At 33.7% G+C, this 72089-nt stretch overlaps 8 protein-coding genes across 13 annotated transcripts in view; 3 read left to right on the plus strand and 5 right to left on the minus strand.

Annotated features, from left to right (window-relative positions):
- Positions 1 to 19281: 19281 nt before the first annotated feature.
- Positions 19282 to 20239, minus strand: LOC140828815 (protein P21-like). Its single transcript, XM_073191644.1, has one exon. It carries the CDS (start codon positions 20173 to 20175, stop codon positions 19495 to 19497), a length of 681 nt encoding a protein of 226 aa, XP_073047745.1. The 5' UTR covers positions 20176 to 20239; the 3' UTR covers positions 19282 to 19494.
- A 1880-nt stretch (positions 20240 to 22119) lies between these two features.
- On the minus strand, positions 22120 to 22963 carry LOC140828816 (thaumatin-like protein). The gene has a single exon (XM_073191645.1). It carries the CDS (start codon positions 22929 to 22931, stop codon positions 22236 to 22238), a length of 696 nt encoding a protein of 231 aa, XP_073047746.1. The 5' UTR covers positions 22932 to 22963; the 3' UTR covers positions 22120 to 22235.
- A 5697-nt stretch (positions 22964 to 28660) lies between these two features.
- LOC140828818 (uncharacterized) lies at positions 28661 to 35043 on the plus strand. Its single transcript, XM_073191647.1, has 10 exons — positions 28661 to 28858; positions 29672 to 29824; positions 30821 to 30884; positions 31281 to 31338; positions 31807 to 31901; positions 32020 to 32123; positions 32761 to 32889; positions 33213 to 34370; positions 34472 to 34716; positions 34804 to 35043. The coding sequence occupies exons 2-9, from the start codon at positions 29700 to 29702 to the stop codon at positions 34500 to 34502; spliced, it is 1764 nt and encodes a 587-aa protein (XP_073047748.1). The 5' UTR covers positions 28661 to 28858; positions 29672 to 29699; the 3' UTR covers positions 34503 to 34716; positions 34804 to 35043.
- A 4475-nt stretch (positions 35044 to 39518) lies between these two features.
- LOC140828819 (pentatricopeptide repeat-containing protein At5g46580, chloroplastic-like) lies at positions 39519 to 41881 on the minus strand. Its single transcript, XM_073191648.1, has one exon. The coding sequence runs from the start codon at positions 41759 to 41761 to the stop codon at positions 39644 to 39646; it is 2118 nt and encodes a 705-aa protein (XP_073047749.1). The 5' UTR covers positions 41762 to 41881; the 3' UTR covers positions 39519 to 39643.
- A 7375-nt stretch (positions 41882 to 49256) lies between these two features.
- Positions 49257 to 51420, plus strand: LOC140828820 (heat stress transcription factor B-2b-like). 4 transcript variants are annotated; one of them, XM_073191652.1, is made up of 3 exons: positions 49257 to 49368; positions 49838 to 50127; positions 50516 to 51420. In XM_073191652.1, the coding sequence occupies exons 2-3, from the start codon at positions 49885 to 49887 to the stop codon at positions 51188 to 51190; spliced, it is 918 nt and encodes a 305-aa protein (XP_073047753.1). In that variant the 5' UTR covers positions 49257 to 49368; positions 49838 to 49884; the 3' UTR covers positions 51191 to 51420. The 4 variants fall into 4 exon arrangements, with proteins under 4 accessions (XP_073047753.1, XP_073047751.1, XP_073047750.1 ...); XM_073191650.1 differs by having other exon boundaries at positions 49295 to 49471; positions 49805 to 50127; XM_073191649.1 differs by having other exon boundaries at positions 49296 to 49471.
- Positions 51421 to 56584: 5164 nt separating this feature from the next.
- Positions 56585 to 62994, minus strand: LOC140828822 (phytyl ester synthase 1, chloroplastic-like). The gene is given in 14 exon segments (XM_073191653.1): positions 56585 to 57156; positions 57228 to 57319; positions 57830 to 57943; positions 58045 to 58414; positions 58579 to 58709; positions 59648 to 59756; positions 59950 to 60071; positions 60325 to 60431; positions 61154 to 61258; positions 61341 to 61370; positions 61373 to 61498; positions 61638 to 61693; positions 62042 to 62093; positions 62446 to 62994. Coding segments are annotated over 14 exon segments (2136 nt in total). The 5' UTR covers positions 62867 to 62994; the 3' UTR covers positions 56585 to 56855.
- A 2594-nt stretch (positions 62995 to 65588) lies between these two features.
- LOC140828823 (scarecrow-like protein 28) lies at positions 65589 to 68893 on the plus strand. Its single transcript, XM_073191654.1, has one exon. The coding sequence runs from the start codon at positions 66505 to 66507 to the stop codon at positions 68551 to 68553; it is 2049 nt and encodes a 682-aa protein (XP_073047755.1). The 5' UTR covers positions 65589 to 66504; the 3' UTR covers positions 68554 to 68893.
- A 1184-nt stretch (positions 68894 to 70077) lies between these two features.
- LOC140828824 (probable transcriptional regulator SLK3) overlaps positions 70078 to 72089 on the minus strand; it is a 5217-nt gene continuing 3205 nt past the window's right edge. For all 3 annotated transcript variants that reach the window (XM_073191657.1, XM_073191656.1, XM_073191655.1), the window contains exons 7-10: positions 71704 to 71804; positions 71393 to 71486; positions 71234 to 71303; positions 70078 to 70970 (exon numbers count right to left, since the gene is read on the minus strand). In XM_073191657.1, the coding sequence (XP_073047758.1) occupies positions 70357 to 70970; positions 71234 to 71303; positions 71393 to 71486; positions 71704 to 71804 (879 nt within the window). In that variant the 3' untranslated portion in view covers positions 70078 to 70356. The remainder of the gene's footprint in view (positions 70971 to 71233; positions 71304 to 71392; positions 71487 to 71703; positions 71805 to 72089) is intronic.

A 72089-nucleotide genomic window follows, 5' to 3' on the forward strand; every position in this document is an offset into this window, starting at 1 on the left:
ATGTATCTCAGTGGCTAAAGCCAATTATAACGTTTGATCCGCCCGAGTTCGAAATCTGAAGAAACCTTTTTTTTTGCTTAGCGACGGTTGTGACGAAAACTGTCGCAATCATAAACTGTCGCCATATAACGACGGTAGTTGAAAAACCGTCGCAAAATAAACTAAGCGGCCCCCCCAGTTCCCACATCCTAGATCCGCCCCTGTCCATGAAAAAAAGAGTGTTGCTTTTTATTGTGAATATCGGTATGATTGACTCGACTCACAGATAAAGATTCGTAAGATCCCACCTATTTATTTTATTTTAGTCCATCTAAATACAAATTCCTGGTTTCTCCCATGTGGCCATGTCCATGTCAAAGCAAAATTGGACTTTGTTTTAAAATTTTATCTTGTAGTTTTCTCAAAGAGTGCTCACACGAAGCGTCAATTATATACAGACTCTATGTACAACTATATATATGGTAATTGAATAATGAAAATCAAGGTAATTTTGGATGTTTTATTTAATGATCGAGATGTTAGAACTATGTATTAATTAAACGAAGATTAAATCTATCACATTGAACACACCCCTCCTATCATCATCGATCGAGTAGTTAGCGTTGGAACAATTTTGTAGCCTTACATAGTTAATTAATTCTTACATGGATTCAGTATATGTTAAAAGACCCAAAAAGATGATATAATTAACGAAGAGTTCTAAAGTATTAAATAAATTGATATGATTCATTTATGTATAGAAACTTAGCTTAATTAAGTGTTCTATGATGAATCGAAGACTGTTAATATTATACAAGACTATAGTCTCCGAGAAACAGATAATAGCATAGATAGAATATATTCCGCACACATATTATAGATTCATCTTCATCTCTCATCTAAAACAATAATAATATGATCGATTCTCTGTTGCATCGAAAGATCCATAGCTACAATGTTATATCAATCAATATATTCTGATACACTTTGATTGTTATTTTATATTTTCTGATTATTCCACGTGAATTTATAACTTATATATATAGATTTGATTACATGATTTATAAATTAATTTTATTAACATCCTCTGGTTAATCAATATTTTATAGGACCCCAAACACCAAAAGGCTCCCGAGAAGTCCTTAAATTCATTTCACAATTTGACGTTGTTGGGTTGACTTGGCATATTTTAATCTACAGAGGAACTACATTATTTAATATTCTGTTGCGAGTCAAAAAAAGTACAGCTTTAGACGAGCAAGCTAAAAGTTTTGACGTTGAACCTAATGTTTAAGCTTATATTTCTTAGTTGTGGATATATTCTAAGCGTATTTAAATAAAAATATTGATGAAACAATTGTTGTTATTTTTTAACTGTGTCGAATATGTACTATATCACAAAATAATTTGTGAACGAGAATTTAGACGAAATTATTGAATTTAGAAAAAAATATTTCTCATTAATTTTATTGGATTTGATTTAAATTTTTTTATTTATCACATGTTAAAAAATAATAATATATATAACTTCTCAAAAATTAAAGAATTAAATATGTATCTAGGTTGGTGGTCGATATCAATACACTAAACATGATAAGCATCATATCATTGCTTTAGGCTAACAAAATCTAAAAATTTGATATATGTTAGTGATTATCAGCCAAAAAAATTAATCGGCATTCACTGTATTTAAGAAAGTTTTTCAAAATTAGCGAAAAAAATAATTTCTCATTTTTATTTTTTAAAATCATATATTTTTTGCAATGTAAATATTATTCATTTTTTGTAATAATTAATTTTTAATAATATTATTTCGTGCATTACACGGGTTAAATACTAGTATATTTTAATGTGATAGCTCGCTATTATTTTTTTTAGTAAATTTGTAATTGGTCAAGCTTTTGAAAAATTCCAAACGACTGAAAATCAAATATAATATTTAAATAATATTAAAGTCATAATTGATCTGACTCATTTTTCTTGTAAATTATTGATCGTGTGATTCACATAAATATTTTTAATTGTTTTATTATTTTGGTTGTCTTTTGAAATGCTAATATAATAATATGCATACGACGTGGGAAACTTTATATATATATATATATATATATATATATATATATATATATATATATATATATCTCTCTCTCTCTCTCTCTCAAGAACCCAATCCATTTGACCTTTTCTTTTAAATTTTTTTTTACAGTTTTCATTAAAAAAAAAACGAAATCATCATATTTTACAATTACATTTTATAAATAGGTAAACAAGAAAAATAAAATAAGAAAACGAGATCAATTCAAGCATGTATGATAAAACACTGAGTATATCGCTTGTAAGACGTAATAACGTATTAATATTTAGGAGATGTGTCGACACGTTCCATATGTACAATAAAATAATATTTTTCCATTAGTCGGATCAGATCGGATATTTGTTCCACTAAATTGACTCATAAGATCTCCTCACATGAGTTTTTGTGTAAATTATAAATATGAATTCGGAAACACATTTTGAAATCATAATTTGCAAACATCATTTAATTAAGATATAAATATTATTAGAAAATAAATAAATTTTAATTTCATATTTAAATGTTAAAAAATCTCAACTCTTCTCCAAAAATATCAAAGAAATTAATAATAATAATAATAATAATAATAATACTTAAAACATAAGTGTCGTGTAGTAATTAATTAATAGAACATGATGAATTAATTGAAGAAGGAGAGCAGCAGCAGATAGCGTTGGCAGGGTCTCGTTTAGGAGTGGGGGAGCATGGCAAATTAGGGTGTCAATTCGGATGGGTTAGATAAGTTAAGTCGGGTTAAACAATAGTACTATTCCTAAATTGTTTAACTCGAACCAAATCCGAGTCAACCTGAAAACTCTCAACCCGAAGCTGAATCTGATCAACCCGTATAACCTGATTTTAAATTTTTTATAATTTCTTTAAAGAAAATTAAATAAAATTTTAAAAAAATAATACTTCTATTTTAATTTAAGCACATAATAATAAAATTTTTCTCATATATATGATTAAAATTTGAAACTCTAATTATAGAAAGATAAAGTATATTTACTAAATCAAATAAAAAATGTTCGAAATAAATATTAAATTATGAAAATTTAATAAATATATAATAAATATTTTTTCAGACATACAATATATAAATGTAGGGAATATTTATTAATTATATTTTTTAAAAAAATTAAAAATTTCGCGTCAACCGAACCCAAATCAACCCGATCATTTTTTTCGGGTCAGTTATCAGGTCCAACGCGATCTGACTCGAACCCAAAAACCTCAAATCCAGACCTTATTTTTTTCGAATTGAACCGTGTCAGATTGGTGGATCCTGTCTGATTTTGACATTTATACATAAAATTCCAAATCTAAAGAGTCAGGTATGGTCTTGTTTGGGAGGACCGCAAATTCCAAGTCTAAAGAGTCGGCAGGGCGTTTGGGAGCACAGAAATCCCAAATCTAGTTCCTCTCTTTATAGTTGACACATTCCATTCATCAATAATTGGAAGTATTGTCAATGTAGATAGGGTCGAACAAACCGCAATCTGCCAAACAATCGTTGTTTCCAAACGTCTCCGAGCATATCACGTAGCAGAATGTGTCCACGGCTTCCTGTACTACCACACAAATATATTAAATTAAAAGTAAATCATAGAAAAAAAAAATAGTGTCATAATTTGGCTCTTAATAAAATCTCCATTCGATTACAGAAGGGAGGTGATGATTTTGTAATAACTCAATCAGAATTAGCTCTCGACTCTCGTAACTTAAATTACGAGTAGGTGTTTTGTGAGACGGTCTCACGAATCTTTATCTGTGACCGGGTCAACCCTACCGATATTCACCATAAAAAGTAATAATTTTTCATTAATGACCCAAATAAGAGACCTGTCTCACAAAATACGACCCGTGAGATCGTCTAACACAAGTTTTTACCTAGAATTTATACATCCATTAGGATCAAAATAACACGTTCTCATAGGTGTGATAGATGCATCATTGCCACCGACCACCAAAATAATCATAAAACAGACAAGAAAATACCTATAATATTTGTGAAAAACCATGATGATTATAAGAAATTAAATAACTTATGTGATTATGTGAGTGTAGGAATTAAAGCCTTTCTAATTAAAAATAAAAAAAATTCAATATCTAAAGTAAGTTGGGAATTCTTCTAACACAAAATTTTGTGAGACCGTCTCACCGATCTCTAACCTGATTCAATTCATGAAAAATATTATATTTATGCTAAAAGCATTACTTTTAATTTTAAATATATATCGGGCTAACCAGTATCAAAATAAATAGATTTATGATACTGTTCCACAAGAGACATACTCAATTACACAAATTTTTTTGTGAAACGGTATCATATGTCAATTTTGAATCCTCGACCTGACCCGATTCATGAAAAAAACATAATTTTTTATGCTAAAGTATCGGGTTGATCCGTCTCATGAAAATAGATCCATGTAACCGTCCTACAAAAGACATAATTTAGTAATTATCGGGAAGAGTTTGATCATGCAATGCTTATCATACTATCAGAAAAATATTTAACCAGAAATAAATATAACATTAAATAAACTCTGGGCTTTTGTTTTTAACATTTTTATTCATGTTAAATTAAAATAGCCGGGCTTGAGGCCCGTCATATGTACCGTTTTTGTTAATTATGCATGATATTCACGCCCACCAATTTATTTTCTCTCAGTCCAGCCCAAAATATATATTAGCCCAGAAAAGTGCTTGCTGCCTGACCAAGTTATCGGCCAATAATTGTATATTTATGATGTAATTAATTATTAAAAAAATTTACAATTTTAGTTTTGTAAGTTTGTTTATTTTCTGTTTTAGTAATTTAATTTTTCAAAGTTTCTTTTTCATTTAATAACTTGGAATTTTTTGTATTGGTCCTTATCTTACTTAAAACTATTAAATCAAATGAATATTGTACTGATATTCTTCTATATGACTCCGAAACTATTAAATCAAACGAATATTGTTTATTTGACACTGATATTCTTCTATACGACTCACATGACAATAATAAAGCTTATATTATACACATTAAATATACATAAACAAAAATAATGATAAATTACAAACATTTTCCCTCCTAATTTTAAATATCGAGGGTCACTTTGTTTTATTAATTTTTTTTAATGAGATGAATTTTAATTTGAGTAATATGGGTTTAATTCACACGACATGTTTCACGTAAAAGAAAATAAATAATATTCGATAGATTTAGTGGTTTAAGGGAAAAAAGACCAAAGCAAAAAATACAAGTTATCGTATAAAAATCAAAATTTGACAAATTATTTGAATAAAACCTAAAACTTGTCAATGGTCGCATAAACACCGTATTTTTTACTTTAATTCTCGAGATTTGTGTACCAGAATTTCTTCTTCGCTAGCCAATCGACTGTACTATTACAAAATCACAATTTTTCCTTTAACTATTATTTGACTAAACTTGTAATTTTTTTGCCAATTTTTCTTTACGCTATGTCTAGAACATATGGAAGGAAAATAAATATCCGTGGAATGAAGACTTGAATATAACGAGGAAAACAGAAATAGCATTGAATTTAATTAGATGACATATTACGTATGGCGTCAAGTGTTGTGAATATTTATTGCTCAAACTTGCATATATCTATCTGTATTATATTATTATTAAAGTTAACTCACAGGGTTACAACTTACAAATTAGAAAAACATACTTAATTAGTGTCATTGTAAGTTTTTTTTTTTTTTTTTTAATAAACCAAAATTAACTTTATTCTCAAATTACGAAATATTCTTTTTATTTAATAAAAATATGCTAAACCTATTTTATTAAATTTATATTTAATCTATAACTAATATATCTTAATGAAATTTTTTAATCTCTGTATTTTTTTACATTTATATTATCTTACACAACAAAAATGTAGTATGTATTATTAGATGTTTTACATCAGTTGTATTGAATCTTTATAAGTTATATATATGAACTTAGATAATCTTCTCTACTTGAGCTAGTCTGTTTTTCGTGAAAAAATACCAAGTACAGATCTTTTGTTCAAATATCAATCTTAACATGATATATATATATATATATATATATATATATATATATATATATATATATATATATATATATATATAAGAGTCTAAGTCCATTATTCTGCGTTGGATTGCCCAATCAGTCACCCGGTAATGTCTCGTAAAAACTTCATGCTCCAACTCCTTTCTGGTCGCAAGGAAGTGTGTTAGATGTATTGACTTGAACAACCATTTCCCTTGAACTAGTTTGTATCGTGCGCTAATGGACACTAGTATATGAAAAAGTTATCTAATAATATTCTCCAATTTGATTCAAATCATTATTAGGCAAATCTTTTAGAAAAATTTCAAACAGAAGTAATCGGTCCCGTTAATTCAATTTTATATATTGTTTTCTTTCATTAATCTAATAAATGTTGCACCAGGCACTGCAGCAGCCAGATGGAGTAAAGGCAGTTGTTTCGAATGTCGAATACGGCTGCATTGGCTTGGTACAAGAAAAGGGCAACGAGAAGAAGGATAATGCAAGATGGGAATGAGTTTAGGAATCCCATGTTTAGGAAGAAATAAGGCAAACTCAATTCTTGCTATGGAGCGTTCTATTTTTGTGAACAAATTGTTAGCTATAAATTTATATATAGGTAGCATTTTTAACACGTTTGGTTCTGTGAAATTTTCGTTAGATGATATAGAGTAGGTTTCTTGTAAGACGGTCTCACGAATCTTTATCTGTGAGACGTGTCAGTCCTACCAATATTCAAAATAAAAAGTAATACTTTTTCATGGATGACCCAACTAAGAGATTTGTCTCATAAAATACGACCCGTGAAAGCGTCTCATACAAGTTTTTGCCGAAGATATATTGTTGGAAAAAAAGAGTGAATAATTTATTTCATATATTTTCGAAAAGATTAATATTCGATGGGAAAGATCAAAGTCAATTTTAATTTAGTGTCACACACAAGGTCGTCGGTAGAAAACCACTAATACTATTCGAGAAGGTAATAAATTATCCTTGCATGTTACCTCTATTCCACGTTTAATTAGAAAGAAAAAAAAATCGTGGAATTGGAAAATCAGAAAATAGCATTAATTCGTTTTGAAATCCGCGGACCAATATGTGATTGAAGTGAAATCATGATTATAGGGCTTGGCTTGGTTGGATAGTCTTGTTGAATGATATTCCCCGGAACAATTGAGGCTCATCTGACACCAAAATACTGAATATAAGATGCGATTTCGTATTCGAGACTCGATTGTAATAAGACTAACAGTCCTCTAACCCTACCAAACTCAAAATATAATTATAAATGTCACTATAAATTATTATTCTTTTATAATTAAAATTAATATTAATTTTAGTTTAATAGTTTTTATTATAATTATTGTTATTATTTTATTTATTTATTATCTATCATTAGCATTTATAATTTTTAATGTTGCTATTGTTGAATAAATTTATGCATGATGATTGTTATTACAATAAAAATTCTCTATATTAATACTCAATGAATTAATATTTTATCTAAAATAATATTTTGACATTATTTCGACTTGAACAAATATGTTAAATTAATGATTTCAATAAATTGATAAGAACGTGGAATAGTCATAGAGAGACCAACGTGTAATTGAAGTCAAGTTACGATTAGGAGGAGGAAATCTTGAGTATGTACGTACATTTTCTAATACTTCATATTATTTCAGATTAATCTAAGAGAAACTTTCGAAAAATATAAACTTGAAACTATCTCCAAATCAAATTGTATTGTATGCAATCATTCATAAGAAGAAGATCTAGTTGTTTTAGGATTAGATTATTTGACTTTAAAAATGAACACAAAGAATAATAATAATAATAATAATAATAACAAATAGAGAAAACGGCTACCACAATAACGGTAAACTCATAGATCCCTTTAATTTAACTAAAACATATAATATTGTTGTGAAAAAGTAAAAATTTATGGTAAAAAATAAAAATCTCAAACTCTCAAAATTTACCAAACTACACACTTTATAATATTTTCTCTCTACTCAATTGTGATTTTCTTCACAAATGAGAGATCTATTTATAGGAAATCTTTACAAATAATCCAAAAATAAAATACATCATTACCTACATCATCACACACTAATTTTCAATATTTACAACTCTTATTTTCAACATTCAAATATTCAACATTCAAATATTCAATACACACATTTTAAATATATTTTTCAACACTCCCCCTTGTGATGATGATCATAATGATTGTCTTCATTACGTGTTTTTATACTGCCTCGTTAAAAACCTTACTAGGAAAAACCCATTGGGATAAAAACCATAGTAAGAGAAAAATGGTGCAGTCACATAAACTCCCCCTCATGTTGACACGAACAATTCTTCACAAATTTCGTAGATTGCGCATCCCAATATTATATATATGCTTTCTGAATATTGACGTAGGAAGTGCCTTTGTGAAGAGATCTGATGAGTTATCACTTGATTGAATGTGACGAACATCAATACATTTATTCTTCTCTAGCTCCTTGGTGTATGCGAAGAACTTAGGAGGAATATGTTTAGTTCTGTCGCTTTTTATGTATCCTTCTTTCATTTGAGCAACACATGCAGCATTATCTTCATATAGTATCACAGGCTTCTCGTCGAATGATAATCCGCATGAGATTTGGATACGTTGGGTCATTGATTTTAACCACACACATTCACGACTTGCTTCATGTAGTGCAATAATCTCGGCATGATTTGATGAAGTTGTTACGAGCGTTTGTTTCTGTGAACGCCAAGAAATTGCAGTGCCTCCACGAGTAAGAACATATCCAGTTTGGGAACGTGTCTTGTGTGGATCAGATAAGTATCCAGCATCGGCATAACCAATTATACTTGGATTAGCATCTTTTGAATACAAAAGTCCCAAGTCTGTCGTTCCTCGTAGATAACGGAATATATGTTTAATTCCGTTCCAGTGTCTCTTTGTTGGATATGTGCTAAATCTTGCCAACAAATTTACGGCAAAAGATATATCAGACCTTGTACAATTTGATACATAAGGGCACCGATAGCACTTATATATGGTACTTCTGGACTAAGAATATCTTCATCTTCTTCACATAGTCGGAATGGATCCTTTTCTATGTTTAATGATCTAACAACCATTGAAGTACTTAAATGATTTGATTTATCCATATTAAAACGTTTAAGGATCTTTTCTGTATAATTTGTCTGGTGAACAAACATTCCACATTCTTTTTGTTCAATTTGTAAACCCAGACAATACTTGGTTTTTCCAAGATCCTTCATTTCAAATTCTTCCTTCAAGTATGACACAACTTCTTGAATTTCCTTATTCGTTCCAATAATGTTTAAATCATCAACATATACAGCAATAATTACGCATCCGGATGTTGTTTTCTTAATGAAAACACAAGGTCATATTGAATTATTTACATATCTTTTTTTTCATCAAGTGATAACTTAGTCGATTGTACCACATTCGACCGGATTGCTTTAACCCATATAATGATCTTTGTAATTTCACAGAATAACATTCTCTGGGTTTTGAACTTTGTGCTTCAGACATCTTAAATCCTTCAGGGATTTTCATATATATATTACTATCAAGTGATCCATATAAGTAAGCTGTAACAACATCCATAAGACGCATTTCTAAATTTTCAAATACTGCCAAGCTAATCAAATACCGAAACGTAATTGCATCCATCACGGGAGAATACGTTTCTTCATAATCAATTCCAGCTCTTTGAGAAAAACCTTGTGTAACAAGTCGAGCTTTATATCTTACTATTTCATTTTTCTCATTTCTCTTTCAAATAAAAACCCATTTGTATCCAACAGGTTTTACACCTTCAGGTGTAAGGACTATAGGTCCAAAAACATTACGTTTATTTAGCGAATCCAATTCAACCTGGATGACTTCTTTCCATTTTATCCAATCATGTCGATTTTTACATTCACCAAAAGATTTTGGTTCATGATCTTCATTATCATTTATGATGTCGATTGCCACATTATAAGAAAATATATCGTCGATTTCTTCTATATCTTTTCGGTTCCATATTTTTCCAGTATTAATATAATTGATAGAGATTTCATGATTCTCGTCAGTTTGTGGTTCTGACAGAACATTTTCATCATCATGTGTTTCTTCAGGAACACCATTCTCTATTTTGTGATCATCATTCTCTATTTTGTGATCATCGTGTTTCTCTATGAATTTTCTTTTTCGAAGATTTTTATCCTTGGAACCGACTAGCCTTCCACCCTTCAGGAGTTTTACGACATCATGACTTTGTTCAATTTGTTTCTTTGGAATTACAATTCGAGCAGGAGCATTTACAGCATGTATATATGATTTAGTTACCCATTTTGCATCTGTAAATGCATCTGGTATTTGATTTGCTATTCTTTGCAAGTGCACAATTTGTTGTACATCTTTTTCACATTGTTGTGTTCTTGGATCCAGATGTTACAATGATGATACATACCATGTAATTTCTTTTTCGGTATGTTTCTGTTCTCCCCCTAACATTGGGAAGATTTCCTCATTAAAATGACAATCAGCAAAACGTGCTGTGAACACGTCGCCTGTCTGAGGTTTAAGATATCGAATGATTGATGGACTATCATAACCGATATAAATTCCAACCTTTCTTTGAGGTCCCATTTTCTTTCGTTGTGGTGGTGCAATAGGCACATACACCATACATCCAAAAATTCTCAAATGAGAAATGTCTGGTTCTTTACCAAATGCAAGCTGCAATGGGGAGTATTTATGATATGCACTTGGTCTGATGCGAATTAATGAAGCAGCATGTAAAATTGCATGTCCCCATATAGAAATAGGGAGCTTTGTTTTCATAATCATTGGTCTAGCAATCATTTGCAGACGTTTAATCAATGATTCAGCCAATCCATTCTGTGTATGTACATGAGCAATAGGATGCTCAACAATGATTCCCATAGACATACAATAATCATTGAAAGTCTGGGAAGTAAATTCACCAGCATTATCAAGTCTAATTTTCTTGATTGTATAATCGGGAAATTGATTCCTCAATTTTATTATTTGAGCAAGTAATCTTGCAAATGCAACATTTCGAGTTGACAATAAACATACATTTGACCATCTGCTGGAGGCAACAATCAATACCATAAAGTATCTGAATGGTCCACATGGTGGATGGATTGGTCCACAAATATCACCCTGAATACGTTCAAGAAACATTGGTGATTCAGTTTGGATTTTGACTGGTGATGGTCTTATAATAAGTTTTTCAAGAGAACATGTTTTACATTGAAACTTATTATTCTGAAAGATCTTCTGGTTTTTCAGTGGATGACCATGTGTATTTTCTATGATTCTTCGCATCATTGTTGAACCAGGATGTCCCAATCGGTCATGCCAATTTGTTAACATTGAAGAATTATCAACTACCATGTTTGATTCAATGAGACTTATATGTGTATAATGCAATCCAGTAGGGAGCATTGGTAGTTTTTCAATTACATATTTCTTTCCTGATTTATATGTGATAAGACACATATATTTCTCATTCCCTTCATTCATTGTTTGAGTATCAAACCCATGGGAATATATATCATTAAAACTCAACAAATTTCTTTTCGATTGTGGTGAATATAAAGCATCATTGATAAAAAAAATTGTACCATTAGGTAACAAAAATTGTGCTTTACCACATCCTTTAATCAAGTCTACAGGACCTGATATTGTATTCACCGTTGTTTTTGTTGGTTTTAGTTCCAGGAAATATCTTTTATCTCGGAGGATAGTGTGCGTTGTACCACTATCGGGTATGCAAACTTCAGCTTTGCTCATAGCATTTTCCATATTTGAACTTCAAAAAAATATGCAATGAAATAAAATTACTGACAATACATATATAAATATAACACATATCATAATTGTACAATAAAACATTATTATATGAATACATGAAAAACAAATTATTGTACATTTATATTCTACCACTATATTGTTCATTTTCAGAAAAATCATTTAAAAAATCTGCAGCATCAAAATTGTTCATTTCTATCCCACCAATATGTTGATCATTTCCAGAGAAATCATTCATAAAATCACCAGCATCAAAATGAGTTGAATCACTCAAACGGTCACTGCGTTCAGTGAAGTTGGACTCCTTTTCTTTCCCCTTTAATGATTCTTTATAAAGTTTGCAAAGATGCTCAGGGGCTCGACAAATACGGGACCAATGTCCTGGAGTACCACATCTGAAACAAGAACTTTCATATCTTTTTGAGTGATTCTCATTAACACTTGTATTCTCATGATGCCTTTTCGGTGGATGGTTTGGGACGCTCTTTTGAGATGAGTTATAAAAATAACTATCTCTATTGTTTTCAAAACCACGGCCTCGACCACGACCACTACCAATTCCACGTCCACGTCCACGTCCACGACCTCGACCTCGACCTCGACCAAAATCTTGTCTTTGAATTTGATTTTGGTTTCGAGGTTTAAATTCATTTTTACTTACAGTATTTACTTCTGGAAATGCTGTTGATCCAGTGGGTCGGGACTGATGATTTCTCATTAATAGCTCGTTGTTCTTTTCCGCCACAAGAAGACATGCGATGAGTTCAGAATATCTCGCGAATCCACGTACTCTATATTGTTGCTGTAGAGTAATATTTGATGCATGAAACGTGGAAAATGTTTTTTCAAGCATATCAGATTCTGTGACCTCATGTACACAAAATTTTAGCTGCGAGATTATTCGATACATCGCTGAATTATAATCACTGACTTTCTTAAAATCTTGGAATCTTAACATATTCCATTCATCAAGGGCGGTCGGAAGTATAACTTCCCTTATATGTTCAAATCTTTCTTTCAATCCTTTCCACAGAGCCATGTGATCTTTTTCGATGAGATATTCACATTTTAATCCTTCATCGAGATGTCGATGTAAAAATATTATAGCTTTTGCTTTTTCTTGTGACGAAGATATATCATTTTCTTTAATGGTCTCGCTTAGACCCAATGAATCAAGATGCATTTCTACAGCTAGGGTCCATGGCATATAATTCTTTCCCGTGATGTCGAGCGCAACAAATTCGAGCTTTGTTAAATTTGACATGGTGGTACTAAAAAAAATTACGACACATTTTATTAGTTAATAAATATTGCAATACAAAGTAACGGATAAACAACAAGTACAATAAGAAAACGCACGAGGAGGATATTCTCCGATAAATACAAGACTCGTGAGTATGATAACCAAAATAATTAAAAATATCCTTGAGAAAGCCATCTTCTTTTTTTTCGAAAAATTTGATGAAAAATAATTTTTAGAGAAGAAGAGAAAGTTGGAGTGATTGAATGTGTTTGTGAGATGATATTTATAGGGCAAAAACTAGCCGTTTGTTGCCGTTTATGACCGTTGGTGTACAAAAAATAAATGTATGTATTTGTATAATTTTATGGTAATAATATGATGTATATAATATTAGACATGTTTAAATAATTATGTATATCATATCACATTATTATAATGAAGTGTCATAATTTATTTTGTTTAAAAATCTTACAGGCTTTTATACTTGTAATATCCCTTACCGGGAGTGTGGGATATCGTCTTAACATCCTCCCAGGATTTATAACAAGTTTTTGAAAAATTTATTTTTATTATTAATAATAACATTATATTAGATATTAAATATATACACAATAAATAAATAACAGTAAAATAAAAATTATTACTTTTGTTACATTTTTCTTCTGTTCGGAGTTTGGAAAAGTATGAAAGACTTTTAGAGCTTCGTGCTGATAACGTGTTGTGAAAAAGTAAAAATTTATGGTAAAAAGTAAAAATCTCAAACTCTCAAAATGTACCAAACTACACACTTTATAATATTTTTCTCTCTACTCAATTGTGATTTTCTTCACAAATGAGAGATCTATTTATAGAAAATCTTTACAAATAATCCAAAAATAAAATACATCATTACCTATATCATCACACACTAATTTTCAATATTTACAACTCTTATTTTCAACATTCAAATATTCAATACATACATTTTAAATATATTTTTCAACAAATATATCGTTTTTTCCTAAAAATATCTCTAGGTTTATGGACTCTATATAAATTTAGACTAGCTTTCGTGCACACATGGAAAGATCCACTACTCGTTTTTCTTAAAAAGTAATAAAAATATTTCTTTTCTTTTTCTTTTACTTCGGCCGAAAATATATACATATATATACGTGTATTAAGTTCAAAACACAAATCGTCATTCATTCCCCAAACCTAACTTTAGAGATATTTCAAAATAAAACTAACTCTAACAACCTCTCAAAAACTTCTCAAAAGCGTCATAAAATCTTTAACGTAAACGTAAATAATAAATTTAACTTAAATTAGGAAAACTAGCGCTGGTCCTCGGGTTATGTGCACCTTCAGTCCAACAAGATCAACCATCAAGTCCCTCAACAACATCATGCTCAACTGCATTGATCACACCTAGTGAGTCTATTGACTCAACAAACTTTAACCATGATAACAAGTAATACATATACAATCGCATGCAACAGTGAAGATACTTTTACTTAAAATACTTTTCATGAACACACATAAACTTAAACAATTTTCTTTTCATGATATTCATTTCCTTTTTCATCATATACGTATATGTTTTCCTTTATGTTGAATTTAGATTGTTAAATGTGACTTTCGTATCAGCTGAAGGTCGATGGAACCATCTACGTGTAACCACAGTACTCGGCGACAGGGACATCAGCTACACTCTCAGCCGTCAATTGAGCATTGGCCTTACACATCATCATATAATCGTATCACCATATTGGTAACAATCACTTCACCTCCTTCAACTTTTCGTATTTTCATCACTTATAAAAATTCAAACACATAATAATCAATTTTCTTTTAAACCAACCATGCAACATATCTTTTAGCATTAATGTTTTATCCTAAAATTTCATAAACATTTAAAATAAATATTTTAGCATATATTGAAGCATTCAGGGCACTGTCAAGACGTCTAACCATTTTTTGTGTAAAATGACCATTTTAGCCGTAGAATTAGAATTTTTCGATTTTGACTTTTCTTACTTTTATTGACTCTATGTGAGAACCCGAGTTTCCAGCATTTCAGCAGCAATGCAAAATTCCAGCAGAAGCTAATATTTCAGAAGCTGGTATTTTTCCAGCAGATTGACATCCAGCAGCAGACAACAAATAAAATCCAGCAGCCGCAGCACAAAATTCCAGCAGACAGTTACTAATTCAGTCCATGACTTGTAACTGAAGCATTTAACACGGAATGAAGATTATTAATGACAGATTATGACCATTAATTGGGAGGCTAACAGTCAGAATTGTGCCTATATATAACACCCTCGAACCTCTGAATTGGTGTTACACAAATCTTGAGTTATCGCTTGAATATTTGAGATAAGAGAGTGCTTATTTTCGGGCAGTAGAATCCAGTAGCGAGGCAAGCAGATTTCCAGACTTAAACCGAAATTCTAGCAAATTACGGTAAGTGTGCTTATATATAAATATCTTGAAATCCGTTTGATAATTCTGTTTTAAAGTTCAGTTCTGTATGTTTGATTTCTGATATATGATTTTGAAGCACTGAAACTCCCTAGTGAACTAATGGTAGGAATATATATTCTGAACATTTCTGAATTCTGATTCTGATTCTGATTCTGGCCTCACCCCTTAGATGAGAGAACATATAGGGGACTGATATCAGTTTAGCCATGAAATTCACTAACGTGCTCAATGCTTACTAATTCTGATTTCTGTTCTGAAAAGATGAGTTTCTGTATATTATTGTATTACTGTTTCTGTTGAAAATGATTTCGAAACTGGGAGTTATTTCCGCCTCTGCTTACTGAGTGACAATCATATCACTCACCCACCAAACTCATCTAAAATAAGAACGAGGAAGAAATATTAGAAGAAGAAGAGCAGATCCAGTTCTGGGACTGGTGAAGAAGACTATTGTTCTCAGTTTATGTTTATATTAATTACGCTGCATCTGTTCAGACACTGTTACGTCAAGTTTTACATTTCCGCTGTAAAATATTAGTATTCGAGTTATCACAGACAATTGATTTATTTCGTATTATGAATAAAAAGACGGGTTTCTGAATTCTGTACTTCTGAGGCTTGTTGTTTTCGAATGTGAATTTGAGAGCAACGCCGGTGTCAACCAACCCCCGTCCCGGGGTGTGACATTGAAGTGGTATCAGAGCGAAACCGGGTTTCATAATCTGGGGAGGAGGAACTAGAAATAATAAGTTCTTATAGACTTCTGAAAATAAGTTCTGAAAGTTACTGAAATTACGCTACTGTAATAAACTACTGAAATGATAGACTAATTACGTACAGTTAGAAAAATCAGTAGGGGAACAAATCAGAATACAGTAGCATGTCTAAAAAAAAATATTCAGTAGACCCAAAACCAGTAGCCCGAAACCATAACCAGTAGACGAAATCAGTAGATCTGAATGCAAATGACTGTGTCAATAGACTTGGAATGCAGCAGACTGGTTCTAACAGTGCTAGAAAGCAGCAGACAATGCTGAAAAAGTAGCAGACTGATTGCAGTAGCATCAGAATTGCAGTAGATAGTGTATTCCAGCAAGTGCATGCAGTATCAGTGCCTACACTGAAACTTTTAGTTAGGACTTATCACTGCCTACACTGAAACTTTTAGTATCACTTCAAATCAATACAAACTCGAACTATACATTGAACCTTCAATCTGGACAAATACAAATCACAAATCTTTTAACAAATAGTTTGAGCGGCTAGATTTGGCAACGTAATATAAAATTATCTTGATTGATCAAATAAATAAAGTAGGTGTGTGCTAAAGTAAGTAGCTAGATATTGTAAGAATAAGAGTACTCAAAATCTTGTGAATGACATATTAGGAAAGGTACAGAGAGCTTGGTCCACTTCTTTAATCTTCAATATGTTTATATATATTTGAATCTCTTCTATGGTCAAATCTTTATCAACGATTACTTGTGCTATCAATGACATAAATGAAAGTTGTCTTTTGTATTATTTATTTTTATAGTACTTCGTAAGTAATGCACATCTCCATGTATTCAAAGAAAACAATTAACGACGTTCGAAAAGTTGAAATTTTAGTTATTTGCTAGAAATTTTATTTATTTATAATGAAAGTACTTTATGTAGTACTAGACAAATCAGCCCCATAATAGCTCCACGTAGAAATATTGTTACGCCCCGAAACTCAAGATTGACAATGACGTTGTTTAACAATCACATAATCGAAAACAACCAGTCTCGTAGCATAGTATAAACCACAACCATTTTATATCATAATTCAAAAGAAATAACATTGTCTTTACAAGCCAATAACCAAAAAACAACATAATCTAATGTCAAAACATTAGAACTGAATAATAAAAACTTTGTTTGATTTTGTTTATTTGATACTGATATTCTTCTATTTAACTCATATGACAAAAATAAAGTTTAAATTATACACATTAAATATACATAAACAAAAATAATGATAAACAACAAACATTTTCCCTAATATTTTTAAATATTGAGGGTCACTTTGTTTGATTTTTCTTTTTTATGAGATAAATTTTATTTTGAAAAATATGAGCTTAATTCTCACGACATGTTCCACTAAAGATAAAATAAATCATATTCGATAGATTTAGTTGTTTAAGAAAAAAAAGACCAAAACAAAAAAAAAAATACAAGTTATTATATAAAAACTAAAATTTGACAAGTTATTTGATTAAAATCAAAGCATGTAAATTTACATGACTAAAATAGTAATTTTTCTTTTAAATATAATTTGACTAGACGTAATTCTTTTGCCTATTTTTCTTTAAGCTATGTCTAGAAATTTATCGAAGGACAATAGATAACCTTGGACTGAGGACTTGAATATAACGAGGAAAACAAAATAGCATTGAATTTTATTAGATGACGTATTACGCGATGGCGTCAAGTGGTGTGAATATTTATTATCGCTCAAACTTGCATATATCTATCTATATTATATCATAGGGTTATAAATTACATCATAGTTCTAATGTGTCATCGAGAAATATCGAAAACACTTACATTCGAACCCAAAAATACTGACGTAATATTTAGAAATATTATAGCGATCGAGCAGTAAAAATAGAAAACTGTAGAGATATATACTTTCTTCCCATCTCCCACCCAAATTTTTATTTAAAAATTTGATATGTAGTTTGGCCATCTCCCACCCAAATTGTTGTTGGATCTTTGCTCCAACCCACCACTATTTTCGGCACTAGGTTTGGTACAATAGGGTAAATTTTTTTTAATTTTTTAATTATCTTTATTTGTTATAATGATTAATTATAATGTGTGTTGATTTTAAGTTTCAATAATCTGATTATATTATTTCAATAAAATTGTAAATATTTTTTAAAAAAAGTTCTATAAATAATTATATGATTTATTCGGGTATAAGATCATAGTTAATTAATAAAAATTATAAAAATATATATACAAAGAAGTTTACCAAATTTAATTTATTATATTAAATCACATAATAAGTTTAATTATTTAAATCAATAAAAATTTTAAAAAAATAAATGTTGTGTTTAAAAATATTTTGTGGAATAAAATAATAAAGAATATCTCGAAAATATTTCTTTAGTATATAGAGTTCAGAATTTATGGATCGAAGATGTGTTTTGTATTTAGTGCAACGATTTTGAAACTAGTGTTATACTAGATAGAGTAATGGTTGTTAATTGGCCACATTCCCTCACCTTCCATCCATAGATCCATCTATTTTGTATGGCCGTGAAATTTTATCAGAACCGAAATTCAATCAAGCTGAGTTTTTCAGCGGTTGATTCGAATATTTGCCGATATTATATTTTTATTAAAAAAACAGAAATATATGCAACTTCTAAATATAACTGAAACTATATTGTAAAATATGGTTATATGGGCTATGTTTAGGTTAGTTTATATAATATATTCATTCTAAAAGATACAAAATCATTGAATTAATGTTCATGAAATATCTTATTTCATTTTTTTATGCAAAATTAATATAACTAAGTTGAAAATATTTTTATTCGAAGAATTTATCTGTTACGTTTGGTTGCGGAAAACTTGTTTAAACAAACTACATCATATGACTTTTCCTTTAATTTATATTTATTCAACTCATTCAAAGATTACAAATGTAAGCTTGAAAGTTACAAAGAAACATGCAGTTCGATCATATATTTCCTGTGGACATTTATTGTGTTTACATATTTGTAAAGTTTTGAAAATGCGAAGATTTATTAATTTATTGGAGTCCTCATACTTTATTTGTCACTATGTTGAAAATAGTGTGGCGATCAAGGGCAAAAGACCACTCTGTAGTTGGTTCCTCCAGGGCAAGTAAAAGTGCTGCTTGCATCATCCTTAGGATAACTGTAAGCATCAGGACACTTACCCTTGAAATACCTCGAGTAATCCGTTGGGCTGCAGCTCCCCGAATTGCAACAGTACTCGTCCGTTTTGAACACAGTGCATGGATTGTTACATCCTCCTGGTGCCCGCAGCACGGCTGGACATTGTCCGTTGACGTCTGCGGTGCATCTGGGGCCTCTGGTGCAGCCTCCTGACGTAGGAATGAATTCCAACGGAACGTTGAATCCGTCGACGAGAGAGATGTCGAAGAAATCCAGGTTGTTGAATTGGTTGAGGGCGTATTCTGCTAGGGTGTTCGGGGGAGCACCGTAAGCTTGGCATTGTAGGAGCCCGCCACAGTCGCCGGTTTGGCAATTGCCTCTACCGGCTCCATCGAAGGAGCAACCGGTACGTCCCCAGATTCGGGCTCCCGCGGTGCCAGCTGCGACGTTTATGGTCCACGTTTGGCCATTGTTGAGCTGCCTGCCACCACCAGGAACGGCCGCCGCCCATACGGTGTAGGGGCAGTTGTTTCGGATATCGAACGTGGCTGCGTTCGCGTGGTTCAAGGAAAGGGCGATGAGAAGGAAGCTAATGCAAAAGGAGAAAGAGTTCAAGGATCCCATGTTTGGGAATCAGAATTAGCTCAAGTTTTTGCTATTTATTTACTGTTATATTTTTGTGAACAAATCGTTGGGTATTTATAGGTGAAAGTGTTCGGGTTAATCGTTTTTATTACATTGATTAATCGGACTAGGACATGTGGAATTTTTGAATAGTTCGATGACTAATTAGTACTTAGATTAACTGAATTGGGAGTGGCGGTCTTCAATTTGTGCTCTTAGTTTCCAAAATCCGACCGGTACTATACTTTTCAAAGTTTGGCATTATCAATCAAATTAACTAATAATAGTGGTATACTTTTCTTTCTGTGATTTTTTCTCCAGAGGAATTTTGCCTTTGTATAAGATCATGCTATCACTTCGATAGATTAAGTTGAGTGAAGCAACTAATAATCTTTATGGGGTTTTTTTTTAAAAAAATTGAATTTTGGCTTTGAATAAGATCTTGTTATTCACTTTTTTAACTACTAAATCCATTGAATATGATTTATTTGACACTGATTTTTCTTTTACATTATACATATGGCAAAAAACAAGCTCATATTACTCACATTTAAAGTCATTTCATAAAAAATAAAGAAACAAATAAAAATAAAACAACCTCAATACTTCAAAATGGGAGCAAAAAAGTTTTCATTGGACATTATTTTTGTGTACGTAATTAATGTGTGTAATATAAATTTAATTCTTGTCAATGAACCACTTAGAATAATATTAGTGTCAAAAATGATATTTAGCGAATTTGGTGGTTTCTGGCAAAAAAAACTAAAACAAAAAAAATCTATGTTATTGGATGAAAACTAAATTGTAGTAAGTTAAATGACTAAAATCCAAAACAAATCAATTTAAAGTACTATAATTGCAATTTTCCCTTATTGAAAAAAAGCACAAGTGTTTTTGGCATTTGGATAAATGTAAAAAATTGCTTTTATTTTATTTTTAAATAGAAGGGCAAAAATTATTACTTCTAAAAAAATATTGTTTTAAATGTTTTTTTCAAAAGCAGTTTTTATAATCAATTACTCTAATTTTTTTAAAAAAAAAAACAAAATTGCTTTAACCCATTAACTTCTTTAATCAAACTCGATTTAGTTCAACAAATTTTTTTCTTTTTCAATTTTAGTCACTAATTACATTATCAAAACAAAAATTATTACCAACTTCTAGAATATATACCAAGTTTTATCATTTTCCCAAAAAACAGATATGCCAATATTTAAAACCCAGAACGCCACTATTTTTAAAATTCAATATCCATCGTTATTTAATGCCACACGCAGCGTCGTCTATGAAAAGCCGTTGATATTCGAGAAGGCAAATGAAATATTTTATTCTTTTCACATATGGAAATTGAGTTATCCCTGAATTCGAAAAACAGAAACATTAGTCATTTTAGATCGGGGACCAAAATGTAATTAAAGTAAAATCATGATTAGAATTTAGAACGAAGAATTATTGACCTTGTTTATGCACATTTTCTAAGACTTCATACTATTTCAAATTTATCTTAAGGGAAAAGTTTGAAAAATATACACTTTGATTTCATGAGAATTTCTTTCAAAGCATCATATCCAATTTAACTTTATTAGTTAGGGCTAGTGTGTCGTATGAACTCAATCATATGAAGTCACGTCAAGTTGTTTCAGGTAGCTGTATCCGATATGGAGCCGACCGTCGGTCGAGTATAGCTTGCCAAATAGTATGTATCGGCGTTAGGAATCATAAACAGGAGCTGCCGCCAAGACGGGTCTCGCGGACCGCCTTCGTGTAGTCTCATTATGAGGTGATCTCGATCCTCATATACGGCAATATCAAGTATCAGACAACCTTAATTAGGAATGATTTGATTCGAAACATGAATACAAGGAAAGAAATTTTAAAGTATGTCGGTTGCTCTTGATTAAATTTTCTTTTATTGCCAAATCTATACCTTTCAAACACAAGGAAAGACAATATATATCTTCGTTTCGTAAATAGGCAGCCTTTATTGATTACAAATTCTCAAGATTCCTTGAGTCCCCAGACTTATTACAAGACAATTAAGGCAGGCTTAAAATGAAGGATCAAATTGACGAAGGGCAAAACACGACCCTATAGTTGGTTCCTCCAGGGCAAGTAAGTGTACTGGTTCCACCATCCCTCGGGTAACTGTAGGCATCGGGACACTTATCACTAAATAACCTCAAGTAGCCAGTGGGAATGCATGGACCCGAATAGCAACAATATTGGTTCGTCCCGAACACCGTGCAGGGATGGTTACACCCTCCCGGCACACGCAACTCATTCGGGCACTCTCCATTGATGTCCCCGGTGCATCTAACACCTCGAGTACCACTGCAAGTTTCTGAGTTCGGACTAAGTCCCATCGGTACGTTGAAACCATCGATTAAAGATAAGTCGAAAAGGTCCATGTTATTGAATTGATTAAGGGAGAACTCGGCTAAGGTGTTGGGAGGTGTTCCATACCCTTGGCATTGCAGGAGCCCTGTGCAGTCACCAGTCTGGCATTTACCTCGACCGGCTCCATCAAAAGAGCAACCGGTTCGGGCCCATATACGGTACACTCCTGTAGTTCCATTTCCGACATCTAGGGTCCATGTTTGGCCACGGTCGAGCTGCCTGCCACCACCAGGCACGGCTGCAGCCCAGACCGTGAAGGAACAATTGTTTATAATGTCGAATATGGCTGCATTTGTGTAGTCCACGAAAACGGTGATGATTAAATAAATGAACAAGGAGAAGGGTTTCAAGGGTCCCATCGCTTTTCTGCTTTTTACGTGTTAAATTTCTTGAAGAAATGGCGAAGTATTTATAAATTATAGACTGAAATTAGTGGCCAGATTGCAATAATGACGAAGTTAGGTTGATATGATAGAAACAAACGGTTTCAGTTTTGGTCAATAGTTCGTGCCATTACGTATCTAAATACGTAAACATTTCAAGTTTTGCTCCAAGTAAATTGTCTAAACTCATCATGTGTGGAAAACTTGTTCTCTTACACAGGGTCAAGATCAGGCAATCCGCCATAGTAAGAAATGCTTCGGGTAGATCAATCAGACCGGTGGATAATTTAAGAAAGTCAAGTCTAAATTTTTTGGTAATAAATATATTCAACATATTACAAATTTTTTTCTTTTACCTTCTGAACTGTACTATTTCATATATCCATTTATTGCAAAGCAGAGATGGATAAAAATCAAATGCTTGAGAAATTTATTATAAGCTAATTATGGTTTACATATAGTTGGATTAGTCCAAGTAACGACTTGTTGTTTAAAAGAATTACTTGAAAACAATCAACTATAAAATTTTGGCAAAAACTTGTGTGAGATAGTCTCACGGATCGTATTTGTGAGACGGATCTCTTATTTGGATCACTCATGAAAAATGTATTACTTTTTATGCTAACAGTATTACTTTTTATTGTGAATATGTATAAGGTTGACTTGTCTCACATATTATGATCCGTTAGACAGTCTCACATGAGATATACTCTAAAAATTTTACGTCGACGACTTGTTTATTTAAATTATTATTTAATATTTGTACATTTTTAGTTTCTTCATGAAACGTACCTATGGTTGGATTAATACAAACTGTTGTTTTAAAAAATTTAGAATCAATCTGGGCCTGATATTATTAATGAAAAAGATTTATTTTCGTAAGCGTGCAAAATATATTTAATAAAAAAATTTATTTCAACTGGCCTTATACATAGACTGAGCTAAATATATATAACAATTAAACTCATAACCATATTATATTATTTATACGAATATGTTAAGCCCAATGAACATAAAGTCCATAACTATCTATATATACATTAAGTCCGGAAACTAGAAACTCACTCTAAGATACGCCTCTCGAGTAGACTTGTCAAATTAGGTCTGGTCCATCGAGACGGCTCAGCCCGTTATAAAAATTGAGCGAGTCGGATTGATGAAATAGCAGTCGGTTTGGAGGACGGGCCAAATGGGCTGAGGTATTTGGGTCACGGGCCAAGACGGGTCGTGCCTAAATGGATTAGAATTTTATATTTTTAAGTTTTATATAAAAATTAGAATAAGTCTTCTACGCCTCCATCACTCCCTTATCTTATTTCTTTCTTATTTTTCTCTTGGGTCTCGCCTTCATAACTAACTCTGGTAAAATCTGAATATCTGTAAATTTTATTCATGAATCTTAAAGAGAAGAAATTTCTGTAAATTATATTTATGAATCTTAAAATATTTTTTAAGCGTAACAGTTGTTTGTGAACCTAAGAGCGGTTTCGTTTGAATTCCGACGAGTTGCATTGAAATTTTGTTGACCCGACGGAGGTTTGCTAATTATGTGTATTGTTGAACACATAATATTTTCTAAAATTTACAACCGTCTCTTTCCTCGACTTTTTGTTCTCTTCCATGTCTCAATCTTCATGTTTGGTTTAAGCACTTTATTTTTTAGGGATAATTTTATATGTTTTCTTAAATTCTTATTTCAATGTTTTAAGTATTTTATGAAACTATTTGACTGAAATATATTTTTCTTCTATTTTTATTGCAATACTGTTTACAATTTTCTTCTTAAAAAATATAAACGGGTTAGGCGAGCCAAAGTGGGTTAGGATGTGTTGGCCATTTAGAGACCCACTAACTGGATCAGCCCGTTTTGACATATCTACTCTTGAGCCACATTCCATGCACCCACGTTGTAAATCTTCGATCAAAACCAAATGTTTTCGAGTAGGTTTTTTTGAGACGGTGTCACGAATATTTATTCGTGAGATGAGTTGATCATGTTCATATTTACAATAAAAAGTAATATTTTTGACATAAAAAATAATATCTTTTCATATATGACTAAAATAGAATATATATATATCACAAAATTGACCTCTGAGATCATCTTACAAAAGTTTTTGTGAATGTTTTCGTCCACGTGCTTTCGGCTCAAGTGACACATTGCCGAAAGCACCAAATGTGTCAAACAATGAATGACACATGTATCGTATCCAAGACTTCTCCAGCCATTGTAATTGGGAAAAAAAAAACAAAGAAACATTTCCTAATTTAGTTATAGCCAACATATATAGAAATTATTTACTTCAACTTGGTCACTTATATATTTTTATCATCGAAAAACATTATTCACTTAGGAAAAAAAATTTCAAACTCGATTTTTTTAAAAAAATAAATAAATGTAAATACCACATGTGAGCATCATTTAAAGACTACCAAATTTCATGTATATATGGAAAGAATGATTTTCTTTTAATATCAAAATTACTTTTCGTAAATTAATATGGTAAAAACTATAGAAGACAAACGGGTAAGCTCGAATGACAAACGTTCGTTGCTTTAGGTTGGGTATAGGAACAGGCGGTCCCTCGACAATCGGGCAATGTACGTAATTTGGTTTTCTTACAAATAATAAAATTACAATAAATTAATGGAAGAAAACACGGGTTTTTTTTTTAAATAATTTAATTTTAAAAAAATTTTCAAAAATAATTTTAAAAAAAAACATTTTCAAAACTACTGTAATCCGCGCTCACGGCTTGCGTCCGCGCTTCATAAACGCAGACGGTGGTCTGTCAGCAGCATATTATTTTAGCGACGGCATTCATAATACAACCGTCGCTAATTTCCGACGGTTTTACAAACCGTCGCTACACTGTCGCAAATTACCGACAGTTTTAAAAACCGTCGCTAAACCGTCGCTGAAATTGACTTAGCGACTGTTTTTTACCGTCGCTAATTAGCGACAGGTTCTAAACCGTCACTAAATGCATATACAACCGTCGCTAAAAACGCATAATTTCAAAAGAGAATTTGCGCGCTGCGAAAACCTATTTTTGTTGTAGTGAAGACAGAGCAATAAACAGAGCGACGGTTAAAAACCATCGCTGTTTAGCACGGTGTTTAAACCGTCTCTAAATGCGCCTAAAACCGTCGCTAAACGCGCATAATTTCATAAGAGAATTTGCGCGCTGGGAGAAACCCATTTTTGTTGTAGTGAAGACAGAGCAAAAAACAGACAAAAAATTTATTAATAAATAAGACTGTTCATCGGTCGGTTCGATTTTGAATTTGGTAATTCGGATATCAGATTATATATTTTTAAAACCAAAATAAAAAACCAAACCAAACCGACCGATGAACACCTATAGTGCCTAGTGAAGATAAAGAAAAAAACCGACTGATGAACACCCCTATTTATTGATGAATTTTATGTCTGTTTTTTGCTCTGTCTTCACTACAGCAAAAATGGGTTTTCGCAGCGCGCAAATTCTCTTATGAAAATATGCGTTTTTAGCGACGGTTGTTTATGAATATAGTTTTGAAAATGTTTTTTTTTTAAATTATTTTTGAAAATGTTTTTAAAATTAAATTATTTTTAAAAAAAACCCAAGAAAACACTTGCAAAAAATTAAAAAGGAACAAAAAAATTTGCACTAAAATCAACTAAAGGGATTAAAATAAAAGAATGAAATGAACCAAAACATTAATTTAAAAATAAAATAAGACCATTATGCAATTTTTTAGGATGACATTTTCGTAATTTGTTTAATCCTCCAAACTCATACTTAATTGACACAATGATTCTTCAAATATGATAATTGTAGCATCTTCGAAAACGGAGACCGACTAAGAAATGAATTGGAACAAAATTTATCTTTTTTATTTTGAAGAAATCTTCTGTAGACAGAGGACGGTTGAAAATGCTCTAATATTCCAGCTGTATTATAAATATTTAAAAAAATAATGTTGTACAAATCTGGTTTAAGATGAAACTAATATTTATAAACTCTTAACATAGTCTATTCAAATCAATTTTTTTATATAATTATATCTTTTATCAGTGTAAAAAAGGGATTCAAAAATTGATTTCTTTCTCTTGTCATTCATAAATTATATATTAAATGATATAAAAATGATGATAAAATTTGAAAACAATCATTAAATTATATATTATAATACAAAATCTTTAGCTGCTAGACGAAACTGTAGCTGGCTGCTTTTTTTAACATAAAATGTCCTGCGATGGCTGTAGCATTTAGTCTAATATTCTTTGAACATTGTTCTAAAATAGTAAATCCAACAAATAAGTCCAAATTAATTATGTGGGTTGGGAGAAGGATCATGTTGTAATATCCGGGACAACATGCAGTCGACTAATATAACACAAAATAAATAACTTAATAAAAATAACTCAAAGATTATTATACACAAGTGAACACACTCGTGCAATTTCTCTAAACAAAATAACCATTAGAAAATAAATCGAGTTCTCAAAACAAATGCTAGTGAAGAAGCGAAAAACAATATTCTTCAATAAGTCAAGGAAGTAAATTGTATTTTAAAATATCAATAACAAAAATATCCAAAACACAAGAACGCAACTAAGTGTGGTCGAAATTCGGAGAAACAAAACAATTCTTCAAGCAACACATTGAAAGGGTATTGTCTTCTAATGTCTCCAACACCTCACATCAACACAGTGAAATATCGATACTTTGTCTTTGTCAGTTCTTTGGAAAATTCTTTCTTTGTTCCCTCATATCTCGTTTGTCACGCTTCTTTTTAGTGCAATAATTATTATTTAATATATATAGACTTGTGCTCGTCTTTATAAGATTTTTTGAATAGATTTCTACAAAATAAGGAAAATAATATTTAATTAGTAAACAAATTCTTTTAAATATTAAAGATCAATCTAAAGTGTAATAAACTAAATTTTTTAAAAAGACAAAATCTTATCAGAATGAAAAAATTTAAGAGATAAATTGTGTTTTATTCACACATTCCTTTCACACGGTATCATATTACTGAAACCTCAAATTGTGCAATAATTTGATTTAAACTATTTCAAGGCAACATATTAAATTTTAAAATATATATAAAAATAATATTTATAGAGAAAATTCATAATTTCAGTCTAATATGTTTGTCTATTTCTTGTTTAATAATGTATATCGACAAATTTAAATTTTGATAACGTGTCTTTAAAGTTTTGATATTTTTAGTCATTTTTTTTATAGGAGTGATGATGTGTCACTGCAAATATAACACCTGCATCAGCACCATATTAATGTCACGCGAAGAAGATACTAAAACTACACAATATTAATGCTAAAACTTGTGTGAGACGATCTCACGGGTCGTATTTGTGAGATGAATATCTTATTTGAGTCATCCAGGAAAAAGTATTACTTTTTATTATGAATATGAGTAGGGTTGACCCGTCTCACAGATTAAGATCCGTGAGACGATCTCACATGATACTCACTCAACACAATAGAAAGATAATCAGATATAATTGAAATTCGATAAAAAAAAAATCGTGAAGATCCAAAAAGATATCGAAATTATATTATTTCCTAATAATGATTCACACGTGTTGCATGGTTTCGGGCAAAATATATTCACAAATTAGCGACGTTACATTAACTGAGAGGAGAAAATAAAGCAAAGATAGGAGAACAGAACAAAAATTAAAATCCGAAATAAATGAAAATCAGCACACGCCCGTTGCAGTATCCACTTTATTCTTCTCTCTCTTAGCTGTCTGTTCAATCTTCGTTTCCCGCTGCTCCGTGTCACTCCGCTCTTTTAATTCTTCCTTTTTCGTTCTCCCTCTCCTCCGCCTGTGTGCGTATCTACTACGACGCTTCTCCTTTCGTTTAACCCTAACTCCCCCACAGGTCGGCTGTTTTCTCTCCTCTCTCGCTCTCTCTATCTGTATGAGTGTGTTGTGTGGATTTGGAGTTGCGTTTTCCCTTTTTGTTTTGTTTTGTTTTAATTACGGTGAACCGATGCTTTTGTTGTTATTTAATTTAATTATAATTGGCGGTTACGGATTGGAATTCAATGAATTAAAGTGGAGTGATAGCAGCAGCTCGGATTATTTATTACCAATGTGTTCGCTTCTGTTGATTTATGGAATGAAAAGCTTGATTGTTTCGTTTGCTTTTGTGAATTGCGTCAACTGGCTTGTGCGAATTCGGGTGATCTGATTACGGTTGATGGATTATATTTCGGAAACTTGAATGAGACTGTCGTGGATTTTTATAAAGATTTGGCCTTTCTTTGGTTTTTGCTTGAAATGAATTGAAGAACTCGAATTTATGTTGGTTTTCTCCATTTATACTCTGATCTATCTTGTAAAATACATCTTGTTGCGGCTGATTGGGATATCTTTTGAACTTCTTTTTTTTTTTGGCATTCGAGAGTGATTGTTTACGTCGGTTTGTATGATAAAATGATAATATGTAGGATGGAGATGTTATTTAGGCCAAATAATATTTTCTCATGACAGAAAATTTACTCTCTGGATAACTTCATACATTTTATTATGTGATCCGTCATTAGGTAAAATATGCTTCGGTCGGTTTTATTGTTCGAAATTATTTTGATTACTTGAATGGGATCATCGAAAATAACCCATTGTTCATTACTGAACTTGGGGGATAAAAAATTCATTTGTAGATTGATATCCTAGCATTAATTTATTGTAGATCGGTAAGCGCAGTAGGATAGGAAACCATGATTCAGGTCAAGGAGGAATCATGTATCCTGGATTCAACTAATGAAGTCCGAATAGCCTCGTTTTCTTTGCTCTCTGAGAGCAGTTGTGATACTGTTACTCCAAGATCTTCCTCTGACTCTAGGTAGGTGATTTTAGTTATTTTTAATTTATGCGCTATTGTTCTCTCTGATGCTACAGCTATGGTAGATTAATCAAATATAAAAGTAAATTGTTGGTTTTGCATATAGTTTAAACTTTTTTTGGCTCGATTTTTCTTTATAGAAAGGTTTATAGCTGTTGAGGTTGTTATTTATAAGGAGATGACTGAGGCAGTGCAGTAATAACCTTCACAGCTATTTGTCCTTATCGAGTGCGAGTCTATGTTGCCTGGTCGATAATTTCATTACTCAAGACCTTGGTTGTAATATGTTCAGATCATTAAACCATTTTGCACTACCAGTGTTCGACCGCACCCCACCTTTGTCTAAAACAGTCTCTATAGGTGTATCTGACGGGCTAGACCGGCGAACAGGCGGTGGAGGCGGCCGAGCAGGCGGTCGAGGTTGTCAATTAACAGTCAAAGTCAAATAATTTTAAAAATCAGTCAAATTCAACCAGTTTAAAAAACCCTAAATATAATAAAAACATCTTTCAGTCTATTTTGTATTTACTTTAAGTTTCAAGTGTCCTCCACTATCAGTCATCATCTGCCTCAAACACCTCCAACAGTCGTCGCCATCAGCCACGACCTTAATTATCTTATTAGTTTGCATTTATATATTTATTTGCACTTTGTCTAGATTCTATTATATTGTATGAATCTTTTTTATGCATAAACATTATTTAATTGCATATATACATAAAAAATGATGAATATTTGTAATTACATTGCATGATTATATATAATTACTTATAAAAATGCTAAAAAAAAATTCAACCGCCTAGGCGGTGGGCAGTCAGTGTCCAGGCGGCTGAGTCGGTAAGCGGTCACTGACCCCCTCGCCATCGCATCCCGCCATTTAATAGGTCAATCTGGTACATGGAGAAATTGATTGAATAGGTCAATTGCCATCAAAGTGCTGTACACCTATTGGTTGATCTTTTTGCACCATTCTTTTTTCTTTTTCACATGGTCCAGTGGTCGAAGAAGTTCTGGTTTGACAAGACGACGTTTCTCACCTGCAGGCTGGACAACTGATGAGGTTTGCAACTAGACTCTCAAGTATCAACATTTAAATAATTTTTCCATAAGTGCCCAACTCTTTGAGTTTTAAATAGTTCTGGCTAAGAATTATTGGTTGTGGTTTTACGAAGTAAAAGTACTTGGAAGCCACTTATCATTGATCCTTGGCTAGAAGATTAGGAAATGAATATGGACTATCTGTTTCTTCTAACCAATGTAATAAAAGTATGTGATTTTTCATTTTGTGCTGCTCTTTAAGATTGTTTATGCCACTATACAGTCTGACAAGTGAGTTTGCAATCAAACAACAGGAAACATCAAGAGAAAGGGATATATGCACACAAAATAAAAAATTTGTTGCAGGTACCTAAGAATTATGCTTGCAAGTAGCTGACATGACTTCATATTTTGACAGGATAAGCTACTAGCTGAAGTAGTAAAAAAGTACAATGGAAGAAATTGGAAAAGAATTGGTGGGTGTTCATCTTTTCTTTTCTTTTTTACTTTTTTTTTTCTGCATGTATTGTGGCACTAATCCTTCCACCTGGCCTTTGTAATCAGGTTTGAATTTTTTTGGAATTTTATTTATTAAAACCTGTTGTTATTGTAATTTGTAACCATTGAATTATTGTCTTTTCGGCCTTTTTAATTGTGGTTTGGGTTATTTTCTTAATGCTCGAAAGAAATGTAGTGTTAATAATTTACTACACAATTGGCTTTTAGGGATTAAAAAATGCTATTTTCTGGGGAAATTTAGCAGCAAGTGGCTGATCTGCTGGGACGATACCCATTTCTTGTGTATTTAATGGCACTGTTAATATCTCTTGCTAGTAGCTAAGCCCTAATAGTATATTCATATGGTGAAGATGTATATATATTCAATCTATTCAGTTGTTGCTCCCAACATTCCTAGCTTATTGATTGAACTTTCTCTTTTGCAGCTGAATGCATTTCCGGAAGGACAGATGTTCAGTGTTTGCATCGCTGGCAGAAGGTTCTTAATCCCGATCTTGTCAAAGGCACATGGACGAAGGAGGTTAAACAATTCTCTTGGCTGGCTGATTATGAGTGAATTCATGACCCCAAATCCCTTGCTCATTTCAAGCCTGTGATAATTTATATTTTATCATTATGTGCATTATCTGAAACTTCAGGAGGATGATCTCATTATTGAGTTAGTTGGGAAGTATGGCATCAAGAAATGGTCAGCTATTGCAAACTGTTTACCAGGTCGTATTGGAAAGCAGTGCCGGGAAAGGTGAGTGACACTTATGATTTAAGACCGTTTAAAAATAACTAATTAAATAAATCAATGAACAATTAAGATCTTGTTATTTTGTGATTAACGGGAAAGCAGAAGATTTCTATTATTAGCATCTCGGTGTCTTTTAAATACATCTCACGGTGCACCAGGTTTGATTTGCAAACACTTCCCAGGGCAGGTGGGTGTGCATGCATTGAAATGTGGTGATCCAGCTTTGAGATCTTCTGTTAGGCCCTCATCTAACCAAAAAATTTAGTGCTTTCTTTTAAAAATCATCGACTTCGTCATTGTAGTAAAGATAATCGGTTTTTCTGTGTAGTGAATAATTGCTTGTGAATAAAAGCTTGCTATTCTCGTTTTTATGCATCAGAAGTCAAAGAAACACTTATTATTTTGGTAAAAAAGTGTGTATCGGCTTTGGAAATGGTAAATTAGTAAGCTAGCCTATGTGCACATTGTTTCGAATTTTAAACAGGCAACTGTTTGTACCTAGCTGTGCTATGATTCTGCAGGAACTATGTTTAAAGGCCCAATTGCCATAAATAACATCTTCTCTTTTTATTTCCTTCTATTTCTTGTCATCTTGTTCTGCCGGCGAATGTGAAACTCTTTCACTCAACTTGATTGTAAGGTGGCACAATCATCTGGACCCGGCAATAAGAAAGGATCAATGGACTGAAGTGGAGGAAGCAATTCTTGTTTGTTGCCACCGAGTGTATGGTAATAAATGGGCAGAAATTTCAAGGTTTCTACCAGGAAGGTATCTATATTTCCGTAGAGGTTATTATGGAATATTTGCAACTTGCTCAGCAGATTTCGCTTCCGATGTGTATACCTTGCGAAGAGAAACAATTGGGTTGAAGCATTCAATACACAATCCATAAATCTATTAAATTTTCAAGAAATCACACACATAATAATAAGAATTGCCGAAGCTTACCAGAATTACTAATCTTTCTCACTTTGTGTCTTGATTGTCATCTTATCTATATTAAGGATGATGTCTGCTGATTTTTTAATCTGCTTGTAGCTTTTCATTTCTTTATTCTCAATTGTTTGTTTATCAAATGTTTATCTGTGCAGGACCGATAATGCTATTAAAAATCACTGGAACTGCTCTGTAAAAAAAAGACAGGATTTAAATTTTCGTAGTTTCTCTGCCCTGGAATTTCTTGAGGCTTCATCTCCTAACAACGGCAAACATGAAGAAATACCAGGATCCAAATGTTATTCTAGAGTAGCCCAAACTCATGGTGAACAAGCTGGATATCCTAATTTTTGCAAGGGTACATCAGATACAAGTCCCACTCTCCTTGGACATTGCAAATCTTCAGAGGGGTTTAGAAATGTAACACCCCTAAATTGTGTTGAATTTAGTTTGTTAACAAATGTTAAAAGTGACAAATCTGGTAAACCATGCGCTGGAAGTGTCAGTTCTGCGTGGCAATGGAGAGATTCTCTGTCAACCAACTCGTTGAACAGTATTGCGGATTCATGTCATCAAATTGAAAAATGTCATGCTATTCTTGAGGTTGATCATGCAAACAAATCTGAAAGGATGCTTGGGCCTCCTAAAAGACCTAGGTGTAGCCCATGTGTTACGGATGTGAGGTCTGAAGACTCTCCACTTGATACCATTTTAAGTCTGTCTATTGGCTCGTTCGAAGAAGTGAATCGAGGGGCTGGAAAAAGAAACAAAGCCTGTGAAAGATCTCATTTGGCTGATCATAAGGAGAATGACCTGGGTTGCGAGCCATCGCAAGTGAATGATTTAGTTGTTTCAAATTCACCTGGCAAGAGCATCGGTGTAGAAAACAGCATCCAGCATGGTCATTCCTGCCTTGCGAACCTGTCATTAAGTATCTCTAATGGCACTACTTGTCCAGAGTGTATGCTAATGAAGTCAGCAATTACTTATGAAGGCACTCCTTCAATCATAAGAAAGAGAATTTCCAAGGAAATTCAGTATGCAAATGGCCTCAGCACTCCAGCTCATATCATTTCAAGCGCTTCCTTCAGTAATGATGCCAAGGGCACCGACTCGATTACTGAGAAGGATTTTGTGCAATCCATGGTATCTGCATCTGGAAAATCAGTTCCCGAACAAGCTTTGGAAAGACGTCTAGAATATGCATTTGATTTGGAGTGGGATTCAACCACTGTTGGACGTATCCCTGAATCTACAACTCCATCCTCGAACCAAAAATCTGGCGAGGATATTGGATTGCCTCCAGGAAATAAGTGAGTTCAAATGCTCATTTTTTTATGTTTATCTTTCCAAAAGGAATATTACTCCATCCAACCTCGATCTGTTTTGCTTACTGATTAAATTTATCCTACAGGGACAAACAAACAAACTCGGGTTCCGAATAGTTTTTAAGGGAGTACTATTATCTATGTATTCTGATGCATGGATATGTAGAATGAACCTGTATTCTTGTTTCTTCAGTTATTGCCTCTTGTTTTTGAAGTTTCTTGTATCATTCACTTGCCCGCCACAGACCTGACCTGTGTAATTATCCTTTATCAACAGGATATGGAAACTTATTCATAAATGAGACGCGATTCGTCTACAGATGTACCATCGGTAACGCCGCTGAGGAATTATCTGATCTGCCTTGATTTAGTTCATTACTGCTCCGCTTTAATTCTTCTATTATATAATATTTTTCAGCCTCATAATGGAAACAATGATACAAAGCTAGAGACAGACTTCACCTGTTCGTTGCCAGTATTTTCAACAGCTGAACTTATAGGGTCAAGTATTAGAATTTTCGTGTTTGCCTATATTTCATTAAGATCCTCGTGGGAAGCATGTTGATATTTGGAGTCTGTGTAAATAACAAATAATTTCTGGCTCGAGATGGTGTGCTAATGATCAATAGAAGGTGAGATCTAAAGATTTTGGAGGAAAGTTGTTTGAAGATATAAACAGATTTGTTTGAAGAAAGTTGATAAAATTTTGCCGACGCTGATTGCTAAATCGAATATATTGTACAACTCTGCTCGAGGAAAAGTTCTTTTATGTATTTGCGCTTACAGAGAAATTAACTTTTGAATAAAGAAAAGGCAATGATTTGTAGCATAGTAAAGAGAAATCAATTATTCATAGTTCATTAGGCGCACGTGTATCAAATTTGGATGAGATTTTTGTTCAATAATCAATTATGACAATCCAAAATTCAATTATAACAAAAATTCATTTCCAGCTCAAAAGAAAAAAATATCACTTGATTTGGATTCCAAATTGTAAATATAAGGACCTAATATTAGCCTGCATTGACTTGGTAGTTCACCAGAAGCTCGATTTTAGTTTAATTTTTGTCTTTCTTTATTAAAAGTTTAATTCATTATCTCTTTTTAAAAAGAAAAAAATTATAGATAAATTATCTTTTTGAAAGATCTTCCAAATTATAGAGTTACATGTTTATGGGCATCGTTTATTTTAATGACTTGATCGGACAGTTCATTTCATTTGGAGAATCCCATTATTTCTTCGGTTAAAATATACTAATAAAATTTAGTATTTTTATGCCATTATAAAACGAAGAGACATATTTAAGAAAATAAAAAATATAAATCAAATAGATTAAAAAAAATTGGATAAATCAATTCACCATGTGAAGAAAATATATTTTACCAAACTTAATTTTGACTGGAGATCAAAAGTAATCTCTAGGGAACTGGCGTTGATATATATATTGTAGTAACTTGGCCACGGTTTTATAAAAACCGCAAGAAAATTGCTATTTATTTAGTCGCTAAAAAAACGTGTTAAATTAAATTTAAAAACCATGGGCAAATTAGTGACGTTTTATTTTGAAACCGTCGCTACGCTAATTTAGCGACGAGATTATAAAAACTGTTGCTAAAACTTGCGACAGATCTAACATTCCGTCGCAACATTAGCGACGGAATATCAAAACCGTCACATTAATTATATAACGACGATTTTGCAAATAATGCTGCTGTTAATTACGACGAAATTATTTAATCTATATTCCGTCACAATTTTGAATTTTGAAAATCATATTCAAATTAGCGACAGTAATCGCCTATATATACCCCTCATTCCACTTCATTTTATCATCGGTTTTCGCATATTCTCTATGGTATGAATAATTTTTTACCTTCCCCCCCAAACTTCTTGATTTTTAATTACTAGAACTTGTTTTTTTGATTAATTTTGCAGATCTAATTCTCGGCTTCAACTTCTAAGTCATGCTTCAAACACGTTTTTTTCATATTTATGTTTGTAAATATATAGATACATATGTTTTGGAATATATAGATAGATATATGTATTTATTATATGTATATATGTAGTATAAAACTTTTATAATTGTGTTAGATGTGAACAAGTAGTATAAATATTTCATGTCATATATATATTTTATTGTTAAGATGCATGCGAAATTCTTAGATTATTTAATTTATATAATATTTAATTGGATGTTAGATTTAACTAGTCTATATAGATAGATACATGTGTTATAGTGTATTTATATACGTATGTATTTAATTAAATTAATAATTATTAATGTATTTAATATATATTAGTTGTAATAATTTTCACAAAAAAATTAATAGCAGTCTAAAAATAATTTTTATATATTTTGACAAAAATATTAAATGGCAAAGAGCAACCGCAAAAAATGTTGAAACAAAATTTATTTACATGACGATATAGTTAAAGTACACTTAGGACGATATATTCGTTGATCAGCGATCACGACGTGTGAATGTAAGTTTAATTTTCAAAATTTATTGAAGTAATTTTATGTAATAATTATTAAAATAATTATAATTCAAATAAGTAATATAAAGTATATTCTTCCTCGCAGGAAGTTATGTAGACATATATAGCTGAGTCGTTGACGTCGTACGGAGATGAGATGATTCTGGAGGCTTTTAGATACATGATGTCAACATAATATTCAAGTTGGTGATAGGTGGACCCAAAAAAGGGCAGATGTATGGTGGTTGATCCATAACTTCCACGATTTATCCTGAAGATATGGCTCTACGTCAACGTGGAGGTTTTAGTAGCGCTGAGACACGTCTGATGCACGTCTGATATGAGTGAAGAGACCCATAAATTGAGGGAGGATTTAGCAGCAGCAAATGCGATGTGCTGGAGATGGAGTTCGACGAGTCCAAGGAGAACGAGTTGCTGAGGACTCGAATGCCTTATTTGGAAGAGTAAGCACGTCTACTGGTCGATGGTATGTCTCAAGAAGCACCTATGCAGCTACCCTTGCAGCCATACGACAGTGCCTCGAGTTGCTGAGGACTCGAATGCCTTTTTTGGAAGAGTAAGCACGTCTACTGGTCGATGATATGTTTAGGGGTGGGTACGGTACGGTATACCGTATCGAACTACGGTACTGTATACCGTACCCAAAATATCGGTATGGAATTTTTCCACATCGATACCGGAAATTCGGTATACCGCATATTCGGTATACCGGATTTTCGATATGAAAAAAGTTCATACCGGTACCGTACCGACACCGAAAATTTTGTCGGTATATTTCGGTATAACGACATTTTTTCGGTTTACCGAACTTAAATTTTTTTAAAAAATAATAATAAAATATTATTTTCGGTATTTCGTATACCGAAAAAAAATATTCCGTACCGATATCGAAAAATTGATACCCGTACCGAAATTTTCGATATACCGATTTTTTCGATAAGTTCGATATTTTTTTTGGTACGATTTTTCGGTATTTCGATATTTTTTTCCCACCCCTAGGTATGTCTCAAGAAGCACCTATGCAGCTACCCTTGCAGCCATACGATAGTGCCTTCCTCCCACGCAGGTCCTCCGACAGCGACCGCTTCACAATAAGAGGATCACAAAACGGCCGCTTCATCACCAGACCATCTCACGAGCATAGATCCTTACATAGACGCGGTTATTCACAATAGTACACCGAGTCATTACATGACGTGGGTCACGACGATGACACTGATGATGGACACGAGGATGGTGATGGCGACGACCACGACGATTACGACGACGAGGAGACCAAGACATCGTAGGATTTTATTATATTTTGTTAATGATATTTATTGCACATTTTAGTTTAAATATCAGTCGAATTTGAATTTTTTTAATATAAAATATCAGTCGGATTCAGTTTGATATATATTAATTTAATGTTTTTTTAGATTAATTTTAATTTAATTTATTATGTTTGATAAATATTCATATAAATTATAAAAAAAGGTAAATAAAACATTTTGTTATATAAAATTCTGTACATAAAAAATTATTGTTTATACAAAATTTAAATATTATAATTTCTTAAAAAAATAAAAAAATCAGCGACTTTTTTTTAAAAAAAATCGTCACTACTTTTATTAATTATAACAAATTGAAATAATATTATTTCATTAAAAAAATTAAAATAAATACTTTAGTATCTAAAACCGTCGCTAAAAATGGTGACGATTTTTAAAAAATCGTCGCTAACTATAGCGACGATCAATTAATATATCGCTAATTTTAGCGACGGAACGGTTTTTAAAAAAACCATCACCACTTTTAGCAACGATTTGTGAAAATCCATCGTTAATTCTGCGACTGTAGCTAAAATTTGTGACGGTTTTTAGAAATCCGTCGCTTAAATTAAGTCCGTCCCTAGCTTTTTTTAGTGTGAATTATTGGAGGGTGCAAGCGGGCAATAGTAAACGTTTTCTGGATCGCAATTGCTCGAATTTTCGACAGCCACACCTAATATTATTAGCATTTTTACAGTGTTAGCAAACCTTACACAACAAATCAATAATAATATTTAAAGAAATTAGAAAATTAAATGTTTCCACATCGTTGACTTCAACTTTGTAGGAAAAAAAAAGACCCCGCATTGTTTGGCCTTGCAAGAAAAAGGTTATGTATGCTACAGAAATGAAAAAATCGGACAAAAGACAGTCAGCAGTTGCAGAGATAGCCAAATAACTGTGGTTTGTGGAAGAGTTATGTCTAATCCTACAGTTTCAGCCACCAACACCGTCACCTTACTCATTCTCAATCGCTTCGACCAGAAGGAGCTCCAGGCCTCCTATTCAGGTCATCAATCTGGTTCTTCGGTTTCTGGCACTCGTTTTGGCCTTGGGCTCTGCGGTTTAGTCGTTAGCCCGGTGTAACATATCAGTTATTTTAAATTGTTCGACTAGATTTGCGCTATTTTTAATCAGACTAAACTCAAAAGGATTTTCTAAAAAAGAATATCATTTTGGCTACTTTGGATTTTTGAAAATTCCGTGAGCTTAGTTTAACACCTAGGGTCCCAAATCTGGACGAGAGTTGAGATTCGAGACTTAATTATAAGTAACACCTCACCCGACTGAAAAAAAAGTCTGACTGTTGCAGGCAATGGGTAAGGTTGGAAAGCCATTTGTTATAGTTTGGGTCTATCTACAGTTTACAGTATTCAGAATAGAAATCTCAAGCTAGAATTGCATGTATATATATGCATTGACAGTAACAATTTATCTGCTGATGCTTAAGCTGCCGCAGAAGAAGCCTTCGATTGAACCCATTCCACCAAATCTTCTCGAGTCGCGAAAAAGAAACCAGCTTTCTCCTCACTTTCCCTAAAAGGGACTGCAAGTTTCTCCACATGAGAAGCGAAGGCAATCCCTAAACCTTGAGAAAACTTGTGAGTTCCAGCTCCCGTGTTGGCCGAGAATAAAGCAGGTAAAGTTTCTTGGTGTTCGATACTTTTAGCCAGAGTGCCCATCCATTCTTCGAATGCTGTATGAGCTGCACCAACAGAGAGAGATCGAACGTTTAGTCGCCACTCTTCTTCGGTTTTCGTATGCAGACCAGGATATAGTCCATACACAGATCCCATATACAAAAGCTCGTGTGCTCGTACATGGAGATTTCTTTTTCGACATATATCAATCAAACAGTTGCAGAATGGTCTCCTAGCTTCGACTAACGTGCTGTTTAGTATGCTTTTGAACTCTTCTCTGATAATGTCCAGGTTAGTGATCTTTTCATTTGACATTAGCCTGACTAAAGCAACCAATCTCGGGTTGGCTAGCTCTAAACAAGAAAGGACCTTGTCGGCATCGTCCCCGTCGCAGTATGACACAACGGATAGCAAGCACCCACACAACCTATCATCTGGCTTTACGCCCGAGTCCACTGAGGTTTTGAACACCTTAACCAAATCATCGATCTTCTTTGCACGTCCCAAGCATTGGATCAAACAGGTGCACCCCATGACATTGAGATCCACACCAGCCTTGGACATTTCCTTGAACAAAACCATGGCCTTATCAACGTTTCCTCCACTTCCATAAATATTAAGCATTGCTGTGTAGCTCCAACAATCCGGCTTGCTTCTCTGGGAACCTTTCATGTCCTCAAACAGTCTCTCGCCCTCTTCTACCAACCCAAGATCCGCACACATACTCAACAATGTATTGTACAAAATGAAATCGACTGGCCATCCTTTCAACTTCATTAGTTCCCAAAGCTCCAATGCATCTCTAGCCCACCTAGCCCTCCCATAAATCTTTATCAATGCAGTCAACGTCTTCTCATTGGGGGCGACCCCCAATTCCACCATTTCCTCAAACAAGCTTCTAGCCAAGCCGGGCTTTCCAACCTTACCCATTGCCTGCAACAATGTGTTGTATACAACCAAATTTGGTTGCACTCCAAGAGACTTCATTTCCTGCAAAACATACCGAATCCCATCATAATCCCCTGCCTCGCCAAACATCTTACCAAGAACAGAAAAAGCAATGGGATCAGGCGTCCACCCACTAGCTCTCCCTTTCTCATATAGACTCAGCACCTCCTCCACCTTACCCAATTTTGCATACACATCCAAAACAGCAGAATAAGTAACTTCATCAGGCATCAGCCCCGTCTTGTACATCCTCTCAAACCATTCCACTGCCTTGTCGAAAATATTACATCTTTTCGCACAAGTAATAATAGTGGAATAGGTAATGTTATCAAGCTCAATTCCTTTCTCGATCATTTCAAGTGCAAGATCCTCAATATGCTGAAACTGTCTGCCAAACCTCAAAGACTTCATAGTAACATTGTAAAATATTGTTTCAATGGGAAACAAATTCTGGGATTTCACCCAATTGAAGAAAAGAAGCGACTTTTGCCATGGCCTCAAGCCATTCAGCACTAAAAGCGTATTTTCCCTACTGGGTGCAGTTGGAATTCCCTCAACAACAGCCAAGAATTCAGATTCCTCACATTCATTAAGTTTCTTGGAAAATTCTCTTAAGTCTTTGATCTGTGGATTGTAGGAATAAGCAGAGCGTTTGTGGCGATGGAGAGAAAGAACGGAAGGCTTAGGCTTGGTGGGGTTAACCCAAGTGGATTTGGGCTTGGATAAAAGCAGGGTTTGGTTTGGATTATCAGAAAGAAGTGTGCTGGATAAGGGCAAAAGCTGCTCCGCCAAAGATTGGTTCTTTTGCTCTTGGGCTAAGGCGGAAGGTGGCGGAGGTGCTCTCTTGCTTGAGCTGCAGAAAACTGTGAATCTTTTCTTATTGGGAAGTTGAGAAGGGGTGGTGAAGGGAGGAGGTTGACGGTGGTTGGCCGCAGAAGAGTGGTGGTAAGGTGGTGTAGAAATATTTGTGGCCATGGGATGGAAGAACAGAGGTTTTGGAAATTGGACTGGTGAGCATACCTATAATTTCCCCATGCTTGTGGATATGTTTGTTGTGCGAGATATTTTATCAAGCACCTTACCCACCCTATCTGCATTGGAAGGAAATAAAGTAATTTATGAACACACTGAAGATAGAAAAGAAGTGGAGTGATGTGTGTGATAAATTGCCATTTAATAAATAAATAATAAATGGTATTTTGATAAATTAGCACAAGTCTTCTTGCATGTAGAGCAGCTTGCAATGATAAGAGAGGGAATTGATTCAAAAAAATCCATATGAATATAGGTCTATATCACGTATTTATTTCCGTGAGACAGATAAATTCAATCTACGGTCATAAAAAATAATATTTTAAACATAAAAATAATTTTTTCATAAATCAAATCGAATTAAAAAATCTTATCATAAAATAAGATAAGTCTAGTCATTATTTTTTTACCAAGTTTGTCAGTTGCACTTATAGGAGTGTCTGTTGCTTTTCAAAGAATGGAGAAAATTTTGAAAAAGTAAATGACAGAACATTATTTTCCTAAAATATTTCATCCAATTTTATTTATTTATATATATATTTTTGAAAATAAAAATATTGTTTACTACGTTATAGTTATGAATAATTACAATTTAGTCACAAAATGACAATATCACCCTCGATCTAAAAAATAATTAGGACAACACACCATAAATTTTAAAAATAAAAAAAATCTTATTTAAATATTTATTTTAATTAAAAATAAATAAAAATCCTATGAAAATCATACTTAAGTTATTAACTAAAACATAATCTCTAAAATTTTATTAAAAAAATATGCTTTCTCCCCCCAATTTTTCGTAAATTTGAACCAAGCTTTTATATTGACGTTGTTAGATTTTTTTTCTTGCTTGGGAAAATGAATACAGATTGAATAAATCAACAAGATCATAAGAAAATTGGCGAACGAAGAGTTGTAAGAAACTTGTTAGATGCAATAATTGTCTTTGTTTGGTAGAGCGATTGAACCGTTGTGCTTGAGCTGCTATGCGATTTAAAAGATTTGAATTACACAATTACCATCCAGCTATAACTTTTGGTAAAACGGCAAGCACTAGGTTCTATAATTTGTATCAAAGCTAAAGTCACGAGTTCGATTCTCATTGATTGTAAGGGGTACAATTATTGAGAATGATATCCCATAAGGTAAGGAGTGCAAGGAGCGATCGAACCGTGGGTGTAATAATTGTCCCATTGATTACAAGAAATGTGAGGAACGATCGAACTGTGATGCTTGAGTTACTGTACGGTTTAAAAGATTTGACATATAATCACGATACTAACTATTATATTATTATTATTAGTGACGTGGAAACTAACAATATTATTGACACTACGATAATGGTGGTTTTGTCTATTAAGCTCCTTTCACTTAGTGGAAATCAAATGGGACACTAATATAAGTTCTTACACCGTTGCACAATACCTGAATCCAATCAAACATTATTGCAATATAGCCTGAGGGAAAAAAGTGTCCATCCACACAAGTAACTTTGCATCTATATTACATTTTTCAAGATTATTATTACACTTTAATTTGGTGCATGCAATGTTGGATAAAAAAATAATTTATATCGATGCTTTCTTGAAAATAAATAACAAAAGCTTAATGCCCCATAAGATAAACTCGCATCTGAACCAGCTATAAATCTACAAGATTAACGTAGGAGTTTCACATAAAAGCATCTTTCACTCTTCCATTTCATGTATTCGATAAGAACGCAAACAAACCAAGCCGCTTCCTAATTTTTGAGCCAACTCTAATAATTTCTTACCAAAATCAAATCAGTCAAATATGTCTAAAACTATCAATGCTAAAGATGAACTTACAGCAAGTGATAGAACCTGTATACGAGGTCCCAATAATTGTTACCCCAGATAATTTTTTGCACCAAATTATGATCAAAAGCAAATGAAAAGAAGTTTTGATACCTATTGACCTGAACATTGCCATCGAAAGCAGCCTGCCATAGTGAATGTGCAACAATACACTTGTGAAGTTGCCTAGAAAAACCACGTGGATAGTCCAAGACCAGTTTACTATGCAAATCTTGTAACTGATCGCCAATGGACAAATGAAATGTAGATAACCCTGTTGTAGTATCCGCGCCGACCTGCTGCACGTGGACATTGTGCCTGCTTAATTTTCCACCAGTTCTGACTTCTGTAAGCTCATAAATTAATGCTTGTTGATTCCTGTATATTAGATCCCAACTTTAGAAAGGTCAAGTGATCAGAAACTTCGTAACAAAAATAATAGATTCAAATAGCCAGTACAAAATCATCACCAATCTCGTCCAGAGAGCATTTCAATTGATCGTAGGAAAGGTTGCAGAATGGTTAAAAAATTAGCATCTAGCATGAGTCAGTTTAGCTAGCTGTTGGGTTGTGAACATGACTGGTGTTTTGTTGCATAAGGAAGGATTCTTACGAAGAAAGAATTCGATTTAAGTATATTGTTCCATCCAGTAGATAATGCAAAAACTCGAAAGTCTCAAATTGAAGGCTTCAAAATAGCTCTTTATATCAAGGTTCAAGTCTTTCATGGTTATGTGAGGTGAAGGTTTTGCACCAGCAAATATAAACCATCTCGGTAACCAACCTCCGAGAAAAGGATTAGCAACTTATCTGGTACTGTGATCTTCAAAATTTTCATTAATTGTTACAGTTTTAGCTTGTATGCAAGACATAAAATATTTCCATTTTTCGGCACAAAAGTACAAACAAAATTAACTAAAGATTAGGCACGCTTATCGGTTCCACAGGACCGGGTCGGACCGGTTCTTCCCGGTTATGCGTCCGGTGAGTTTGGAACCGGTCAGAACCGGTTAGGAACCGGTACCTAACCGATTCTGGTTCCAAGTTCAAATACTTGGAACCAATCTAAACCAAGACCGATTCGGCTTCTAATAAACCGGTTCTTGTTTGGGTCAAACGGGTTCCGAACTCTAATTTATTATATTTTACTATATAATTAAAATTAGTTCTATTAATGGAAATTTTTAATTTAGTATTTTGATTGCAAATAGTTGTGATTACATAAAAAAATTTTAACAGAATAACTTAAACATTTATTTTTACAATTGAACATCTAAAATTCATCATGATTTATTAAAATATATTTTGAATATTCTGGATCTTCGTCGGAACTTGAGCTTTGGAATTCGTCGATCGCGCTAGAGGTCCTATTCTTTTTTTCTGCTGCAAACCAATCTTGCAGGCACGTTAGCATGGAAGTGTTTCTGGCTTTAAATAAGTTCTTTGGTCACCAATGATCCTTCCACATACTGAAAATGCTGATTCGGAAGCAACACTTGAACTTTGAATGGGTAGGACATATTTTGCAATTACAGATAACACTGGATAAAGTTTAGAATTTATTTTCCACCAATCAAGAACATCGAAATTATCCGTAGTCTCAACATATTGACTTAGATAAATTTGGATCTCATTGTAATTTGTTGTTGTCACCGATTTTCCTTTGAACTTTTGTCGTTTCAAACTTGAAAGAAGTTCAGTGCTCCATTTTTGCTCTTATATGTCGGCATCTCCTCCGGGTGCGCACTCATTTCATCACATTGTTTACTAGTATACAAATCAAACAATTCTCGGAGAGAATGCATGATTGACTTCTTTTGATCGTCAACATTCTTCCCAAGAAATTTAGCATAATATTCAAAAAAAAACACGTCTAATCCTCCTTCATTTTGAGTAGGATCAAGTAATGTTGCTAAATCATGCACAATTGGGATTGTTTCCCAAAATTTTAAAAATTTGTTTTTCATATTTGAAACAAAATCACGCATAACAGAATTATCGCGATATTCAATAAATTTATAAAACATATTGAAAAGTAAATGTAGAAACATGGTTGAAGCAGGGTAGTTAATGACATAAAATTTTTCGGTTGTTTCTTTAAAAATTTCTAACAAAGAAACACATTTACTCAAAATTTTTCAATCATCGTCACTTAGCATTAAAGATTGTGTTGTATTAATATTATTATTATAAGTATGGAGTAACTAAATCTTGAAAACGTAATAAAATATGAAGCAAGTGATATAAAGAATTCCATCTAGTTTCAATAGGAATTTTTTTTTAAATTTAATTTTGGTTGATTCGACTAGTGTTTTCCAGTCACGTTCATATCTTCTTTCACGTGATAATTTCCCGCATAATTTGAATTTTTCTATTACAGTGGACATTTGCTCATCGCATGCACATTTAACACATAAATTGATAATATGACACACACATCTAACACGAAGCAAATTACCTTCTAAAATTGGTTTTTAGTGAATCTTTAAGATAAATAATTGCAAAAGTATTGGCACTCGCATTATCTAACTTTATCGACATTATTTTATTTTATATGTCATAAATCTTAACAACATTTAAAACATATCTAGCTATAGTGTATGCATTGCGAGATGATTCTAAATAATCTAGCGCTAAAATTCTTTTTTGCATTGTCCAAGTTTTGTCAATCCAATGACATGTAACAACAAGATATGATTCATATTTTAAATTAATCCAAATATCAGTTGTCAAACGAACTCTACAAGAAATATTTGAAAGATGCGATTTTAGTGTATCTTTATATTCTTTGTAAATATCAAAACAATATTTCTTAAGTGTGTGCCTAGAAATATTGTGAAAATCAGGTTGAATAGTACTAGTAAATTCAACAAAACCTTTTTGTTCAGCTATTATAAAAGATTGACAACATTTGATAACAAACTTTACGATGGCTTTCCGAAAAATTTCTTTTGTAATTGTAAAAGCTTTACCACTAAAAGGATTAATTTGTTGTTGTATTGGTTCCTACCGAATGGTTGTAGCGTATCAGGGTCAAGTTTATGTATCTTAACTAAATATTTTTTCAAAGTACCGGTACCACCGGAACCACCACCCGTTTTGTAAGAATACATCGTTTTGCAAATTTTACAAACGACAAAAGAGTTATTCGTGCCTTGTTGTTCAATATCAAAGTGATCTCAAACTTTGCTTCGCTTTGCACGGGCTTTCGTCGTGCTATTTGACATTGTGTTGCTTGCTCGAGTAGACGATGGCGTCCCTACATCTTTGTTGGGGAGTTCCATGGCTTTTTCATCCTCGTGGCCAGGTTCGACTTCATCAAAGTCGGAGATGTAGCCAATCACAAAAGTCGGGAGCGTATTCGCCACCACCACCACGACGGTTTGATGATGATGCAATTGAAATTCGAATAATTTATTTGAGTAAATTGCGAAATAATAAATAAATAACAATAAAAATAATACGGATTATAGATAAAATTATAACACAGTTATTTAATATATTTGGAGAAATGATAGCAAAGAAATATATCGATTGTAGAGAAATGAGAAGTTGAGAGAAAATTGATATGTGGAATATAAAAAATGACTTATATTTATAAATGATTTTGAGGGTTAAAAAAATAATAATTGCAATTTGGCCCCCGATTGAAAAAAAATGGCACATTTCAGTAGCCGTTGAACGGCTACTGAAATGTGCCAACGGCTGCTGGCCTGCTGCATTTGCAGCCTTTGGCAACCGTTGGCCCAAAGGCTTTCTTTATTTTTTAAAAACTCGATTGCCGGGTATGGGTCCGGTTTCGGATACAGCCCGGAACGGGTTCGGATCCGGATCCGGAACCGGTTGAACCGGTTCAGAAAATGCTGAACCGGTTCAACCCACATATTAATGGATTGTACTTGGTTTCGGGTCCCGTTCTCACATACCGAATCCGGTTCCGGGCTTATCGGACCGATTCCGGGTCGGTTCCAGAACCGACCCGGAACCGGTCCGTTAAGCATGCCTGCTAAAGATAATATATTTTTATCCAGAAAGTAGTGAGTTACAGTGTAGTTCATGACCCACTGGTGAACAAAAGAGCAATAAAAAATATTACTTATCTCCATATTATTTGTCTCATACCACGAACTCAACGGTATCTAATACGAATGTTCTCAAGAGAGTATGTCCTTATTTACAACCTTTACAAGATATCTATGATTGTACCTTATTTCTTATTGATCTTTATTTGTGAGACGAGTCAACCATATTTATATTTACAATAATAAATAATGTTTTTTATGAATGATTCAAATATAAAAACTACTTCAAAAAACCGATTCATAAGATCGTCTCACAAATTTTTTTGTGTTTTATTATAATTGAGACCCATGTAGAAATTGTTCTCAAAATAATTGGTGAAGATCTGATTAATATTACCAATATACCCTTAAAATCTCTCTATAAATGAAATAGTTGTGACAATTTGAGATCGTTGGGATAGAATAAACATTAATTCAGTTGATGTGACGTCCTTTAAATTAAGAGTATTTATCACTCACGTAAATAGTTATCATCCTATGACTCATTCTTTTTGTACAGTAAATATCATAATAATTAAAATCAAAATTTTTATTACACGTATAAAAAACAATATAATTATGTATTACATCACATGCGAGTCACGTGCTTTGTCGCTAATATTAATTAATGTTTAAAAGAAATTTTTATATCACTTCAGACAAAAATTTGTGTGAGATTATCTCACAGATAATATTTTATGAGACATATCTTTCATTTGGGTCATTCATGAAAAAATTTTATTTTTTTATGCTAAGAGTATTATATTTTATTATGAATATCAGTAGAGTTGACCCCGGGGCGAAGCCAGAAATATGGCTCCGCCCAGGCTAGAATTTTAAACTTTAGAATTTTTTAATATTTTAAATTAAAATACCCGGGCTAATATCATATTATTCTAAAATTATAAAAAATTTATCTATAATTTTTTTCAAAAAATTTGGGCCACCCGGGCTAAAGCCCGGGTACAAGATTACATAGCTTCGCCTTTGGTTGATGACTCGTCTCACAGATAAAGATTTTTAGCCCGGGTAGAAGATTACATAGCTTCGCCTTTGGTTGATGACTCGTCTCACAGATAAAGATTCATGAGACTGTATCACACAGATATACTCATCACTTTATTATAAATTTTATGAAAGGATTTTTTTATCTAATTCAATTTATATATTTTTTAAATAATTATAAATTATATCAATCCCAATAAAATCGAACCTACTCACTCATTGTTATTATTATTATTACAAATTCCATAAAATGGTCATCATCCTTATCTGTGCACGTAAGCGGACACGTACCATTTAAATTCCATTTACTCGGGCAGAATCCGCTGTTCCTACACCCACACTCCGCCTTCTTAACGTACTGTACAAAAGGTCAAATTTAGACTTAAATTGCTTCAGTCCAGCTGTCCCATGCCATTTCCAGCATAGGTTGCAGCTGCGAGATTTGCAGTCGGATCCACTGGATCACTTCTCTAGAGAGAGGAGAGAAGAAACTTCTGGAAAATGAGATATTTAGAGAGTTTAATCCTGTGGGGCCCCATGGTGGCTTCCACTTTCTCGAAGCATCCGATAATTTTTTTTAATTATTAATTTTATATATGTCCCAAATAATATCCTCGCCTTTCTCTGCCAGGAACCTTCTAGAAAGAAGATAAAAGAACCACCTCCGGTGTGATTCTCTCTTTGTTGTTAATTTGTAGTCTGCGTATCTGAAAAGTGTTCTGGATTTGAAGCTGCAAAAGTTTGGAGGTTTTTTTCAAATCTTTTTCCAGGTCCTGTGAATTACTATTGTTATTGTTTCTGCATATTTGTTCTTTTATTTTTGGATAGAATAATTTGATGCTATAATCGAGATATTAGATGCTTTTGTTTATATGATCTATGATTTTGAAGATATTAATTATGGGGAAAATGTCTCATTTTTTTTTGGATCTATAGAGATCTTGAATTTATCAGGCTTTACGTGTTTATTCGTAAATAAATCACAATATATATTTTTCTAAGCTTTTGCTGAGTTTTCGTTGTTTTCTATTTTTTTTATTTTGCTTGGATCTGATATTTAGCTGGCTGATTAACGTTGTTGAATGTGAAAAAATTTGCTGTAGTTCCGTGTGGATTTGAAAATTTGTTTCCCTTAGGTTTTCTGAATATTCGACGCTCGGAGGATATCGAACTTGAATGCGCAATGAGTGGGGAGTCTACGGCAGGAGGCAGCGGCGGAGGAGAGTCGCAGAGGTCCGTTCCGACGCCGTTTTTGACGAAAACATACCAGTTGGTGGACGATCCATACACCGATGATTTGATCTCTTGGAATGAAGATGGAACGGCGTTTATTGTGTGGCGTCCAGCTGAATTTGCCAGAGATTTGCTGCCTAAATGTTTCAAACACAACAATTTCTCTAGCTTTGTTCGTCAGCTCAACACCTACGTAAGTTTTCTTCAATAAAATTACCGGAGTGAAGTTGTTTTTCGATTGCTTAAATCCCATTCTTTTTGCTTCTGGAGTAATTGTTTCTTGTTTAATTAAAATTTTGAATTCATTCGTAAAAGGAAAAGAAAAAAATAAAGCTGTGCTCTTTTATTTTCAGTTTATGGGCAAAATTCATTCACCCATGGAACTGTTTGAACTATTTTTGTTTTCCCCCTATGTAATAAGCAATGCTTATCCATGCAGAAACATGCTATTCATGTATTGTTTTATCGAGATTCAATAAAAGCTATTTAAATAAAATCGATATTTTGATTTCTGCCATTTTTTTCCCTTTTTTTTTTTTTTTTTTCTGATTTCAATTGCTATTTTTTGTTTGAATTTGCAGGGGTTCAGAAAACTTGTTCCCGATAGATGGGAATTTGCAAATGATTGCTTCAAAAGAGGTGAAAAAGCATTGCTTAGAGACATTCAGCGCCGGAGAATATCGACTGCCGTGGCGACATCACCGATGCCGACGACGGTGGTAGCAGTAAATGCACGTACAGTAACCGTCGCAGCATCCCCGGTAGCTTTTATCCAAGTCTCACCCACAAATTCGGCAGAGGAGCAGGTTTTCTCCTCCAACTCGTCTCCGGGGGTCAATACCGCCGCTCCGACAGCGATGCTGCTAGCTTGCACGTCAACTTCAGACATATTCGAAGAAAATGAAAAGTTAAGAAAAGAGAATTCGCATTTAAGCCAAGAGCTCAGTCGATTGAAGGGTTTATTTAGTAAAGTTTGTAGTTTAATGTCAAGTTATGCAACAAATCAAGACGAGATGGGTTTTCCGGAGGGGAGAGGAATGGATGCAATGGAGGCGGATGAAGGCGCCGCCGCCGTGAGTGATGGCGGAGAGAAGGCGGTAGATGACAAGGATGCGACTTTCCCCAGAATTTTTGGGGTTTCGTTAGCGGCCAAGAGACTGAAGAGGAACGAGGAGGATGAGACGCGGTGTTGTGGACCACAGATCAAATCAGAGCCTCAGAATTCAGGGACTATAGCAAATCACGACCCTCCATAGCAATGCCCTGTTCTTGGGATTTTACGGTATGAAAATCTAATTTTAGTGTGGATAAATAAATTATTGGGTACTGATGGTGAAAAGTGAGACACGTGTGTTCAGATTGTGATATTTTGAGAGATGGGCCATTTCAATTGTTGGGCTTGCTTAAAAAGAAGAATGATGGGCTTGGTTAAAAAAGAAGGTTTAGAACTTCAACAATGGAATGACTTGGAATTTGATTCCTTTAGGCAATGTTTGGTTTGATGTATAGAGTAGGATGATAATTTTATCCGGACCAATCAAGCGCTTTGGTTCAGTGTTAAATCAACCTACCTTATCCCTCATAGGTCATGATGGGTTTTAGGTAGGTTACAATAAATATCTCCTCACCCACAGGATTATTTATCCCAACCTTAATACCTCCTATTCTTCCAATTTACCCTTCTCCTTAAATTCAAACTCACCACCACTTCCCGCCAAATCCAAACTTACTAACACTTCCCGCCACGACCGCCGCCTATACGACCCGCAGCGCGACCGCCGCCCGCCGAGGACGCCAACCGCGGCCGAGCACCGGCCGACAGGCTATGGACCGCCGGCATTTAGCGACGGTTCTTAAAAATCCGTCGCAAATAGCGACGGATGTTTTTATAAACCGTCGCTAAATTTGAGATCGGCGACGGTTTCTTAAACACCGTCGCTAAAAGCGACGGTTTTTAAGATCCGTCGCTAATTTCCCGGCAGGGGCAATTCGTCTTCTCATCAAAAAATTCAAATTATCCTACACTTAAAAATCTTACCCAACATAATATTATTTTACACCATATATTACAATCCTACCACAATCATTTTTCTTTATCATTTACATACTAATCATTAGTTTATCCTATCCTTCAAACCAAACGTAGCCTTACACTATGACTCAGAATTTCCAAGAAAAACCCAACCATAGTTGTAGGGAAAAAAATGTAACAGGTCCCTTATTTGAATTTTGTAAATAATCGGGAGAAATAAAAATAGACCACTGGGTCTTACTGTGTCATCAACGAACTCATATCATGAACATCTCTCGATTTATTTTTTCGTCTTTGTTAAGGATCAATGATACTTTGACTCATATAGGCTGTAAACCTTTGAAATAAAAAAAAAGGAAGTGTAAATCCACTTGGGGTTGACATGTTTCGGATACCCTTAGATGCTAGTTAACACCTGTTTCAGCCAAAGATATTCTGGGATATAGGTCGAACTATATAGTTCTAAACATCTTAAAATTCCCAGTCCTGATCTTATATGTAATCATTACCACCAAACGTTCTTTTATGGCTTAATTTCATCTGATCGATTCTTTACAAGATATTTGACCATTTTGCTCTAAATTTAAATCAGCAAAATCTACAATATCCAATATTTAGTTCATCTCTAGATCAATCAATACGGAGAAAATGGGCTCTTTTAAAATTTGAAAATCTATCCTGAGAGAAATATGAAGAAGAAAATGCTTTTGCAACCACCAATTCACATCAACTGGACTAAGAGTTCAGATTATCAAATCAAATGTTGAAATGAAGCACACCGAATATAATATAATACCATATGCTTTTATCTAAGCTTTTTTCTCAATGGGGTACAAGAGGTGCCAAAAATATTAGAGATTTTCTGAGAACTAAAATGTTTTCATGTTGCCCTAATCAATAGCCTAAGAAACTACATATTATGAAAAATTTACGAGAGTTCGAGGTGAAAAGACAATAGCAATCTTACATGAAAATATCGCTTCAAAAATTTCCGGAAGTGATCGAGAAGTTCATTGGCATATCTACAGTTTTAGCACTTGTGAAGACTGATGATGGGTAGAGTTTTTATCCTTGCCATGGATGCTTCGGAGAAAGATCATTTGCATATATCTACAGTTTTAGCTCAGATGACTGGTGGCACCAATGCTGGTTTTTTTTTTTTTTTTTTGAAAAAAAAATATATTTAATTTAATTTAATTTAATGCTATTTTGACCATGTTACATGCTTTATGTCCCACGTTGCTTCTTGGAATTTCTCCTTCATAAACTTGAAGCTGCTTTTCTTCGCAATATCTGCCAATAAAGGAGAATGGAAACTGGAATCCTCTGATGAAGTTTCACCGTAATCTGTTTTCGATTAATGAAATTAGTGATTTTCTTGTTAAGAGGATGAATGATTTGGAAGCTTTGCTCCAGGTCCATGTGGTAAGTACACGAGACAGGCCAAGTTTCCTGAATATCAACATACGTCCGCTGAGTATATATCCGAGGAGGCGAATCTGTTTTAAGAAAACTGTATCCTTAAATTAACAATAGAAACAAGGTTGGGTGCAAAAACAAGCAATTTTTTACAACGAAAACTTGAGAGGAGATCCAAGTTTCCAATTCTTCGGCTTTCTGTTCAAAGGATACAATAAAAAAATGATCCGGTTTGTTATTGATTAGAGTACAAGATTACAGCAGTTGGTCAACACTGTGTAATAACTTATGTTGCATGGATACATGTATGAGTGTCGTATCGAATACCATACAGATACGACGATATGACAAAATTTGAAAATATAATGCAAGATACAACAATTATTAAAATATATATATAAATATTATATATGTTTAGTATTAAAAATCATAGATATATATATATATATATATATATATATATATATATACATATTTATGTAAATATATACGATGTACAACTTCAGAGCAGTGATTTAAAAAAGAAAGCCAAACCAAAACGTATCCCTGTCGTGTTCATGGTGCATATTTGTTGTCTCCAAAACGTATCTGACTAGTCAAACTTACAAAAAGCCAATGACACTAGTTTTTGTCTGACACGTATATCGAGGTGTCATATCCGTATTTGTATTCGATATTTCGAAAAAAAATTAGGAGTATCTGTGCTCCATAGGTAACAACCAACATTATTAAAATCACATCACAACATAACAAAGATAAACCATAGAACAGAAACAAAGACAACGATAAGAATGTCAAATGCAACTATGCAAGTTAATTTTATTTGACTCAATCACAAGGAAACATAACAATTTATGATCAAATGTCATTTGGAAATCCAATTACACATACACAAGCTAGACATAAATAAGTGAACTATAAGAAAGCATTGGAGGCAACGCATAAATTAACTTTGTCACAAATTGTATTACAAATTTCGTGACAAAACAAAAATCCGAAAAGGACCATTTCTTCAACAAAGAAATAAATGCTTACCAGAAGATGGAGGAAGTTGATAATGCCTCTTTAAGAACTTTGAGGCTTGCCCATCTTTCTTGTGGCATGATATCCATATTAATGATTGGCATCACCCAAGTATCGTCGAGCATATCTAGGACTGATACTATGTAGCACAAATACCTTAATTTTTTTTTGAAGTATCGGATGTATATGTGTGTCGGATACGACAAAATCCGTATCGTTGACTTTTTTAGAGTTGGCCACTCGGATATGTTGGGCAAAATTGCAAATATTTAAAAATTTTAGGGGTTAATCGAAAAAAGTTAAAATTTCTATGGACTACATGGAAAATAATTTAAAAGGAATTGGGCTTTGTGCTTTAAAATCCCTAAATAAATTACAGTTTTCGCATTCTCTGTATTTTTTACTATTTATTAAGTTTAAGCATATTAGAATAACTGTTTTTGATGTCTTTGGTCTGTTTTTTGGTTTCCCTATTTTGCCCCTATTTGATATCAAAATTATATTTTTGTTTTTTTTATTTCAAAAAACATTTTTTTTATTACAATTATTCAAATAGCACTTTAGTACCTCGATAATTTGTCAAATTTCATTTTAGTCCATAAATAATTATAAAAAAAAATTGTACACACACGCACCGCGTGTGCAGAGTAGCTAGTATGATGATTGATGCAGCACGTTAGAGCCAGCCTATTTTAAAATTAAAATTCTTATATTGAATTCTAAATTAAAATTCTTATAAGAAGAAGACGGTTGCCCACGTTGGTTCTTTATTTTGATTACTTATCTTGAATGATGTTTGATCAGTTTGGATGACACAACTTATTCCATGACCGACTTTATGTTTCTTGCTTGTCATAACTTCAAATAGTCTATTTGCAATGAAATTTTTCAAAAAGAGCAAGAGGGTGTAGATGATTATTCCCATATGTCGAAATTTGTAACGAAGATTGAAAAGGGAGCTGGTGGATGAAATGTTACTTAGTCGTGTAACATATGTACTAAAGTGTACAAGAGATCGTACTCGAGGATGAAAGCACATCTATTAAAACTCAAAGGATTTGGAATTGCTGGTTGCGTAGCTGTTTCAATAGATCAAATAAAACATGTGCAACAACTTGTGGATGACGCAAATCGAAAAAGAAAAATGCTAAACCGAAAGAAGTTCAATTGCCTTCATCATCAAACATGGCTTCAAAATCCTCGTGCAGTGGTCATTTCTCTTTGCAAAGTGATTATCCAACAAAGAAGAGAAAAGGAACACTTAGCCCTCTTGAAAAAGCTTTTAACTTGAATGCGAGAGATGAGCTCCACCCAGAAATTGCAAGGTTCTTTACATGGGGATTATCTTTCAATAATTCTAGAAATAATAATAATTATAAATAACATCTTCGAGAAAGAAGAAACCCAGTATTATTTAACAGAAATGGTGACCAAAGTTTCCAAAAATATCTGTTTAAGAAACTGTATGCATAGAATTGTTAAAACACAATTTCACGTTCCAAGTATAGTACCGTACTACTGTGCAAGAAACTAGTAGAAATTCATGTCTTGGGTTTTTTTTTTTATTTTTAAAAAAAAGTCTTTATATTTCTAGAGGAAAAAAACTCGTAAATACCCGAATTAATGGACTCAATCACAAAATAATCAAAATTAATGCTGGAAACGGAGGTTGTGGGGGCCCGCAGGAGTTCGGATTTCCATAATGAGGCAGATGATAGCACAAATTCAAGAAGCTTCCGTCGATCGTTGCGGGTCGTCACGGTAAGCCCGCAACATGGGATTTGAAAATTCCACGAAAAGTTGAAATTAACTCGAACTTTTGGGCTGATTAATTTCTTGAAATAATGATATACCTAAATTTTCATTCAATTTCCGGCAGAAAAACAAGGATTTTTTCTAAATAAATTGAATAAAATAATATTCATGAATAGTGAAGTGAAAGACTGCTTCTCTTGATTTCCATTTGCTTACTGATGTTCAATTTTCATAGTATATTTAAAATGTACAAAAACTCATGATAGACGAATTTATTGAATCCAACTCATGAAAAATATTATTTTTTATATCAAAATTGTTACTTTCATTGCATATATAGATCATGAGATAAAACGGATATAGATTCGTAAACGACGTAAGACCTGCTCTAAGAAGTGGATGCTTTGAAATCACTTTCATACTACATCAAAGACACATCAATGAGAATGGCAAGGGTGAGTAGCCAGCCTCCTTTACTAAAAATCTTTAAAATTAATGTGTAATTTCTTGAAAATAAAAGTTTTTTTTACAATATACAAATTATCCCCTGAACAATCTTGAATTTTTAGTTGCATTTGATGGCCTCCAAGCACGAGGATCATGGCAATAAGAGGTTCCATATATCACTGGGCTCACTCTCAAGGTGCCACTGTAATTAATATTTAAAAAAGAACTAATAGTGAATGTTCCATTCATGGCTCAAAAGATGGAACCTGATCCATAGATGCATACAGGGCTCGGTACATGGTCCTGTCGAATATACCCCTGTAAGGATCTTCCTTTCTTTTTTCTAGCAGATATGTTAAGTTCGCTTCAACTTCAGATTTTATCTGCAAGTACACTTCTCTGGCTCTTTCTTTGTCCTTCAACATGTCTTTCCTTCCCTTTGTATGAATAGGCTTCCCAAACAAGTAGTACAATCGTCCTGGAACTTTTGGAAGAAGTACAGGAAAATATAAATCTTGATTTGCAACCTCACCGTTCATTCCAGCCCTGTCAGGTGTATCAAAAAGCTTTGAGCATGTATTGTGATATGTAAGTAGTATCTAGTATACGTATGTTACCTCACATTAAATGATTTGTATCTTTCGTTATCTCTTCTTATTCGGTCACTCAAGAAAGGGATCTTCATCAAGTCATCATAGTCCAACACTAGCTGCCAGTTTGAAGAATTTAGAATGTAAGGGCATCAAGAAACATCAGGAGTTGCATCTTGATTTCGAGACATGGAGCTTATCATCAAAAGCACATTAACTTTGGATAACTCAAAAGTTTCCAAAGAAGTGTAGAAGAAAATGGATCGATAATAATTTTGGGGCCAGATCTCCTCCACTGCATGTTCTCTGCTGTGCTCTATTTAAGTTTAACCCCTCAATAAGTCACGAAATCATTTAAATCATGCTTAATAACTTCAAACCACTTAATGCCGACTCCAACTCCTTTCCTTTGAGCCAACTATTAACATCTACTTGTAGTTGGTTAGAGATGCCTCGAGTGATAAAGATGAACACACCAAAACCATTATATGGCGTTCCACTCAAATTCTATCCATTATCACCGAAACGCCAAAAAGTGAAAATTTGATGCAGGAATAGTATAAGGCAAGAAATAATGGAATCAGTTCATCGTAAACCAAGTTTGACTAATCTTATGAATAAAACATTACCTCTGCTATGTCATCTTCTCCAACTACTCCAAAAGGTACAATTGTGGCTCCAAATCTTGCAGCCATCCTAACAAACTCGGGCTGGTCAGGCCAAAACAATTTATACTCTTCACCCTGTATAAATTAAAGGCCCAAATACATCAAATTACAATCCCGTTTCTCACAAGAAAGGAAAGAAAAAGGCAGTTGGTTTAAAAAGAAAAAAAATAGCAAACCTTACGGTGTAGAAACTCACGAGCACCACCAGGATAAAGTAGCACATGAGATTTTGTCGAGAACAACTTGAAAAGGCTGCTTGGACTTACAGGCAGTGCACCATATATTCTAAGATGGTCGGTGAAAGAAAATTCCTTGTTTTCACCTTCCATAAGATGCGAAAACAATGATGGATGTGCTATCCCACGAACCATTATCTTTTTTTCCCGGAGAAACTCTTCGACTAATGGTATAACTTCTAGCCCCATAAGCATGTGATAACCAACTAACAAGACTGGACCTTCATCTGGAACTCCAGATAGTCCTCTCACTATCTTTCCATCTTCCATGGTTGATAATATTACAGGACCAGTATAATTACGTAGCCATCTGTATTGAGTAACGCTTGATATTAGCTTCTAGAAAACATCTAAAAAACAAATGAAGTATGAAACTCGAATGTCATTTGATTGGGAATTTGTTTCAATATCCAAGAACTATACGGAATGAAATATCAAGAAAACTCTAAAGCGCAAGGAACTGTGTCAAATTACCTATTTTCCACAACTGTTTGCTTAAACTCAGACATACTGGGAGGCAGAAAATCCATCACATAGTCATGTTTTCTTGATCGACGGTAGGTGCAAGTAGCTTTGATAATTGTCAATAAATTAATGCCATCTTCCTGCATCAATACAAGTTGCAATGGATCAATACCACTGTGGATATACAGTTGTAAAATAACCATATCACAGCAAGTGTTGCTGAATCCAACCATTTGATCAAAGGATTTTGACAAGTGGTTTGCATAAACTAAATCTCTGGGATGATTTCAAAGCACAAAAAACAAAATATACTTTACGAACATATTCTGATTAAAAACAGCCAAGTAATAATAGGAACAGGATGATATGAAGCACTTTTTAGCAAATTTTAAATCAACAAATTCAACTTCACAGAATTTTTCACATGCGATGTACTTTCTTGCAGTTCATCAAGTTTCTGCCTTAAAAAAGGTAGATACTATATCTCATTTGAAATTTTAGATAGTATTGATTTGGAAAACGCTTCCTTTAAACTCCATAATTTTAGGAAGAGTTATGAGGTATTTCAGAAGTTCTTGAACTATACTAACTTTTCTAGTGCCCCCATGGTGAGTGTCTTTACATCAAATTAGTTCCTACTACCTGTGGCTACACTAAAACTCCATTACTATAAGTAGTACTAGAGAAAATAAAAGTAGGCTTTTCCATCTGCTAGCATTGTTATATGGAGTCGATTCTTTATCAATAGCCCACCCTTTCCTTGAAATTTTCTAGATAGGACTTAAATATAAGAATTGAGTTTCATTGAATGAGTAACTGAGAACAAAGGAGAGGGATATGGAAAGAATGAAATAATGAAAGTGGAAGCCATTGCTAGTCGGAACAACATCTCATGATCCATTGATTAATACAGAATCCATGTCCTGGGTATATCAAAAAGCATCTATTGGCTAAGCATATAAATTAATCATTTTTCATAAGAAAATGTACTATCTACATTTCTTAAAGCAAATGTATTTTCAGATATTACAGAACTGCACGCATTTCTGAAAGAAACTGGGGTGAAATTCTCACCTACCAATAATATGGTATGCCCGTTGTCTTTGAAGTATTTTATTTTGCAATTTTGTATTGATCTCAAAAGCCTCCGAGCTTCGTCTTCACTGGGAAGCATATTATCTTTGCCACTGAGATCCAAATGCATCATCACAATCACAAATTTAAATAATGGCTTTGCAGCTTGACTCACACATCAAGAGCAGAGTGATGAAATGGTAAATCGAAGATAGGAGTGTCTTTTGCCTGAATCCTTTTAACTTTATACATCAACAAAGTCAACTTAGCACAATATTCTGAATGAATCATAGGTAGAGAATAAACCTAGCAATAACAAGTACTTCAGCTCTAATGGCATGAAGACGAGAAATGGTATAAGCAGCAGCAGTTTTGAGCAGCTTCAATTTCCAAATTAGAGTTGCTTTAGGTATGATATTCGCCAAGCCCTGTGCATATTCAAATTCGAATAGAAAAATCACTATTTCACAAAGATTGATCATGCATAGTTTCATCCCCACAAAATTGTTTAACAATTGAAAGACACATAAAGATATGTAACATGTATTAATTTTGTTTCAGGTTATTATTTTTTAACTAGTCCATGTCGCAAATTCGTTTAACAGTAACAGGGATAAAAAAACCCATTTGACTGCGAAAAAATCAAAGACAATAAATGTAAGCAATGAAAAATGTTCTTACAGAAAGGAGCGTTAGCAGTACAGTAAGGTTGCCAGCAAGTTGTTCAAAATATTGTGTTGGAGATAGCATCGTGTCAATATTTACTGCAGCCATCTTCACTGGATCACCTGGAGTGAACATAAAATAATTTGCTGAACAAGTTACTCAGAAGGCTCGACAACAGTAACAATGTATAACCAAAATTAATGGGTAAAAGAATAGGTAAAGCAACGATCTCCAAAGCCAATATGTAAAGGCAAGATTGTACGTTAAGTTGCAGCACAGCAGAAACTTAGAAACGCAAAGACAGTAAAACAAGTCAGGCATTACAGTGGCTGATTTTGGTTCTGACTAAAATCACAAACCAGGACGATTACTTATTTTTTATTTTGGCATCAGCTTTGAACCTTAGGAGCTAATAGAAATGAAATGAACTCCCAGCACCATTTCCTTAAATATCCTTGAACTTGTAATTATATAAAAGCACAAGAAAATTGATACAAACTTGTTACCGGCATCGAAAAGGCTCAAATAAGTAATAATTGTTAAAATTACCGCTAGGAGTGGAACCTGACCGTAAACGACGGTAAAAAAGTTAAATACATCATTATTTCTTATTTGTGAGCATACTAGGAGAGAAAAAATAAAGATGTGTGGATAACAAATGAATAGAGCATTACTAGTGTAGTCGTGCTCAAAGGCCACCCCTAATTTCATTTCAATGCCTGAGACTGATTTGTGAAAATGGATATCTTAATGTTTAAAGCTATTCACAGATTTCATGTGTTAAACAAATATAATCTTTTGAGATCGAACAAACTAACTAACTATGAAAGCAGTGTGTACATACCCATAACAAAGCTTAGGAGATAAGGAACTGTGATATGCAGTTCTTTAGGTAAAGCTTCCAATAGTGGAAAGAAAGGCTGCAGTTGTGACCTGCCAAATGAAGTTGCTGAAAAAATGAATTATCAGCAATGCCATTCAGCTCATGTAAGAAACTAAGAACAACTGTATTGCATGTGTTGTAAACTTACCTGGATTAGCTACCACGACTAAGAGGTCATTTTAGGATAACGTGCTGCCACTGCGAGAGCCAAGCACCCACCAAAAGAATCTCCAACTAGATAAATAGGTTTTTTGGGGGATAAGTTGTGTTCGGCCCTCACAGTTTCGCCAACCCATTCCACCAACTCTGGAAATTTATAGAATAAAACTATCATTCGTATAAAGCAACGTAAAATCTATGCTTTAGAAATAAGCATGAATTCTCAATGTCATTGAAACACATGTAAATACCACACAGTAAAAGTAAAGCAATAAGAAGTTACGACCTACAAATGGCGTACGGTCATGAACTGGGATATGCATGCAACGAACATCAAATACCCTGGGACCAAGAAAAACGTCACATCCTAATTGACCATGAAACACAATACAGAAAATTAAGTAGCAAGATTGTCAGACAGGTGAGCATCATCATACAGTTTAGGAACATAAACAGAATCTTAATCCGTGCAGATCAACTAAAGCCTTCTGATTAATCGATTTGATTTCTGCACAAGAACGTGTACGTACTGTTTGGTTCAAAGAATCGAGAGAATTGAGGCGTTTATTTCATATCTTAATACATACAGCAAAACTATTAACTTTTCTACAATTCATGGACAGTACCACACGCGCACGAAAGACAAGTATAACATAGTTCGTGTTCATATCAACTCTATTGATGACTTACTTTCCAAGAGACTTATGATGCAGGGTGAGACCGAGTCCAAGTCCATCCATTCCTGCATCAGCAAGCAAACTATAAGCATACACCTTTCCGATTAAAGCACTAGCAATCATCACTAGCAAGTAGCAATCATCATACAGGAACTCATTAATCAAACTAAATTAAGAGATGATAAATATTTGGCGGGCCAAGGAACATCTGAACGGGGTAATCACCCCCAGAACCTGTAGCATCACCCCCTACAGGCATTGGGGATCCAGGATTTCTGGATGATGTGGATAATTGAATATCCTTTGGGAAGGGAAACTTGAATATTTCGAAAATATATCTAAAAATGCATATGTCCACGGCTGGATTCACCCTGCCATGGCCTTTCTTGGTTGTGGGACTAAGCATCAATTGTTTACCGGGTAAGAACAGAAGTACAGGTGAATTTCTTAAATGAGGGCCGCAAGAAATTGGAGTAAACCACCGAGGTGGGCCACCATCAGGCCTAATTATTTCTTTTGCATGATCAAGATAATCCTTCACGGTTTGAGTTCCATATCCATCATCCCACAAAGCCTCTAGCTTTTCCTCTTCAAAATCATTCTCATTTTTTAGCTTCCCAACAGTTGAACTTCCGTTCTCGTTCTCAAAATCAACCGAATCCATTTTATTTCCCTTCTCCACTGCAGAAGGCACCCCATTTACTTTAACAGAATCATAAGATACAACAGATGAATCGCGGCTACCTACACACTGTACTTGAAATCTAGTACAAAATGGTTTCCCTAAATTCAAAGTGAAATGATTAGATATCCCAAAAGTTTTAACAACTGAAGCCATGAAAGCTGCGCCAATGGCTTCTTCGACCCCTCGAACATAAACGAAAGTCCAAAAAATGGCCTAAAGATAAAAGGCTCTCGAGGCACACATCACTTGTATTCCTCTTTTGGATTCTGACTGATGGAATTGTGAAAAAATAAATAAAAAGGTAAATTTTCTTGGAAATAAATAAAAAAATGACGTTACAAGATTAAAGCCACAATTTGTGGCTGTGCGCGAATGGTGTATGTTCTTGCAAGAAAATTAAAAATACAAGTAAACAGATGCTCGATAATAAAAAAGTGTAATATATAATTTTAAATTCATTTTATTTCTATGTTGTGTGAATTTCAAATTTATTTTTTGTTACACTCGACAATAATTTTTAATTTTAATAATATTTTAAAAATAACAATAAATGAGAAATGATAAGCCAATTATCTAGATAATCCAACCTCTATTTTCCTCATCTCTGAATATTTTTCCTCTTTAATTTTTTAACGATGTGACAATCCGCAGCCGTTATATTTTGGTGAGAAGTTGATAAATTACAAGTCTTGTGTGTGGCAAGATTTCCAATGATATGTTGATAAAGAGATTGAACTCCTCTTCATTGATCAAACTCTCACTTAATCTACATCTCTTTAAGCTCCGTGCTTTATTTTTGAATTCATGTTGTCCAGATTGTAAAGTGCTCATGTTTTAATTTTTACAATGTCTTGCAATTATATTTATAAAAGTATTTTTTTTAAATGAATATTTATAAAAATATTTAATTACTAATAACACTGGAAAAAAATTAACACGCCTCAAACTCCAAAATATCTTTCAAGAAATTAAGAGTGTGTTTGGTTAGAAAAATCAATAGACAAAAAATTCTTTTTTAAAAAAAATCAAAAATATATTATTTAATTATAAAAATTGTTTTAAAAAATGTTTTTTTAGAAGCATGGTTTGTCTTTTGGATTTCTTCTTCTACTTATATTTAAATATAAAATAAAACATTTTTCACATTTATTCAAATGTTAAAACACTCATGAATTTTTATATTTGGGTTACAGATGGATAAATATATTTACCATACTTCTTGTTCGTGTTGATTGTTTCATCTAGGAGTTAAATCTTTGAGCTCAAACCTCTTTTAGGCCAGTGTTATCCAAGGTGAAAAATTACAACTTTCTTAAAACTCGCGGATTTCATCGACTAAAAAAGTTATCAAATGAATTATAAGTACGATTGAAATGAGCGAAAAAGAAATATGAGTTAAAATATGATCTAAGGTTGAAAATATCATAAGATTATAGGAGTGGTGAGAAATAACCATTTTTAACAAACATTTTTGCCAACTTAGTCTCCTCTAATTTAGACTTTTAATTTTTTGTGATTTTAGTTTTTTTCTTCATCGGATTGTTGATATAAAACAAAAAACAACGAGGTGTTATTAGAAAATTCTGACGTAACACCACGACCATTCATATTCGCTATCTTAATACATCATAATATAGCTTGCTTTTGTCTCATGGCATGATGAACCTACAAATTATCTTCTAAATGGTGTCCCAAAATTATTTTCTTCATGTAGTTCATTCTTACAAATGTTTCAAGTTCATGCCTATTTCTTTCTATTACCCGAAATTCAATTTCGAAGAGTTACTTTTTTCTTTTTCTTTTTAAAAAAAGATAATTTTGAAAGTAGGAACCAACAATGTGGAGTGATCAAGTAATTATTTTAATATTGGAATTATTTGGCTCCCATTATAATTTTCTGTGGCATATAAATCGTGTGGAACAATTAATGCCATCTTTTGAAAATAAAAAATTTCTTTAAATATAATACAATTTATAAGGTATAAAGATTAGCAAATAGTGGATATAGTAGGGGATTTTGAGACATTATACATCTATCTACTTGTAAATATAACAAGAAATGTCAAATATACAAATAAGATGATAACTAGGACAAATTATTTAATCACAATGTAATCTAATATCATAAACAACATTTTTTCAATAAAATGGAGTCTACTTTTTTCCTTATAATAAATGTCAAATAAATTAAATATAGAAGACGTGAATGCAAAATTTCAGTTTAGTAAAAGTCAGAACATTCACACGAATCATCATATCTCAACATATCCCATAGATTTCGAAACATAGAAATCACGATTTAGTAGATGAAAAAAATGAAGACGATAATTTTGTATTAGAAAAAAAACCAGGGAGATGACTCAAGCTAACAATTGATTTTTTGTTGAGATTTTAATCCAAGCTTCAAGAAATTATTTGAGTATTAGTATTGTATCCGAAATCCGAATTGTCTATTGACACTTGTTCGTTGTCGAGGCCAACACGATTTTAAAACCCTTAAATTTTTTATGAAAAAAATATGATAGTCATATCAAACATTTATATGATACATGTCCTATAAATATTTTAAGACCAATAATCTCAACTTTTTTATATTACAGTGAACAGATATAGACAGTAGTAAGTAACCTGCAGTGAAAGTAAAGGAGGCAATGTGAGAGGTAAATTTCAAAAGAACTAACGGTCGAATATCCAGGTGAAAGTGAAAAATAAAAGGCATAATTAGAGGTCAGGCACGTGCATACCACGTGTCTGATTACTAAACCATAATTTTGTCGTACGACTAAACGGTCACATTTCACCGACAAGATCCAACAACGGTCATATACTCCTCCATTCTCCACCCTCCGATTTTAACCCGACGCTCACGGATCTCGAATGTAGACCTATATTCTCTTTTTGCCGAGCCATCATTTTCCCTCGGTAGAATCAGATTATATACGATGAAACAAGGCTACAACAAGGAGTTGTTTATTTAATATATAAAAACTCAGCTTCTTACTGTTTTTTGGGTTTTTGGGTCGTGGGGTTCTTGATAGGTGACTAAGTGACGGAGATTTAAGACAGATAATGATTATTTTGTTTATTTTCTTGCTTGTTTAATGAGGTCTTGACCTGGGTTTACGGGTGGGATTTGTTTTTGAATTGAGTGAATAGCATGGATATGTTGGAGTTAATGTATGTTGGTTTTGATCAATCACGCCCCATGTTTTTGTGCTACTATCGTGAACATAGGTGCATCTGCAGAATATTATTCCGTAGTGTGATGACATATCAGATTTCTTCCAAATGATTTCACTTAGAAAGTTACGGAGTCCGATGATTTGTTTTAGGTAGGTGTTCCTTGATTTTGTTAATGTTTGATTAATTCTTTGATTCTTTGTTCTGTAATTTCTAGTGTATTTAACGATTCTTTGTATTCTTCGCTGCATATAAGTGGTCGGATTGATTCTTCATATAGGACACAGAAAAGCATATACACCAGAGGGATTGGTTATTTTTGGTTGTGATATTTCATTGATTTTGACATCGGATTCCAATTTTGTTTCTTGGTCTTTTCATTCTTGGAACTCACACACTAACAATAGAAAACATTGGTCTATGTCTCTTGATTTCTCCTCATAAAATTATTTGCTCGCGACCTTTATCAATTCTACTATAAAAGTGCATAGTTTGAACAGTGTATAAATATAAGTAAGGCGCGCACACAGAGAGCGAGCGAGAGTAGAAGTGGGTGGGAGAGCTGTATTTTTGTTGAAGGAAAGGAGAAAAAATAGGTAAACGTCTGAAGCATGTTGGCTGGGTGTTCATCTACATTGTTGTCTCCAAGGCATAGATTGAGAAGTGAAGCATCTGCACAGTTTCAAGCTTGCCATTTTCCTGCAATGAGCACCCAAAGATTGGATTTGCCTTGTACTTATGTGCGAAAAGAAGCCACTCGATCCCAACCCATTAGACCTGTTGGTCTTTCAATCGAGGTACCAATTGAAGCCAAGACTACAGGTTGTTCGCTGAGGCAGTGTATCAAGCTTCCTCCTGCCGCAACCACAGAGGGCAGGAGGGAGAAGAAAGTTGAGTTTTGGGAGAAAGGTAAGGTTCTGAAAAAGAAAAAGAGGTATGCGGAAGAAATATCGTACGATGAGGATATTTTTATTAGTCCAATGAAGAGAAAAAGGGGTAACGGAGAGTCGGATGGTATGCCAGAAGAAGAAGGAAACTTGAGCTTAAGGCAATTGGGTGGTGAAAGTTTTTGGTTTCAGCCAGGTTTCAACGTTCCACTGTCCATTCCTCTGAACGCAGCCCTCGATACACCTCAAGTGACTTTTCCTGTATCAAGCTCACGAGAGGAAGAACAGATGTGTTTCATGCCTAGTGACATATCAGTGCCACCATTGCCACCTTTGTCAAATATTCCTTGGTTTGATTCTGTTGTGATTACGGACCTAGGGGACAAGAATGTCGAAGCAAGATGTGGTCCTGAGAAGGAAGCCTCAGGATCATCAAGTACCTCATCTGACAGTCATGGTTTAGTTCTCAGGCTGAGTGATAATCCGCTGGAGAGTGAAATTGGCAATGGCTCGACTCCACCTAATCCAAGTGAAAGTGCTGAGGTTATCGTTTCGAGGAATAATGGGAAAAATAGTCACCAGGAGCGTGAATGTATCGAACTTGTGAGCTTACTAATAGCTTGTGTTGAACAAATAGGCTCAAAGAATATTGCTGCGATTAACCATTGTCTTGCCAGACTAGGGGAGCTTGCTTCTCCAATAGGCGGCTCCCCTATACACCGCCTCGTGGCATATTTTACCGAGGCTCTAGCTTTGCGTGTTGCAAGGCTGTGGCCACAAACCTTCCACATTGCAACATTCCTTCGAGAGTTTGATCGTGCTGATGATGATAGTGGTGGCGGCACCGCATTGAGGCTTTTGAACCATGTGTGCCCAATTCCAAAGTTCATTCATTTCACGTCCAATGAGATTCTGTTGAAAACTTTTGAAGGGAAGGACAGGGTTCACATAATAGATTTCGATATAAAGCAAGGGCTGCAGTGGCCTGGTTTGATTCACAGTTTGGCTACAAGGGCTAATCCGCCTAGCCACATCAGAATCACTGGTATTGGTGAGTCGAAACAAGACCTGATTGAAACAGGTGATAGACTTGCTGGATTTGCTGCAGCACTGGATCTGGCTTTTGAATTCCATCCAGTAGTTGATAGGTTGGAAGACGTGCGGTTATGGATGCTTCATGTTAAGGAGAAAGAGAGCGTGGCAATAAATTGTGTATTTCAGGTCCATAAGTTGCTATATGATAGTACTGGAGGAACACTGCGGGACTTCTTGGATTTGATCAGGAGCACAAAAGCTGAATTGATTATAATGGCAGAGCAAGAAGCAGCACATAATGAACTCAACTTGGATTCAAGACTATCCAATTCAATGAAATACTATTCTGCCATTTTTGACTCGATTGATTCGAGCCTTCCACTAGACAGTCCAATGAGAATCAAGATAGAGGAAATGTTTGGGTCTGAAATCAAGAATATTGTGGCTTGTGAAGGACGAGACAGATTTGAAAGGCACGAGACGTTTGGTAAGTGGCAACAGTTGATGGAGCATGGGGGTTTCCGGTGCATGGGAATGAGTGAGAGGGAACTACTTCAGAGCCAAATGCTGTTAAAGATGTATTCGAACAAGAGTTATAGAGTCGAGAAGAATGGTCGAGATGGGGCCGCCTCATGTCTGACTCTGAGTTGGTTGGATCAACCTCTTTACTCAGTCTCAGCATGGACAGCAGCAGCAGACTTGGTGGGAAGCTCTACATCGTTTCCTCAGCCAAGTTGAAATGAAAGTCTTTTTATTATTTCTAATTCACACATACGATTTCTGTTCTACTCTGGTATAGTATGATAGGGAACTGCAGTCCATTCTTTGTAGGTAGAGAAATCTTGTTATTCTTTCATTCTTTTTTCTAGACAAGGTTATTGAGATAGGGAAAGACAGGCTACTATAGACTTCAACTTCAGGTTTTTTTTTTTGGGTTGTTTGGTTTTCTTTCTTTGATTCTTAATGTAACCTAGAGTTTTTTTTTAATCGTCTTGCATATTCTTTGTAGTCGGGATTATCTAATTGAGTCATATACTTTGAAAGACATGCATGCTTTGTAATGAAGTGAGTTTTGTTCTCCTAATAAATTTGTGTTTCATTATTTTAATACAACGGGATATTCATTTAAATCAAATGCATTTGGATAGAATAGAAATAGAATTTGCACCCCAAACGGAGTTCTCTACTGGAAACAGCTAGGGGGTTTGCACAGCGTGTGCGCAAGTACTTCCAGTTATAGCTGTATTCTTCTTCAGTCCATGCAAACGATGTTCTTTTGAGTCCCATCTAGGAACTGAGATAGATAGATTGAGGAATGAGTATGTCTACCAGAAAAGATTCTACCTATTGTTTTGAAAATTTCTGCGGCGGCCACGGGGGGTTGCGGCATTGAATAGGTGTTGAGATGAAAAGTCTTTTTTACTATTTCTCATTCACACGTACGATTTCTGTTCTATTCTGGTATACTTATGATAGGGAGCTTCAGTTCATTCTTGTCATCTTTGACACTAAGCGACAATGAGGTGTAGTTCCTATGCGAGCAGTGTTTCCAAGAATAAGTCATGGAGTATGCCTAGTGGAAGTATTTGAAACGAATGTTTTTATATGCTTGAAAACTGTGAAGATAATAGGAAAAATATGGGCTAAATTCAGCTTCATCATTTTCAAAACCAATTTATCATTGTAATATATTCTAATACAATATAATATATGTTTTCGACGTTAAAATAATCATATATTATTTCAATTTATATATATATATATATATATATATATATATATAAAGTAATCAACATATTTTAACACAACATATACAGTAAAAAAGTTTTTTCGTAAAAAAACTTAGAATGGTTAATATTTCTTTTCAAAAACATTTGGAGGGCTTCAGTTTTTTTTTTAAATTTCCTTTCAATTACCCAATTAGTTATATATCATTCTGAAAAAGCAAGTTGATCGCTTAGGTTCATGTTTGGTTTGTTAAAAATTGTCGAATTCTAGCTATACAAAGAAATTCAATTCAATCCGTAACACATAGTCAAACATAGAATTAAATTTAATTTACATTATAAAATAAACTAATCTACATGAATTTTACATCAAAATACGCTACTCTCACTATATTAGTTATAACTTATCACACCAATGGGTGGCTTAGAGTCTGTGTATTGCTTCAGATCTAGAGCAAAATTAAGCGTCCATCAAGTTATATGGATATTTATCTAGATTATTTTACCAAATTACCAGGAGGAAAAAAAAGGGTAATTAAATGAATAACGAGATACTTTCATACTAAGGAGATGATGCACCACAAGATAAATTTAATTAAAAGTCCATACTTTGAGAAACCTGATGGATCCCGTTTCTTGACCTACTCGAGAAAGAGCTATTACTTACATTTTTCACCTGTTTTCCCTGCCAGATATATGCTCCTAACTGTCGCAAAACATCTATGAAAATAACCACATTAAATCTACAAAAATTATGAAAGCTCAAAGAAGTCAAACTGGGGAGCGTGGTTCTGTTTTGACATTGGTGCCACCACTAAAAGTCTGCAGTACTGCCACGAGGAATAGTCTTTCTTGATGCATTAGCCAAATTCGTCTGATCTGATTCCGCATTAGATCTTTCAGTAGAATGAAGCCTGTTGTTTTTTGCGCTTTTATCTGAAGGCCATGAAGGGGCAGTTTCGTTATTTATCTTTTCATTTGCATATTGCAAGCTCCTTCCCTTGTTGGAAGCTACCATTTCCTGAAGCATTTTGTCGATCAAATGTTGATGATAGTTTTTACCAAGTCCAGAAGGTGATCTTGGCAAGTTACATGAAGGTAGATCAGTATGTAGCCTAGGGATGAGAGGTAGAGAATCATAACATGTGGACCTAATGGAAGGATCAGCAAAGTAGGAATCCACCCCTTTCCTTCTCATGGAGGCGATAGAAGCATTTCTCCTGAATAACCGATGGTTACAATCAGCCAAATCCAAAGTCGACTTTTCCGGGCCAGATACTAATTCATTGTATGTCACTCTACAACCATATTCATTCGCATGATGTTCATGACCAATTGGTTGATTCTGAGGACCTGAAAACAGTTTCATTCCTTGTTTCTCCAACTGATCCATTGTTTTGCAGCTTTGAACGTAAGTGTTCAAACTCTCTACAAAAGGAAGTTATATGATTCAAGATTAAGAATGTTTCAACTATCAGAGGCTCATGGGGAAAAAACAAGCTGACTGCATTATCAAGCAAATATACTTGCAAAAAAGAGAATCTGTATGTCAAAGTATAGCTACCTTGATACAATCGTCAAGACTAAAAGCAAAGAAACTAGCACGGAAAGCCTAACATTTCAAAAAGTCGTGGAACTTTAAAAGAAGATGAATACCAATGTCATTTTTCTAAGAGTTTTTTATTACATACCAATTGGTCCCATTTTTCTTTCGGTGCTGAATGCCATGAGGTCTTTCATGGAATTGAGAACTTCAGCAATCTGCAGTGTATAAATTGGAACTTTCAGCCATAGAACATGAAAATTTCATACAATAGCGTCAAAGTGTCCAATTCCCTGGAAGATTTTACCTGTAAGAGCCTAGTAAATGTTTTGGGGTATCCCAAGCAATTCACCACTGATAAATCCATACTTCTCGCAAGTTGATGCCCCGCCACAACAAACCTATACCAGATAGAGATAACTAGAAGGCATTAATTCCGTCTCTAGTGCTCTCAATATCATTTGTAGGTAGTCAATTTTCAGCTTCATAAAAAAAATATTATCCACTTATTCATACAGTGCAGATGAAAGTTGGATAAAAGCCTAGCCTCGACGGGTGTCAAAATGCTGCGGTCAAACAACTTGGGAAAAAGGAAAAAGGGTGGGTCTAGTCACTTACCTATCACAATTTGCATGGAAATCCTCGGAAGAGACACTCATAGATACCCCATTCTGAATGTCATTTTGATATTTCTCCGCTGAACAAGCCAATTGATCAACCTGTGAGGAAAAATATTTTATTTACTTAATTGAAGAACGGACTAAGACCATCAATTCATTCGTATTGGAACATCAGCTGGCTTCACTCACACTAATAATATTGAAATTCTTGGATTTTTCTGAAAACTTGACAGAGAAAAATGAGCACCCTTTGGACATTCTCATATTTATGACATCACTCAAGAATATAAATACTCGAATCTAATAAATGAAAGATCATTTGACTACAAAACAGAGTAACTAAACAATTTTATTGGTGTTAGATGCTTAATAGATTGTGACCGG

Source organism: Primulina eburnea, chromosome 4 (assembly GCF_022965805.1).
Source record: "Primulina eburnea isolate SZY01 chromosome 4, ASM2296580v1, whole genome shotgun sequence".
NCBI classification, from domain to species: domain Eukaryota; kingdom Viridiplantae; phylum Streptophyta; class Magnoliopsida; order Lamiales; family Gesneriaceae; genus Primulina; species Primulina eburnea.

Excerpts from the sequence above, each read along its gene's own strand:
- LOC140828823 (XM_073191654.1), top strand. The coding sequence starts at position 66,505 with ATGTTGGCTGGGTGTTCATCTACATTGTTGTCTCCAAGGCATAGATTG.
- LOC140828819 (XM_073191648.1), bottom strand. The coding sequence starts at position 41,761 with ATGGCCACAAATATTTCTACACCACCTTACCACCACTCTTCTGCGGCC.
- LOC140828820 (XM_073191652.1), top strand. The coding sequence starts at position 49,885 with ATGAGTGGGGAGTCTACGGCAGGAGGCAGCGGCGGAGGAGAGTCGCAG. Across the intron at positions 50,128-50,515 it reads TTCGTCAGCTCAACACCTAC|GGGTTCAGAAAACTTGTTCC; the intron begins GTAAGTTTTCTT and ends TTGAATTTGCAG.
- LOC140828818 (XM_073191647.1), top strand. The coding sequence starts at position 29,700 with ATGATTCAGGTCAAGGAGGAATCATGTATCCTGGATTCAACTAATGAA. Across the intron at positions 30,885-31,280 it reads CAGGCTGGACAACTGATGAG|GATAAGCTACTAGCTGAAGT; the intron begins GTTTGCAACTAG and ends ATATTTTGACAG. Across the intron at positions 32,890-33,212 it reads TCAAGGTTTCTACCAGGAAG|GACCGATAATGCTATTAAAA; the intron begins GTATCTATATTT and ends TTATCTGTGCAG.
- LOC140828816 (XM_073191645.1), bottom strand. The coding sequence starts at position 22,931 with ATGGGACCCTTGAAACCCTTCTCCTTGTTCATTTATTTAATCATCACC.
- LOC140828815 (XM_073191644.1), bottom strand. The coding sequence starts at position 20,175 with ATGGGATCCTTGAACTCTTTCTCCTTTTGCATTAGCTTCCTTCTCATC.